Genomic DNA, 57,447 nt, shown 5'->3' on the forward strand with positions numbered 1-57,447 from the left:
GCCAAAGCGGGCAGGGCGGAGGGCCTTCCTTCCTGCTCTGTGCCCACAGTCACTACTTGGCATTCTTTCCTTTAACTCCCGTTCTCCCAGGAGACAGGCTGCCAATGTCCCGCAGTTTCCTGCAGTAACCCTCTGAGCAGCATTAGGGTGGGGAGTCACCTCCACCAGGGACGTGCTGCCTGTCCTGTTCGACGCTGTGTATTAGGGACCTTTCCTCTATTACATTAAAAACATTTTTTTTTCTGTGTGCATTGCTGTTTTGCCTGCATGCACGCTGGTGTGAGGGTGTCGGAACTGTAGCTACAGACAGGTGTGAGCTGCCACGTGTGTGCTGGGAGTTGGACCTGGGTCTTCTGGAAGAGCAGGCAGTGCTTGCAACTGCTGAGCCATCTCTCCAGCCCCTACAATTACGTTTTTTTTTTTTTTACTCTGTGCATAGTACATACTTGGTGGCCAGAAGAACAATGTGTAGAGTCTCTCCTGGACCGTGTGGAGGATGGGATCGAACTCAGGTATTCAAGTTTGGCCGCAAGCACCTTTACCTGCTCAGTCACCCTCCCTGCTTTCTCCACTTTAGACACTCCTTGTAACTTTTCCTTCAAGGACTCCCCCCCAGAAAAGGGTTTCACTGACCAAATACACTACTACTTAATCAAATTTAGCATATTTCCTGTCCCCTTGCCACATCTACCTCCTTTTTTTCTTTTTTAAGATAAGGTCTTACTATCTAAGGCTCGGGCTGACTTCAAATTTGCCATGTGTATGAACCAGGCTTCAAACCTGTTGTCAGCTGCCAGGGTGTGTGACTTCAGACCTGGCTTTTGCCATATCTTTTGGATTATGAAATTTGTCCATCACAGTGAGTATGTAATGCACAGGTGTAAGAAAATCTCCAATCTGAATAAGCTTCTGGTGATGAGAGAGGAAACTCCCAGACCTCATACCTATGTGTGTGAACCTTAGCCATCATTACTAGTGTTGAGACCAAGCAAGGATACAGGGTTCTCTGTGGAAAGTACTGGAACAGAGGGCAGAAACTTTCCCAGCCTGTGATGACCGTTTCTGATGTTCATCTTTGAAACTACAGATCCCGAAAGGCAGAGCTGGGGGCAGGGCTAGTCCCCTGCTCTACAGGAGAGTCAAGGAAACAGGCTAGCCAGGCCCACTGGAGTGGGCATCTTGCCTACCACACCTACTCTAGCAAGTGTTCCTTTGACACAGGGACAAGGCAGCCTGGGGCGGGGGCGGGGAACATTCCCTGCTGTTTGGCCTAGGAGTAAGACAACTAAGAACTTCTCCTATCGCTCCAGGCTGTTTCCCAACCTGGCAGCTTCCTCCAGCCATCCAGAGCTCTGAAACCCACAGCTCTATAAAGGGCCTCTGCCCTTGGGCCATAGTGCAAGGAAGGAGATGCCTCAGGCAGTTGCATGAACTGAAAGACAGGTCGGTCAGGAAACCACTGCCCAGCCGATCAGGAGTGAGTCTACCTAGCCACAGAGAAGCCGATGTGTATCTAGTTTCTAAGAACACAAGGCCTCGGGGTTGCGGATGGACAGAGCCAAGTGGATATGAAGGCCACCCCGGAAGAGAACAGCAAGAACTGTGTCCCCACTCCCATGCCCTTTCTATAGGCTGTGTCCTGACCAATAACCTGGGGGTTTAGGTCGGTGGTAGAGTGCCTAGCTTGAATGCATAAGGCCCTGGTACGATAACTAAAGATAAAGCAGGATGGTATTCACCAACCTATCTGCCCATTATCGCCTTACACACGCCTTTATGGCTTATGCGCTAGGCTTTGTTCTGAGCACTTCACACTCATTTTATCTCCGCAACGCCTTTTCTCAGACTAGAACACTGATGAGAGGCTAAGTCATTCGCCCAAGATCACACAGCTGCAGCTCCCGAAAGCAGATCATGTCCATCCTATAGACAGGTCACTGGTTCCCTCACGAGGGTTGCGTGGAAACGAGATCAAACCACAGAGCAAAGGCATGGGACGGAGAGGAAGCTATGCGTGAGCCTCGGATTCCAGCCTTCGTGCTCTTCAGGGAAGAAATGGCCGAAGAGGTTGAGGGTCCTGCCTAAGCCGAGAGGTGTGACTAGTAGGCAAAAAGACCAATGGCAACGTAGGGGGCAGGGTCTACGGGAGAAATGCCAATAGCAGTCGGGAGGCAGAGACGGCCCTGGTATGGGCGGGGTCTTCGGGGTGCCGGCCAATAGCAGTGCGGGGGCGGAGCCTAAGTGCTGGGAGGACGGCTGGGGTGGGGCCTGAGGGCGGTGGGCCTATGGCGGTGTGGGGGTGGGGCCTGAAGGCGAGCGGGCGGGTGCGCGGAGGGGGCGGCGGCAGCGGCGGTGAACAAAGAGGCGGCGGGCGCAGGCGGCCGAGCGGAGCCGAGCAGAGCCGAGCCGGGCCGAGCCGGGCCGAGCCGGGCCGGGCCGGGGCCCCTAGTAGCAGGCACTATGAGGGCAGCTGAGCAGGGGTCGACGGGTCCCTGAGCCTAGTGCATCCGGCAGCGAGGGAAGCCCGGCGCAGCGGCCGCCCGCCCGCCATGGCCGGGGTCAGCTACGCGGCGCCCTGGTGGGTGAGCCTCCTGCACCGGCTGCCGCACTTCGACCTGCGGTGGGAGGCCACTAGCAGCCAATTCCGGCCCGAGGACGCCGACTACCAGCAGGTGACGCGCGCCCCCGGGTGCGGGGTCAGGGGCCCCGGGTCATGGCCCCTCCCAAGGAGCAGGCGCTTCCCCATCCCCTTTCATTTTAGGGGTCGCCTCCTGTTCACTGATAACCTTTCCAGGGATTAACGTCGAACGCCCCCTTGAAGGTGTTCAGCCCCTCCGTGTCTTTAGGGCCTTTTATCTGGATTGACAGAGCTGCCTCCCTCTCCTGATAGACCCCCTCTGATCCGATGGGTTCCTGGCAGGCCCATCTTCATCCTTTGGGCAGTCAGCTGCTCCCCAGCAGAGCCCCCGCTAGCTGAGGCTGGAACCCTGGGTTCTGGCAGAAGGGTATTCCTCGTCTTCTCCCCTCAGCTAGGGAATCCCGGTGCCAGACTGTTGGTGGGTGAGGAGCCTGGGCCATGGCCAGCCTTCTGTGGCTGCTAATGACCCCTTGCTTCACGGTCAGGCTGTGGGATGTACACAGCGTGTCGCGTGGTTGTGGGAAACCAGGGTGCCAGCAGTCTCTCAACCCAGGGTGGAAAATAAGGCCTGGCTGAAGTGGGGCGAGTGGGCCTCCATCTGGGCTGGGGGCCATGGGGCACTTGGCAGCCTTCTCCCCGCGGAGCCCTTGAGTCTGGCGTCCTGCCAAGTCCCAGCACCACCCCCACCCCTACTACTGAACCACTGTCATTTGAGTGCGGAGCAGGGGGACTGGGGCTGTGGGCTTTTCCTTCCTGCTCCAGATTCCAGAAAGAAAAAAAAAAAAAAAAAAAAAAGAGAGAATGATCAACCCACTTGGTCACCCACCGAGCACTTCAGAGTTTCTGTCCAGGGACTCCTGGGACAGTAGCCCTGGGAATGAAGTCCTCCCAGGGCTGTGCCAAATATCTCTGTCGCCATCCTCATCTTACTGAAGTTGAGGGCGAGAGAGCACAGGGTGGTCCCTGCTCCCACTGTCTGCCTACCTGACCCCAGCCAGCGCCAGCCACTGATGGCGTTCCTGAGGAGATTGGGACATGTGTGAGGGCAAAGCCTGAGCCCTGAGAGACAGCAAGGAGATGCAAGACCCGGACTTCACCTGGGGATTTTGGGGGGGAAGACCAGTCCTGGTGGGGTTGGAGGGACACATGTAGTTTTTTTTTTTTACTGTGCAATGGTATTGTTGTGTTCTTTCCTGGAAAAACTGTATGAGCTATTATTCTTGGAAAGTTGCCTCCTTAGGGTTGGCCTGATGGTCCGTTTTGATGGTCCGCTGGCGCATGGCGCCGCCAGGTAGCATTTCCTGAGGTCGGTGGGCTGCCACCTGCTCCTGCTGCAGGTAGAACTTGCTGTCACTTTTCTGCCACAGTTTCAACAGGGAGAGAGAGGGTGAGGGTTCAGTCCCTGCAGCTCTTGGGACTGCTGCAGGTAATCTGAAGGTAGTGAGTGGTTCAGGCCCAGCTTTGTAAGGTCTTTGGGCCCGCAGCTCTGTGGCCCCAGTTGAGCCTGGTCCTGCCCGCTTTGGCTGCTCCGCTGTGGGAGGCCTCTGACTCACTCTCCCTCCTGCCTCCTCTCCCAGGAGCAGAATTAGCCACTGAATAATTCACGGTGTGGAACCCAGCCTGGCTCCAGCCCCCGCCGCCTCCGCTCCCTCCTGAAGCCAAGGCTGTGGATGTGTGTGGTGCCCCTGCCCTTGCTGAGCTGAGGCTTTAGGTCTCTCTGAGCCTCGTCACTTTGTCTTGGAATTGGGACTGATGGTTTTGCAGGATCACCTGTAGGGAGAAAGGCAGGAGCTCCCTTTCTGGGCTGGTGGGTAATGGCTTCTCATGGGCTCCATCCCGGCTTCCCTGGTGAGGTATGCTAACTGTGTGTGTGTGTGTGTGTGTGTGTGTGTGCTTGCATACACATGCATGTTGGGGTGGCTGTCCTGTCCTGGGGGTACCCTCTCAGCAATCTGCCCTGCCCTTACCTGAACTGTGTCCCTCTAGGGAAGAAAGCCACCGCTGCTCCCAGCACGGAGATACCAGGCTGGCCTTCTGCTTTCTCTGACACTCATGGCCCGCTGACTGGAGCCTGATGGAACCCACAATTAGACCCCTAGTCAAGCCCTGTGTGGAGCTGCCTGTTCTTGCCTCCTTTCACACAGGGCCGTGCAGCTGTCTGTATTGTACACACTAATGCTTAGCCTCAGTCAGGGAGCCTATACCCATACCTCCTGAGGTCCACAGCAGGAATGGACTGGCTGTTGCAAGGGTATCTCAGACCCTGCTGCTGCCTGGACTGGTGAGAAACCAGAACAGAGCCAATGTATATATATAAAACCAGCATAGGGTATCACCATGCCATGTAGCTGTTACCCAGGAGATGGTGGGAGGTTGCACATTGTAGTGTTAAAACTGAAGGTCTCTGAGCATGATTGGTCCCCTCCTAGACGCCTGGAACTGTGCTGAGTAGAAGGACCACCCGGAGTCAAGTCACTTGGTGGAAGTTCATTTTATCTTCATGACTGTAGGGCCTCTACCAGTCTGGTCTGCTTCTGTACTGGTTTCTTACCCCAGGAGCTGTTGGTTAGTTTCCTTCGGTGTTGGGTCCTCCCCAGCACTCCTTAGCCCTCACACACACACACACACACACACACACACACACACACACACACACTTACTTCTCTGGGGTACCTGGATTTTAGAAGCATCTGTGTGGATAGGTGTATTCACCTCACGAGGAAGAACAGAAGTCCTAGCAGTAGACAGAGCAGGACCCAGAGGCTCTGGGGCCTGACATGGCCGGTGGCCAGCTTGTCCTGACTGAAGTCTTAATCGTCATTTGGTCCTGTCCTGGCTGCCTGAAGTCCCTAGACTTGAGCGTCCGACTCCTCTGAGAGTAAAGTATTGACACCTTCTGATCTCATTCTGGTGTGGGGTAAATACCTGCTTTCTTACCCTCTCTCAGCCCTCATGACACTCCTTCTGTTCAGTTCACCCTCTGTCTCCGATCTCTGTATGTCTGGTTCACTGTCTGCTAGTTCAAGGCAGGCCCGGAGCTGTTTGCAGATGGAGAGCTGTTCTTGTTAATGATGGGGTCCAGAGCAGGGTTTGTGGGCCTTGGTAGTCTGAGAGGGCTTCCTGGAGGAGGTATTGCCTAGCCTGCCATGGAGACTACTAGCTGAGGCTTGGGTCTCGCTAACTTTCTCTCTGACTCACTGTGCAACCAGCCCAGTCACACAGAAGGCCAGTGGCACGCTAGCCATCCAGATAGCTGGTAGCATTCGCCTGCTATTTAGCCAGCCTGTGGGACCATTTCCCATCAGTCCCGAGGCTCAGATGCCTGATAAGACTTATGGCCAGCCAGGCATGGCTGTGCAAACCTGTCATCCGAGCTACTCAGGAGGCAAGTTCAAAACCACCCAGGCCTGAGGAATGGGTTCAAAACCAGCATTTAACAGATCCTATTTTTTTTAAATGGGATGAGGGGTGGGGACAGGGAATGCAGCTTATTAGCGCTTGCCTAGCTCTGGGTTTGATCTGCGGTAACATCAATTAAACGGGAGGGCGGAACCTAGGTAGCGTAGTCAGGGCTTGAGAAGGACCCCTAAATAACGGGAACAAAGTAGGGGAAAACATGTGGGGAATCCCAGGTAAGTTGGCTCAGAGCCCCTCTGTCCGCATGGCACAGGGGAACATGCTGTCTAGGAGGCTCTGGGCGCCTGTGTCACAGGCCACTATTTAGGCTCTAGTTGAATAGCCCTTGGGACCAGAGATCTGCTCCCAGAGCTTGCAGCTGGCTCGTGACAGCCGGGCCCCTCAGCGTACAAGGTCGGCGGCATGGCAGGCAGGTTGGCAGCTTGGCTGTGTCCTCTGGGCAGGGCTGGCTTCATTGTCATCCTCCTGACTACTCAGGAAATGAGCTCCGTCTGAAAAAAGCAGCCTTATCGCCTGCTTCCAGCTTACACAGGCAGTGCACATCTATGGGACACTGGGAGCGGGGGGTGGGGGGGTGGGGGGGACCATGCGGAGATAAAGGAGCCACCCAGCTGGAGTTCATCCACACATTTGCATTTTTGGGATGATGCCACTTGAAACCAGAGTTGTATTGCATACCGCCATGTTTCTTTCCATCTTTTCCTTCCTCCTTCACCCCTACCCCCACCCCAGTGCTGGAGATCAGACCCAGAGCCTGGCTGGCGCTAGGCACGCTGTCTGCCACTAAGGCACACACCGAGCTCTGTCTCGTTTTTAAAAATTGTTCGTTTTTTGAAGTGTGTGTGTGTGTGTGTGTGTGTGTGTGTGTGTGTGTGTGAGTGATGTATGTGGGCATGTTCAGCACATGTGTACATGAGCCCTGTTTGAAGTAGGAGTCTCTTGTCATCTGCCCATGCCTGTGCCAGGCTAGCTGGCTGGCAAACTTCTGGGCATTCTCCTGTCTCTGCCTCCCATCTCACTATCCACAGGAGTGCTGGGATTTCAGATGGGCACTACCGAATTCAACTTTATCTCCGTTCTGGAGATCTGAACTCAAGTTGTTACTCAGAAGGGTTTAGTACCCACCGAGCCATCTCATGCAAGGGCCTAAGGGCCGTCCTTGAACCCAGGATGTTAAGGATGAGCTGGTCTCTACCGCATCAGTACCCTGCCTGGAGCTAACTGGAGTCTTCTACAGCACCCTCTGGGTGGAGCTGACGGCACAGGAGCCCTGTAGATGGAACCCAGAGCTTCATGCATTCTAGGCAGGTGTTCTACCAACGGAGCTCCAGCTCTCGCCTTGTTTTGACTCTCAGTGCTTCTGAGTGATTCCCAGCGTGTCATCGTGCTGACCAGAGCTCTGAAGTTGCAAATGAGAAAAGGCCCCATTCAGACCCCTTCTACACCGCCACTCTGCTCTCCCCAAGACTAGGGCTAGGTAGAACCTTCTGGAGCAACCCCTGGGTGGGAGATGATGGTATAAGGAACAGGGCCCCTGTAGTAAGGGAAGCAGGCAAGTCCCTACCAGACAGGCTCACTCGGCAGTGTGTGCTTGTGCATTGTGGCTAATTACTGAATCCCAGGGGAGTATCATGGACCAAGTCTGAACCAGTAGTTACGTGTGGCCAGGGATGGCGAGACTGTGACCCTGAACCGTAGCATCCTCTCTATTCAGGGTGGGTGGCCGGGGCCACACTGCCTAGATCTGGAAAATGCTATGCCCTTTGGTCAGGTCCTGTGTTCAGCTGTGCTGCCTCTGTAGGAGCCTCGGACAGTACCACGATCAGCTCTGCCGCCATCTCTGGCCATGCAGTCTTGGGCCCTCCAGAAGTCCCAAGAAGAAGAAGCTTTAAGAAAGCTTCTAGTTAGGCAGTGGTGGCCTTTAATCCCAGATGCAGACAGATCTCTGAGTTCAAAGTCAGCCTCGTGGAGTTTGGGACAGCCAGGGCCACACAGAGAAATCCTGTCTTGGAAGACAAAAATGAAGAAGGCTTCTGCTAGGGAGGTGCAGTGGTGTATGCCTATGGTCCTAGCACTTGGTTGGCTGAGGCAGAAATACCATGAGTTTGAGGCCAGCATGGCTGCATATCCTGTCTCAAAAGCAAGCGAATGGACCATTGAGATGGCTCTGTGGGTGAAGCACTTGGTGCACAGGCCTGAAGACCTGAATTTGGACCCTCGATCTCACGTAAAGGGGAAGTAAAAGCCTACCTCACAAGGTTGCTCTCTGATTTCCAGTGTATAGTGGCATACATGGCTCCAGACATACATAACGAATTTAAATATAACGATAACATTAAAACAACAAAATGTGTTTTGTAGCTTGCTCACATGGTCGTGTGTTTGCTTAGCCTCGTTCAGACCCGCAGAAACCAGAGTAGTGGTGCACACCTGTAATCCCGGCGCTTGGAGGTGGAGGCAGCGGATCAGGAAGTCAAGGCTACCCACCCCTACATAGGGAGTTTGAGGCCAACCTGGGCTGTGTGTGACCCTGTCTCCTGACAAACACAAAAATCAAATCCAAAGGTTCCTGGGTCGAGGTTGGGGTCAGACTTCCCCAAGGCTGTTCTGAGCTGTCTCCAGGGATGTGCTACTCCCTCCGGCTTCCTGCTAGGCTCAACTGGCTGTGAGACCCTCTGCCGATCCCTTTCCCTTCTGCCTCACCCGGTGTGGCACCCTGCTGCCCGGGGCCCATGCTAGGTCACTCGGCCATTACCTGGGGCTCTTGGTCATCCTCTGGGGGAGCTGTGTGCTCTGTTTCCCTGACCCCTAGGCACCAACTCAAGGGACTTATGTTGTTCATTTCTAAACTCTTTTCTAGGGAAGTCCTTTCCTCGAGTAGTATTGGAGTTGGGCATTTTTGTCCTCCCGAGAGGACATGGACTGGGGCTCCTGGCCTCGAGCTGCTGTGGGTTCCCTTGCTACATCCACCCTTCACCCAAGGCAGTTCTGAGTAGGCCTAAAAGAGGAACCTTGCAATGGAGCCAGGGCCTTGGGGTCAGGGAGATGGGAAATACTTCACATGGTCAAAACCAGATCATACTGGACTTGAAGCCCCTTGCATAGCTCTGTCAAACTGGGGTGCACATATCTATCTATTAGTGGTTTCTGGTGTCCTTGATCCAGGGTGGTTGACTGCTGTAGTCCAGAACAGAGAAGCTCTGATGGACACCCTGGGAACTGTGTCAGAGGGCTGGAGCCACTTGCCTTGCTGGAGATGGAGACACAGGGACACTTTCCCGAGGGTTCCCTGAGCTGAGGCTCAAGGAGGGACTTGCCAGCGTATCTGACAGTGGATGCTTCTAGAATGAAGCCGGAGGGACACTAGGGTATGACTCCATAGCCCTGGGTACCTCGACTAAAAATCTCAGGGTAGGAGAACAGCCGTAGTAAGTTGGTCCCCCTTCCCCCCTCACCCCCTCCCCGTTTCCCCCTTACCCCAACTCTGCACAGCAGCCATCAACTGAGTTCGCTCTCTCTCGGCCCTGCCACGAACTCACTGTCATGGAATTTGTGAAACCCAAGCCTGGCCCGCTGGAAAATCTGTTTTTAATTTCTGGCCGGCATCACCGGTTGCTCAGCCCAGTGTGTTGGGGGTGGGGGCCCCCGTGGTCATGTAGCCAGCTCAGCACCCTGGCAGCCCATCGGGATAGCGGGTGGAGAACCCGGGATCCCCGCCGTGGGGCCGAGAGTGGGCTTCCTGGCTAGCACTGGATGTCTGAAGACGCAGATGGGCTGGCTCCAGTTAGTGGTCTGGGGACCCCCAAGCCTCAGCCTCAGGGACTCTGGTCTGTGGCTCATACGTGCTGAGCCAGCTGTATGCATACTCAGTTACTTATGTATCCCGCGTGATCCCCGGGCATGGGCCCAGCCTGGTGGGTCCTCCCCTTCCCTCACTCTGGCCCACGACTGTGGAACCTTAGCCTCAGCCAGCTTTTGGGATAATAGCACCCTCCCCACACACCACCTCATATTTTATCTCTTTCCACTGGCAGATATAGGGTTACCAGTGGAAGCTCTGTGCACAAGGAAGAGGGTACCATTCCCCTGCCTTCTCTCATTCTTGCACCCTGGATCCTTTCCTCTCCCTGACCCCTTCCTGGGCTCTGTAGCCCAGGCCGCCACAGGGCTACAGGGCCGTCTTTGAGCCCTGACTCTCCTCGGGTGCTCAGCCAGGCAGGAGCCCATGACCCCACAGTGGTAGTGTATGTGACCCACTTCTACTTCCTGTTTCCCATGGCCACTGAGCTGTGCTGTTGGGGTCTTTAGAGCCCTCTGGTGGCCCAGGAGCAATGGACTCTGGGCCTACATCCTTAGTCCACTCTGGTGATTTATCCCTACTCCGGGCAGACAGACGGGACTCTGGTGGCTCATCTCTGTCTAGGAAGGTTATGGCTTTATGCTCCCTCTAGATGACTGTCCAGACGCTTCCACAGTGCTGTGCTGGCTAGTCTCATGTCATCTTGCCTCACAAACTAAAGGTATCTGAAAGGAGGGGACCTAAGTTAAGGAAATCCCTCCTAAGCTCTGGCGGTAAGGTGCTTTCTTAATTAGTTATTGATAGGGGAGGACCTAGCCTATTGTTGGTGGTACCATCCCTGGGCTGGTGGTCCTGGGTTCTCTAGGAAAACAGGCTGAGCAAGCCAGGGGAAGCAAGCCAGTCAGCAGCTCCCTCCATGGCCTCTGCATCAGCTCCTGCCTCCAGGTTCCAGCCCTGCTTGAGTTCCTGTCCTGACTTCCTCCAGAGAAGGACTACGATCTGGAAATATACGCAGAATATACCTTTCCTCCCCAGCTTGCTTTTTAGTCATGGGTATTTTGCCACAGCAATAAAAGCCCTAACTTAAGACAGATTCCACCTGGAGGTTTTGCTCCTGGCTTTTACATGTATGCATATGTCATGTGACTCATGGGTATTGCATCTGGGGGTGCTGAGGAGTCACAATAGGGGACGACTGGGAGCTGGGGACAACGCTGCCTCCTGCCCACCTTTGCTGGGAGCCTGGTTCCTGTAGCCCACACTGTGGCCAGTAGCCCAGGACAGGACTGAGTGCCTGCCCCACCCGACTGAGCCTCTAGATCACTTTTACCACAGACGGAAAATTCCATGTGGTCAGAGCCTAGCTGCTGAGCGGCATTTCCTATTATCATCCTCAATGGCCTGTGGGCAGTGGTGGCTGCTCTGTCATTGAGTACATTGGCCTAGTGCCCCCGTGGAAGCATGTCCTCTGGGATCTGGCCTCAGGGACCTGGGAGGAAAGTCACACTGTCTCAGTCAGCTGTCCCACAGGGCCTCCCAAGTGTCTGTGCTGATGTGCTTTCCCTAAGTGTAAAGTGGCAGTGTGTGTGTGTGTGTGTGTGTATGTGTGTGTGCCATCCCTTCCATTCCTGGGGCTCAGTTTCAACTGGCTGCCTCTGGCCTCGGGGACCAACCGTGAGCTTTCATTACAGCTGGCCCCATCTGGAAGGAATAGGTTGTACTAGAAAGTTCCCCCCAGCTTCTTGTGATTTGGGGGAGGAGGTTCTCAATTTGTTCCTGCTGTGGTTGAACCCAGTCTCTGGGCACAGGTCCTGGGCAGATTGGAGGATAGTCTCTCCAGAGCGTGCAGTACAGATGTTAGCAGCTTCCCATTCCCTGCACGAGCCTGGCATCACGTTCGAGCACCCTATTGGTGGTATGCAAGCTGACCCCGAGACACGGCTAGAAATGTGGTCAAAAAGAGCTTCCTAGAACAGGCCAGATCAGGATGGGGCAGGGGAGCAGGTGTGGCACTTGGCTGCCCTGAGCATAAGGAGTGGAGAATGTCAGGCACCTGGCATGACTGTCGCTACCTATAGGTCTTGACTAACTTTGAGATTTTTGGGTGACACCCTTTCTTTGAGCCCCAAGGTACCAGTTTTTTTTGGGGGGGTGGCCATAGGATTTCTTTCTTTCTCTTTGGTTCTTCAGACAGGTTTTCTTTGTATGATAGTCCTGAATGCCCTGGGAATCCTCTGTAGAGGCTGCAACTCACAGAAATCCACCTGCCTCTGCCTCCCAAGTGCTTGGATTAAAGGAGTGTGCCACCCACCACTGCCCGCTACCATGGAGTTTCTTAAGGCTAGCTATCTCTCTCTTAACTTTTTCCTTAGACAGGATCTCACTGTGTAGACCAGGCCGGCCTCAAACTCAACAGCGATTTGGCCACCTCTGCCTCCCCAGTGCTGGGGTTAAAGATGTGTACCACCATTCCATAAGAGTATAGGCGCCCTGGGACTCACAAGGCCACCCCATTGATACTAGTATGTGTAGGTACAACTTTGAACAGATGTGTGAGCATAGACTTGAGTGTTTGAATGAAGGCAAGGGTGTGTGCTTTCCCTGGCTATAAACCCCAGTTTATCCAGCTTCCCCACATCCCTCTGAAGACTCGGAGCTTTTTCTAGGGCTCCCTGCAAAGGTAGACTTCAGAGCCTGCATTCCCATCAGCCCGTGTCTTGTCCCAGGGCCCCTCCCCCAGTGATGCTAACTCCGGTTCAGACACTGACCTTATCTGCTCTTTGCCTGCAGACTGGCTAACAGCCCTGCCCATCTTTTCTGTTTGCGTGTGTACATGTGTGTATGTGTGCACCCACGTACATGCCATAGCATGCATGTGGAGGTCAGAGATCAACGTGTAGGAGTTGGGTCTCTCCTTCTGCCATGTGGGTCCTGAAGATTGAACTCGGGTCTTCAGGCTTGACAGCGAGCCTGTACCTGCTGAGCCAGCTCACAGACCAGTGTGGTCACCTCCCCAGGGTCCCTCTCATCCTCTTCTGTGAACTCAGTACCAATAGCACCTCCCTGTGCAAAGGCTGGCACCTGCTGGGTCCCTGTAAGTCCCTGTTGTCTTGTGGCATGTCGTAAGCCTCCCTCTGCAACACAGTAGTGCCATTTGTAAACAGGATTCTCCCCCCTACCCCAGATCCTATCGTGGGACATACCTTACAAAACATGTTTTCTCTTCTAGCAAATGGGAGGATGTGGTCCAACCAAGGAACCACTGGGTGTACAGGCCTGCCCTGGCCGCAGAACCAAAGCCTGGCGCCTACCATGTTTCTGGGATTCATCCCCAGCTCCCTTCCACCAGTGAGGAGGTGTACATTCTAGACATAGGGGCCAAGATGGGGCTGGTTGACATGGGGAGTCCTAGGGTGGCCCTTTGGTACCCAGGGAGAGTGTGGTCAGTTGCTCTCACAGGCCTATACCGTCCTTTGCCTCTATTGGGTGAGGAGGAGACCTACAGAGGATTGGGACCTTTTGTCCATGTCTAGGTGTGAGCAGGTTGATGACAGATGCAGAGGGACTCTAAGGAACACTGTAGTTCAGGCAGGCTGGTGTTAACTCATGGCCGCTGTGCAGGGCCTTGTCTATGTGAGGTCCTTACGACTGGCCTCTGGGCTACAGGCAGGTCCTGGATTCTGTCTCCATTGCCTGCTTCAAGCTGGCCTGCTCCTGTCCCCACCTGTCTGGGTACTCCTGGGTCAGCTCTCCTGGGCTTTGGAGGACTTTCTGATGTAAGCACTTAGGCTCACAGGATGGCTCTGGCACACCCGCACTGTACCAGTTCCCCCCTGTGCCAGGATGGTGGACCTTTATAATATACACAGCAAACATAGCAAGACGCCTCCATGCAGGGCCTTGCAGCACCCAGACGGCCGCAGCTGCAGGTCCAGTGTAGAGAGGCAAGGGGAAGCTGGTGGGGGACAGGATGTGGTGCCCTGGTGGAGCTCTGGCCTTTGCCTGAGGGTTTTTCTGCACTGTGCCACAGAAGCCCAGGCTCCCATGGTCCCTTAGCCTTCTGGGCAGCATCGTGCCTTTAGATCACATAACCCTGGTTCTGGGCCCATGTTATCTGGACAGCACCTTCCTTTCCAGATGGAAAGTGCAGAGGCCTGCCTCGAGGTGTGGGAGCCAGCTGGCTTCTGGGAGAGAAGGGAACGCCATCCTTTTGCTGCCTGGCAACTGTCTCCTGAGAAATGGCCCACTGGGTTGCCAGGACTGTTGACGGAACAGCCTGCGGTCCCCAGGGAGCTGGGCAGAGTTGTTCAGCCTCCATAGCTCCTCTGACTGGCCCCAAGGAGGACACACTTGTCCAAGGGCCGTCAGCCATTCCTCTCTGATGAGGAGAGGTCAGATGGGTCCAGGAGAGGCTCAGAGTCATGGAACCTGGGGACAGTCTGGGTAGGGTCAGAAAAAGTAGCTATCTAGCATCTCCCAGCTGCCTCGGTTGTCCTGTTGATGTTCACCACCACTCTGCTTCTGAAACCCGCACAGGAAGTGAGCTGAGAGCACGCTTCCGCTACTAAGAGAGCTTGTTTACTGGCTTGTCCTTCCTGTCTACTTCTCTAATGTGTGTGCATGGGGGGTGGGGGGAGGAGGTGGGAAGACACATTGCATGGTACACATGTGGAGGTCAGAGTACTTCCGGAGTCGGGGTCCTTTCCCCCTCTACCATGTGGATCCTGAGATTGAACTCAGGGTGTCATGGTACCAGCACCTTTCACAGACCCAGATTTGTTTTTGTTTTTAATGTAAGATTTATTTTTATTTTATATGCATGGGTGTTTGTATGCATGTTGTCTGTGTACCACATGCATGCTTCATACCTCCAGAGGCCAGTAGAGGGCGTGAGATCCCTTCTGATTGTTGTCTCAGACAGTTAGCTGCATGTTGAATTCTTGTCCCTTGGAAGAGCATCTAGTGTTCTTAACCATTGAGCCATCTCTGTAGTCCTAGCTTTTTTTGTTTGTTTGTTTTTGTTTTTTAAAATAGAGTTCTGCTCCATATTCCATAGCTTTGAACTTACTATGTAGCTCAGACTGGACAGCAACTCACAGGAACTCTCTACTTCAGCCCTGGGCTCTGGGATTACAGCCGCGTGCCACCTGACACATGGTTTCTGAAGTTTCTTTACTGGGGAAAGCGCGTGATCAAGCAGACACTTTTCAAGATAGGGTTTCTTTGTATAGTCCTGGCTGTCCTGGAACTCACTCTGTAGACCAGGCTGGCCTCGAACTCAGAAATCCGCCTGCCTCTGCCTCCCAAGTGCTGGGATTAAAGGCGCGAGCCACCACCACCCAGCAGATCAGGCGAACTTAAAAATGCAGACCTGTGCCCCAGGCCCTTATCCCCCAGCGAGCTTATCCTCTCTACCGTCCGCCCGCTCTCAGGCCTTGCTGCTGCTGGGAGCCGCTGCCCTGGCCTGCCTGGCCCTAGACCTCCTCTTCCTGCTCTTCTATTCCTTCTGGCTGTGCTGCCGGCGGAGGAAGACAGATGAGCACCTTGACGCAGACTGTTGCTGCACCGCCTGGTGCGTCATCATCGCCACGCTGGTCTGCAGGTGAGCTGGAGAGGGCTGGACCAGGCCTGAGACTTGTTCCGGAGGGAGGAGCTGGAGCCCTCTACGTGGAGGTGGGGTGGGGTGGGGGCGTGGTTAGAAAGTCGAGAGGATTGGGCGGGGTGTAGGCAGGGCCAGAAGACAGGTGGGACCCAGGGCTTGGAGGACGGGAAGTTTCCTCTAGCTCTGCATCCAATGAGTGTGCCTCCCCTAGCGCTGGCATCGCAGTGGGATTCTACGGCAACGGGGAGACCAGCGATGGCGTTCATAGGGCTACCTACTCACTCCGCCATGCCAACCGCACAGTCGCAGGGGTCCAGGACCGCGTGAGTAGCTGGCTGGGGAGCGGAGCGTCCTGTGTATTCTAGAACCTTCTGTGTGCGTCTGTCTGGTAGTGCAGGTGACAGCTCTGCACCTGGCTCCAGCTTAGATTGCTCCTCTCGAAGGTGTGGGACACGGCTGCAGCCCTGAACCGCACAGCGGAGCCCAACCTGCAGAGCCTGGAGAGGCAGCTGGCCGGGCGGCAGGAGCCGCTGAGGGCTGTGCAGCGGCTGCAGACCCTCCTGGGGACACTGCTGGGCTACACCGCTGCCATCCCCTTTTGGAGGAACCCCGGAGTATCGCTGGAGGTGCTAGCTGAACAGGTGGACCTCTATGACTGGTACAGGTACGCCACGTTTATTTCCCAACCTCCTTCTAGGGTCCACCCCACCTGGGTAGAGCATCATCCTCCTGGAACTACTTTCTACCTGGTCCCTGAGGCCTTTTAGGTTGCCAGTCATAGCGAGAATCCCCGTGGGAGGAGGCACTGTCTTCTTCAAGAAGTGACATCAAGTCAGGCTTGGTGGCATACACCTGTAATTCAAACACTGGGATGGCCGAGGCAAAGGGGCAGGGAGCACCAGACCAGCCTGGGCTAAATAGCCAGACCCTGCCAAAAAAGACACAAGTCCCAGGCTGTTTACCCATATCCATGCCTGGCTAATGCCTGTGTGTGTCCACAGGTGGCTGGGGTACCTGGGCCTGCTACTGCTCGATGTTATCATCTGTCTTCTGGTGCTGGTGGGCCTCATCCGAAGCTCCAAGGGTATCTTGGTTGGGTGAGTCAGAGGGGAAGGTGGGCTCCTGTGGGTCCAGGGATAGAGGGCTGGGCTGCTGGGATGAGGTAACAGCTGTGTCTCCTCCCCGACAGTGAGACTCATGGGGCTCTGGTCACAGGCGTCTCCCCAAGAGCAGCCTTCCCCTCCCTGCAATGCTATACTGCTGTGACCAGTGTCACGAACCACTTTCCTATGGTCATTAGATGTGCACTTCCCTAGGAGAGTCTACACAGGGGGTACTTACTTAAAAGCCACCTGGCCAGATCTCAGAGTGGTGGCGGGGACACCAGGCATCCTGGCTGGGGGCCAGATCTCAGAGTGGTGGCGGGGACACCAGGCATCCTGGCTGGGTTCCAGCCCGGCTCTGCCATTTACCATGTCAGCCACCTTGAGCAAGCGACCCACCGGTGCCAAACCCATCTTCCCTGAAAGAAGGATGACAGCTTACCAATGGAAGGCTGCAGGGTGACGTCACTGTTCCACCTGAACAGTCACCTCTCGGTCACTATATGAGCCCCGTGGGCCCTCCAGCCCCTGCCAGTGGCACCTCCATGCCTCACGACAATAGCTGTGCTGATGCTGGGAGTCAGGGTGATAATGCATAGGCGGAAAGCAGACTCAGAGACAAGGCATTCAGTCTTCAATGCGCGATGCGCCCACCAAGCTCCAAGAGAAGGGAAAGAGAACCACACAAGTAAAGGATGCTTCGACACTAGGGAAGGACGTGCGTGCTAGCATGCAGACCTGCAGTTGGCTGACGTGTAGAAGAGGAGAGAGGCCCGTGTGGCTGGAGCAGGCCTGAGGGACGGAGGGAGGAGCCAGCCATACCAAGGGACGGGTGCAGTTGGCGTAGTTGTAGGGCTTGGTGTGATGAGGGTTTCTTATAAATAGGATGAACCTAGGGTGTCCCTAGTCTTCTAGCCAAGCCCAGGCTGCCCACTTGTCCCCAGGGATGGGTTGTGACCCATCTTAGCCAGGAGTAGCTCCGAGACCAGGCCACAGGAGCACTTACTGTCCTGTGTGTATCAGAGCCCTCAGGCCGGGGCTCTGGGGGCCTGGTACTCTGTACTGCAGCGTGTGGGTGGCATGTCCCCTATTCCCAGCCTGACAGGCCCTCTTTGCCCCAAGGGTCTGCTTGCTGGGTGTCTTGGCCCTGGTCATCAGCTGGGGTGCGCTGGGCTTGGAGGTGGCCGTGTCTGTGGTGAGTGGCAGGGGCCCAGGAATTGTCATTTGATGGGCTTTAGTGGGGAGGGGGAAGCCATACTCCTATAAGCTCTCATCCTGCCCTGGGTCACACAAAGCCATCTTTCTGATATGTCCCCTGAACAGAGGTGGTGCCTTGGGGAGCAGGATTTCCCCGAGAACCCTGGGTGGGCCTGGCTTCCCTCTGTTCACCAACCCTCTCTTGTCTTACCCACCTCAGGGTTCCAGTGACTTCTGCGTAGACCCTGACACCTTTGTAACCAAGATGGTGGAGGAGCACTCGGTACTGAGTGGGGGTGAGTCTGTGGCTACACGTGGGACTGACTGGCATGACCTAGGACAGACAGCAAGGGGGAAAAAGCTGAGGAACTCTTGCCCTCACAGGCCTTTGACCTCAGGGAGGCCTGGCGCAAGCCAGGAAGCCAGCACCCCCAGCTGCTTCTCAACAGGCAGCCAGGGGAGGCACGCTTGCTATACAGGAGGCTGCATCTCTGCTGGATCTCTGAGGCAGAAGCCCCAACTCTGTTTGTGAAGCACCTAGTTGGGAACAGAGAGGGTGGGAAGGCAGAAGGCTGAGCTGTAGTTGGGAGTGTGAGCTTTCTTGTAGTGGGGAAGAAAGGGCTAGGCCTAAGACATGATGCAGTGTCCTTGTAAAAGCATCCTGAGGTGGGCACAGCACACACCGGAATCCCAGCATTCAGGAGGCGATAGCAGTAGGAGCTTGAGTTCTGCACTCAACCTCGGTGAGACTGTCTCAAAAACCACAAAAGTGGGAAATAAACAAAAACTTCCCATGGCCGCCAGCTGACACGAAGGAAGCAAGAAGCTGTTGAAGAACCACAGGCCCCAGACAGTGGAGGTTTGAGCAGGCGGAAGTGGGTAGGGAGGGTCCCTCGGTGGGACCAACAGGACTTCTGGCACCCTGACTGTAGGGAGAAAGTGAGGCGCCATGGCCCTGGTCCTGAAGCCCCCTGCATCCCTCGAAACCCACTGGGATGCAGAACCTAAGGCTGAGTGTGGGTACTGGGGCCTCACTCCACCCAGTGCTTCAGAGCAGAGAGACCCACCTCCCAGTGCCCTCAACACTTCAGGGGCCCCATTCTGAGGACAGGGTCTTGGCTCAGCCTCACGCACATGCAGACACACATGCCTGTGTGTGTGTGTGAATGCATGTGCATACGAGTACATGGGAGCACACGCATGCAGACATGCACCACTTGCAAGCATCGGCACGTGTAGACACCCCAGACACAAACAGGCATGCTTGAGGACAACGGGAATGCACGTAGTTGCATGCAGACCCAGACAGGACCTGCGCTCAGCCCCCTCCCTCTCTTCACAGACATTTTGCAGTACTACTTGGCTTGCTCGCCCCGGGCCACCAACCCCTTCCAACAGGTGAGAGGCAGGCTGGTGAGAGGCAGGCTGGTCCTGTGGGCAGAGGCTGGAAGAGCCTCCAAGCCCAAATGCCGGAAGCCACTAGCCCCGTAGGCTCCGTGCAAACCCAGCTTGGGGATCCAAGCGTAGTCCTGTTGCCTTATCCTTGGGATGGCCTATGTGATGGGGGATCCTTGGGGTGCCTTTCATTCTTTGGGGGTTCCCTCAGCAGCCCTGCAGGACAGAGGCTAGCCGACTGGGGTATGTAAGCAGGTGTGGGGAAGTCCTGGGGGACACTTGTAGAATACCACCTGTTCAGGGGTCCTGGTGGCCGCATTTGAAGGGTTTGGCAGTCCCAGCTAGCCATATCCTGTACCTGTACCCAGTTACGCTAGTGGGGTGAGGGTACCCCTGCATTCTGAAGCCACATTCCCATTGAGAATGCTTTGGTTTGCTCTCTGAAGCGAGTGCAGACTTTTGTTACCACCTGAGGGGTGTGTATTTTGTCCCCTGTGTGGGTACCTTCAGGGGAGGGGTACCCTGTAGCCTGCAGGGTGGGCTCAGGCATAACCGGCCCACCTGGGGCCTTGAGGGATGCCCGTGTTGGGAGGGCTGGGGTAGGAGGAGCGGCTGACAGCCGCTGGATTCCACACTTCTCTGTGGAGCAGAAGCTGTCGGGCAGCCACAAGGCTCTGGTGGAGATGCAAGATGTCGTCGCTGAGCTGCTGCGGAGTGTCCCCCGGGAGCACCCAGCCACTAAGGTGAGGGGGCTGTGGGCAGGGTGGCACTGACCGCTGGGGACCCAAGGGTCTCGCTTGCTCCCCTTCTTTTCATCTTCCCTCCTTTTCCCGGGACATTTTCCACAGAGTTAGAAAATATTTGAGAGGCTGACAAGGTGGCTCAGAGTGGGAAGGGTCTCTGCCACCAAGCCTGACAACCTGAGTTCAGTCCCGCAGACCTACATGGTGGTCAGAAAGAAGTGATTCTGCGTGTTGTCCTCTGACCTTCGTGTGCTTACTGCGGCATGCCTATACACGTCACACACACACACACACACACACACACACCACATAAAATGCGATTAAATGTTTTTGTTCCTCACATCAAAAAGTAATACAAGTTTGGCATAGTGACATGGCTATAATCATAGGACTCTGGAGGCTGAGGCAAGATCTTGAATTCTAGGCTAACCTGGGCTACGTGGCCAAACCCCCATCTCAAAAAAAAACAAGGCCTGGCTGGATATTGTGGGACACACCTGACTCTGTGAACACTAGGGAAGGATCTGGCCTTCTAGGTCAGTCTGAGCTGCATAGTCTAGCCTCGGCTCCAGTGAGACCCTACGTCTCACTACCGTGGTGGTAAAGTGCTTGTCAGACCCCGGATTCCATCCCAGCCCTGCACAAAGAAAAGGTTTCCCTCTGAACTGTGACTGTGGAAGGTTCTGGTTTGTGGACACAACTCAGTCCATCACACCAGGGCCTTTCTGTCTTCCTAGCACGAACTCCCTGATCATAGGTGACCCTTTTATAATATTCTGCATCCAGGTGAGGTGGCACATTCCTTTAGTGCCAGCACTCAAAAGGCAGGATCCGGCAGATCTTTGTGAGTTCGGAGATAAGCAGGGCTACATAGTGAGACCCTATCTTTAAACAAAACAAAACGGCAACAACAAAAACAGAAAACATTTGCTACGCAGTAATCCTCCTGCCTGTGCTGCTAGAGTGCTGGAGTTGCAGGCTTGTCTACTACAACCAACCTAAAATAAAGCTATTATAAAATTTATTTTTAATTTTATTTTATGTGCATGGGTGTTTTTCCTGCGTGTGTGTACGTGCACGCGTGCGTGTATGTGTGTGTGTGTGTGTGTGTGTGTGTGTGTCTGTACACCATGGGTTTATTCAGTTCCTGTATGGGCCAGAGGACATCAGATTCCCTGGAACTAGAATCATAGACAGTTTTGAGGCACCATGTAGGTGCTGGGAATCCAACCTGAGTCCTCTAGGAGGGCAGCCAATTTTCTTAACCTGTTGAGCCATTTCTTCTGCCTCCAAAATAAGATTTTTAAGAGTAGAATGGCCCATAGTGAGTTTCTCCACTATCTGTGAGGAAAATCTAGCCAGGTATGATAATATGCACCTCTAATCCCAGCACTGAAGAGGCTGAGGCAGGAGGATTATGAGTTTGAAACTACTTATAGTATAGCAAGACTCCTGATACAATTAATTAAATCTGTCTTCTTAGCAGTGACCACATTAGACAGGTATCTATAGGTATCCTGATTCCTCTGTTCCCAAGGCACAGAACCCAAACTCACCATTTCTGAAAACCCTAGTGGGGTTCAGGGATGGGTTCAGGAGGCGGGTTTCTTAGTTGTGAGATGGAAGGAAGGGGCGGGGGCTCCTTGGGGTGTTCTCAGTCATTATGCTGACACCAAATGATGTGTGAACTCTCCGCCCCAGGATCCCTTGCTCCGAGTCCAGGAGGTGCTAAATGGCACGGAAGTGAATCTCCAGCATCTCACCGCCCTGGTCGACTGCCGCAGCTTGCACCTGGTAAGGCTACTGGGCAGCTGGGGCGGGGAGGTGGGGAGCCACCAGAAAGAAGTGGGTGGTCCTTGGGGTGCTGGTGGGTCTTCTACCCCACCTCATGGAAGGGACATCCAGTGTGGCCTAGCAAGTAGATCTCACCGCCTGTCCTCAATTCTCTCCCTGTCCCTGTTTTGTGTCCCGTTCTTCCTGCTCAGGACTACGTGCAGGCACTGACGGGCTTCTGCTATGACGGGGTGGAGGGCCTCATCTACCTGGCCCTCTTTTCCTTTGTCACGGCCCTTATGTTCAGCTCCATCGTCTGCAGCATCCCACACACCTGGCAACAGAAGAGGTAAGGTTTTCACTGGGCCTGGAGCTTGGGCGGAGGTGAGAGGTGTGCGCATCCTCACCCCGGAATACTTTCCCGGCTTCTGAACCGCACTGGCAGCTGCCGGCTGTCAGGTGAGCCTGTGGTGATGAGAGCTATGATGGAGACAGATGTCCATCCCCGTTCAGGCAAGGGTAGAGCCAGCCTCTCCTGCCCCCTTGTGTTAGCTTAATGCTCTACACCCTGACGACTGCAGCAGAGCGTGTCTCAGGGACAGATGTGCACAGCTGTGCGTGGCAAGGGCTTGGCTTCAGCAGTAGGAAGTTCTGGTGACCATATCCTGCTTGGGGCCCAGATGGCGCCCCTGTGTCTTTATCTTTGAAGTCTGGAGTCCTCATGGCCCCCTCCTCCTTTTCCTCAGTGTAGGACTAGGCTGAGGAGACATGGAGAGTCAGGTTTCCTTCCTTGATGCATCTCCCCTCCCTCCCTCCACTGGGGCCATGGTACTGTGTGTGACCCAGCTCAGATGACAGGTCTAACAAGTCAGGCTTGTCCCCTGTGCCTGTGTTGTTCTTCTGTTTCTTTCCCTTTGATGGTGATAGAATTAGTGATGGTGAGGTGGGTTGTGATGGCCAGAAGTGGTGACACAACTTTAATCCCAGCACTTGGGAGGCAGAGGCAGGTGGCTGTCTGTCAGTTCAAGGCCAGCCTGAACTGCACAGAGAGTTAGTTCTAGGACAACCAGGACTATAAAGAGAGAATTTACCTCAAAACAAACAAACAAACAGAAAAACAGCTGGGTGGTGGTGGCACACACCTTTGTGCAGAGGCAGGTAGATCTCTGACTTCAAGGCCACCTTGGTCTGCAGAGTGAGTTCCAGGATAGCCAGGGCTACATAGAGAAACCCTGTCTATAAATCCCAACCAACCAACCAAACAAACAAACAAACAAAACCCAAACAGAAAGACAAAAACAGAGGGTGGTAATGGTGATGGGGAGGGGAATGGACCGTCTGTGGGGGTGATTATGAGGATGATGTTTGAGGTGGGGCTAGGGATGAATGCAGAAGTCGTGATGACGGCGCCACTGCTGCTCATGAAATGAGGGTGGTTATCAGGGCAGTAATGGCAGTAATGACTCCGATGCAGGCAGTGGGTGTGTGCTGATATTTGTGGTATGGCCATGGTAGCAGTGTTGGTACAGCCTAATGACGGGGGTGATGATGAAGGTGGTGGTCATAGCAACAGCAGGGATGGTAAGAGATGATTCTGGTGGCGGTAATGGTTACACTTGTGACTCTGGCTACGATGGAGATGCTGGGGGCTACGGCAGACATCACGGTGGTAGTGAAGGCCATGATGATTCTGGGGACAATGGAGGTGATGGTGGTGGTGATGGTACAAGTCACAGTGCTGCCGATGGTGATGATGCCAGGGATGGTGGGGATTGGTGATTCTAGCAGTCATGATGGTGGCCATTGTGTGACAGTGGTAGGTGGCAGTGATGACGATGATGGCAATCAATGGTGACATTCATGGAGCCTGTAGGTGGCAGAGATGAACCCAGTCAAAAGCCATGGAGTGGCGGAGAGCCTCAGAACTCCATGTTTGTGTTTAGGTCCCAACTCTACCCTTGCTCACTATGTGGCTGAACAGGTTGTGGCGTTGCTCTTGTAAAAGCAACCTATGAGAGGACGTGTGGAGCCGGAGCGATGGCTCGGGGTGAAGAGTGCACACTGACTCTTGCAGAGGACCCATGTTCGGTTCCAAGCACCCATGCTGGCCAGCTAACGATTGCTTGAACTCTGGCTCCAGGGGAGCCAGCACCCTCTACTGGTCACCATGAGCACCTGCACTCAGGTGCCCAGACGCCTTCCCCACACAAGTGCACAGAATTAAAAGTAAAAAGTTACTCTCCTTTTAAAGGGCAATACATTGCGGGCCAGGTGAGAGCTGTGAGGGTCCTGCCTGGGCTCAGTTGTGATCACGCCAGCAGCTCCACTCTCCCAGCTCTGAGTGCTCCCCACCCAGTGGCCCAGCCTCGCACGCCGTGTGGGACAGTAGAGCACAGGGGCGCTCCAGAACCACCTAAGTCTGGCCCACAGCCACAAACAGGGAGTAGAGGGTGGGAAGCCAGAGGGGAGCAGAGCAGGTCGCCTCAGGCCACCCAAGGTTGAGGACAGGCCTTGCAAAACCAAAAGAGACCATCTTAGCTCAAGCGAAGGTGCAGTGCTGGATGACATCTCAGAGGACCATGATGACCGAGCCCATAGCCCTGCCACGCGTCAGTGCTCCAGGCTAAGGACACTGAGCCGCTGCCACTGTCGCTGTCCCTCCCTACAGAGGCTCAGATGAGGATGGGGAAGAAGAGACGGCAGCAGGGCCACGGCAGGCGCACGACAGCCTTTACCGAGTGCACATGCCCAGTTTGTACAGCTGCGGGAGCAGCTACGGCAGCGAGGCCAGCATCCCAGCCGCCGCCCACACCGTCAGCAATGCCCCGGTCACAGAGTACATGTGAGTTGTGGAGGTCAGGAACAGGCCACGCACAGAGGCTGTTGGGGAGCCGGTGCCTGCATGGCTGCATGGGGGTGTTGGGGGGGGCTCTCATTAAGGCTGGGCAGCCAGGACTTCAGGTAGAATGGCCTGGCACTAACCTGTGACCAGATGAACACAGTCAAAAGCCATGGGGTGCGGGGGGCACATGGCCAGGTCGAGGGTGTGTCGTGTACCTTTGTGGTGGCTGGTAATAGGCTCTGACTGTGCCAGGGAGGCCGGCACATATTGAGGACTGTTCTGAGCTTGATACTGTAGTTAGCACTGGCAGAGCTGGCCCAGCATGGGACCTATCTGGCTCCACGGTATGCACCACTATGATCCCAGCACTCAGTAGGTAGAGGCAGGAGGATTGGGAGGTTAAGGTCATCCTTGGCAACATAGCAAGTTCAGGGCCAGCCTGGGCTACATGAGACCCTATCTAAACCAATAACAAATACCACCAAAACACCACCAGAGAGACGGGCCCTTCCCCCAGAGTAGGGACCGTGCGGCCCTGACTGTTCACTGCTTCTCTCCCCTTCCACTCAGGAGCCAGAATGCCAATTTCCAGAATCCCCGCTGTGAGAACACCCCCCTCATTGGGCGCGAGTCCCCACCGCCCTCAGTAAGTCTCAGGGCAGGAGGGTGGATGGGGAGACTCTTGGGCTTGAGGGCTCTGCCTGTCTGCCGCCACAGTTCCCTGGCATGCTCTCACGGGCTGCCTGGACTCTTGAGAAAGCTTGAGCCTGCACCACCAGGGCCTGACTAGATGGGACCGGGAGGGTCTCGCCATCTTTGCCAGCCTTGGGGAGCCTGGGGGTCACTGTGGACAGCGTCTGGGTGCCGCTGCGCAGCAGGACAGCCCTCAGGTCTGCTGCGACATGAGCAGCCAGCCAGCGGGGCCCCAGTGCTCGCCCACCTCCCCTGGGCTTCGCAGTGCCTCGGCCTGGCAGCCTCGCCATTAAAGCCAGCCTTGCCTCTTTCCTTCTTCCCCTTTCTCCGTCCCTCTTCCTCCTCTCACCCTCCTCGTCCCTTCTCCTCTTCCCTCCTCCTTATAATCCTCCCTCCTCCTCTTCTCTCCCTCCTCTTCCTCCCTCTTCCTTACACCCTCCTCCTCTTACACTCCTCCTCTCCCTCCTCCCTCCTCTTCTTCCCTCCTCTCACCCCTTCCCTTCTTCTCTCACCCTCCTCCTCCCTCCTCATACTCCTCCCTCCTCTTCTTACCCTCCTTCTCCCTCCTCTTATACTCCTCCTCCTTCCTCCTCTTCCCTCCTCCCTCACCCTCCTCCTCCCTCCTCTCACCCTCCTCTGCCTCCTTTCTTCTCCTTCTCCCTCTCCCTCCTCTCCCTCTCCTCCTCCCTCCTCCTCCCCCTCCTCCGCCTCCCTTTTCTCCCTCCCCCTCCTCCACTCACCCTTCCTCCTGTCTCTTCTCCCTTTTCCCTTCCTTCCATTTTTCTCCTCCCTCCTGCATTTCCTCCTCCCCTCCCTCCTTCCTTCCTTCTTCCCTCTTTCTCTGCCTTTCTTCCTTTCTGTCCCTAAACCTCCAGCCATGTCTCCGCCCCAGGCTGTTGTAGCCCAGACCTGATGTCCTGTCCCAGCCCCCGGAGTGAGATGTAGGCAGAAGGATCAGGGTTGATTTGGTGCCGGAGAGAAGGTGCTGTCGGAAAGGCGGGGCCCTGGGCTTCCCTGAGGGCCGGGCTATGAGGACAGGACCTGAGAGGCTAAAGGCCGCCTTGCTTTAGAAACACCCACTATGTGTCAGTCACATTGCCCAGTGTCCCCTAGCACAGGGCGGGGCTGGGATACCCAGGACCTGGACCAGGGACTGTCAGGCCTCTGTGTCACATTCGACTGCCCTCACCCTTGGCCCTCTGGTCTCATGGTCCACTTGGGGCCGGCCACGCCTGGCGTTGAGGACACCCCTCTCTCTCTCTCTCTCCTGCATCCCTCCCACCCTGGGCCCTCCTAGCGCTACCTGGCTGCCCTGGACTCTGGCAGCCATGCGGGCTGGCAATTTAAACCCATGGACAGCGCCCGAACACTGTGGTAGCTGTACCGTCAGAGTGACAGGTACTGACCGCCCAGCCCCCCGTCCCGCACGGCCGTCCGCCTGTACCTCCATGCTTGTACCCTCTGCTCGCCACTGTCCTCCACCCTGTTCGGGGCTCTGGAGGCCTCTGAAGTGGTCCCGAGCCCACTGATGTCACAGGGTACCCTGGTTCCAGGCTTGACTCTGCCATCAGCTGTAGGTGGCCCAGCCCATCTTGTCACTTCCATCCAGGCCCCTGTGGGCATCTGACCTGGGTCCCTGGGTATGCGGTCCTGCGTGTTGACCTATGCACAGGGTCCACACAGGCGTGTTCATATGGGCGTGACCGTCTGCCCCCTGTCCCCGCGCTTGCTTGGACTCCTCCAGGCCTCTCTGGGCTCCCACCTCCTGTCCCATCCCACCAGTTGTCCCATTCCAGCCCCTATTCCTTGTCACCTCTGCATGTCCACGGAATGACATGGCTCTGGGCCCGGCTCCTCCCACCCCCGCGCCATGGCCGCCTCACAGGCTGCTTGCAACCTTAACCTAGAATGTCTCAGGAAAGCACTCAGGACCCCGGGAGCATTGTCTCTCTCATCTGGGAACTGTGGAGCCAGCCTGTGCTCCCTGGGGTGGGGTGGGTGGGGTGGGTGGGGGTGGGTGGGGGTGGGTGGGTCAACCTGCCTGGTCTTCTGAGTGCTGGCGACCTTTGTCCCTGCCTCAGGCATGCAAACTCACACTGCCTGGCCTTGGCACATGCTTGGAGGCGTGTTCCTCTGCAGACAGACACAGACAGACAGACAGACACACACGCACACACGAACACACTACCCAACCTTCACACCTGTGGTATTGTTAAGGTGGCCAAGATGTATAGGCCATCTGCAGAACCAGGCAGTCACCTCTGTCCCGAGTCACACATCTGTTAGTTAGTTTTCCCATCCATGGGGTGGGGCCAGGTCACTCCAGCCTGAAGGGTCCCCATTTCCTGGGGGCGATGGAATTGAATGGCTGGGGAGGGGGGCTGAAGCCTCCTAACTCTGGTGGGCTGGGCAGCTGCGGTCTGCGGCCTAGCTTCCTGTGGGCCTGCCCTGGGGAGCCCTGAGCCAGGGCAGGGCTCTGAGGTGGAGGTACAGAGGCGGGGTCCGTGTGGCCCTCCTGTCCTCAGCGTGTGTGACACATTCAGAGCCTTTGAACTGACTTACTGGAGGCGGCCAAGATCTGACTGGAACTCTGAAAGTGACTTAGTGACAGAAAGGGGACTGGATGTGCTTCACTGGGAAGGGAGCTTGCCTCTATGGTCCAGCCTTGGCTACAGAGACTGACTTTGTACTCTAGGTATCATCACTTCCCTTATCTGTACTCGGTCCCTGGTCCAGCCCTGGGCCAGTGGTCTCTTACCTTAGGATGCTGCCAACCATGCTTCCCACTGCTCTATTCTGCCCCCAAGGGTCAGCTGTGGCTCGCCCTACCCAGGACCACATCAAAGAGGCTGCTGGCTGCTCAGCCCCGCCCAGGACCCCACCTGACCCTGGTCCCTCCTTCCCTCTCTCCTCCAGTACACCTCCAGCATGAGAGCCAAATACCTCGCCACGAGCCAGCCTCGCCCCGACTCCAGCGGCAGCGGGCACTAGACCGCGCACCGGCCAGCCATCTGCCCCCACGTGCCAATGCCCCACCCTTCCTATGCCAGCACTGCTGCTTCCGCCCTGCCGGACCCTCCGCAAGCCACACCGGGCACACATGAAGGCCCCCGCTCTACCCACCCTGCAGGAGGCATGGAGGTGCCCAGCATGAGCTCCGGGCCAGCCTGAGTATTGAGGCTTCTGGGGCACCCACCTGGACAGATGCTGCCACCAGCAACCTGACCCTGCCTGCCTCCATCTCCCCTGTCTTCCTGTCCTCTTGGGCTCTCTGAGCCCTGCTCTGTGCCAGGTGCTTCCACCCCATGTTCCTCCTACAGGTGACCCTTCGTGCTGTCCCTTGCACTCCAGGAGCTCCCCTCCCCGCAGCTGCATCAAGCCTTTCCTGGTACGGCCTTTCCTAGCCGCTGGCACGTCTGAGGAGCACTTCTCTGTCCGTTCACAGGCGGTGGACCCCGTGCCTGGTGCCCGCCTGCTCACCACTGAACGGCCCCTCCACACACACTCGTCTTTGCACCGTCCAGCGCCTGCCTTCCCTTACCCACCCGGCTTGCTGGGCTCCTCACGTCGGTTCTGAGCTGCCTCTTGGGTGGGGCCATTCCTACACCTCTTGCCCACGTGACTCTCCCTCAGCACCCAGCCAGCCCTCCCCAGACAGCAGGTGCCATGCCGAGCCTAGGTCCATTCCTGACCTCTCAGCGCTGGCCACCGTCTTGGTGCCAAACCCTCCTTCCCTCTCATTCCTGAAGAGTGGCCGCTTCCTCATCCCCTTTGGTTTTGCACTGACCACACTTGTCATCTCCAGGGCGGTCTGGGACACAGGCGACGCAGGACACTGCCCACTTTCCTCTCGGTCTCATTCCCACCCAGGACAAGTGGCAGTGCCCTCTGGAGCCCAACCTTGGGGGCTGGACCTGTGATGGCTGTGAATGTGCCCCCAGCCTCAGAAGGCCCCCGCTGGGACTAACCACTAACCTCACTCTCGGCTGCCATGGGCACTCCCGGCGGACCCTGAGCCAGTAAGCGTGACCCAAAGTCTAGCCTGGAGCCAGGGCTAGAGCGGTCATTTCTTTGTGGGGTGCTGCCAGGGAGGGGCCAGACCCACAGGCTACTCAAAGGGCCTAGAGATCCCTCCCCAGGCAGGTGCTGCCCCAGGAGGAGCATGTCCTGGGGACCGGGGACCGAAGTCTGCGTGGCCTCGGTTCCCCTTACCCAGAACACCACTTGCCTAAGGTGCTTTTGGCTTTAGTGTGTGATGTTTGCCGTGCTTCCGGCTGCGAGGGGCTGAATTAGCTTCCAAATCAGGACCTAGAGCCTCTATCCTGGACCAGCCAGCCAGTGTGAGCTCTGGTCTGTGGGACAGCCGGCTATAGGTCAGTGGGACAGCATGTGGCAGGAGGGGCAAGGCTGGGACCCTGTGGTAGTTGGTTTACAGACCTGTGGCCCTCCTAAAGCAACCTGGCAGCTACAGATCCCAGAATCCCCCGGGGCTTCAGCTCCCCCAGAGGGGAGAGGCTCCACATGGCTTTTCTTCCCAAATAACCCCTTTCTTTGTGCTGGTGTCTGGGACCAAAAGGAGTGGGCAGAGGACTCAGAGGGCCTAGGGGTCCCAGTCTGGGCACCTATAGCTCCTGAGCATGACAGAACCTCAGTGCAGGGGACCCTGCCCTTGGCTCCAACTGGCCTGGTGCCAGGGACCTCCAGGGCCACAGAGGCCCAGCTGCACCCAGCCTGCCCACTGTGGGTGTGTCCCTGGCCTAGGGTCCAGAGGGAGCTCTGGGAAACCCCTGCCTGGGTGCCTGGGTGTGTGCCCTAGGGCCTCTCAGAAGCACAAATGCTGTCCCCCTGGCCGTGAGCTGGCCACAAGGTGAATGTATATAGCATGAGAGGCTGTGATCCTGTGCTGTCGTGGGAGTCCTGACCGTCGTGTGCGTGCGTGCCCCCATCTGTGACGTTTCACTCACCGAGGCTGAAGAAAGGAAGCAAAGGGAGATGAAAAAGGGGGTTCTCGCCCCGACCTCTGCGGGGGAGACGGCTCTGACCACTGTGCTCTGCTTCGCTCTGTTTCCTGATTTCTGGGGTGTCGCTTACCTACTCAGTCCCAGTGGTCCCCAGTCCCTCTTACCCCAGGGGACCCTACAGCTCTGGTGGGTAACAAGGAGGGCTGAGCCACCAAACCAGAGGCAGGAGGAAGGATCTGGCTGGGAAAACTGATAGGACTGGAGGCCCCGCCCCCAACAAACAAGCTCTAGTTCATGTGCGTAGCAGAAGATCCTGGCCCCGAGCATCCTCCAGGCCCTTCTCCCTGGGCCGCTCTCCCACCCTCTATCACTATGCAATTCCTGACCCCAGCTCCAATGCCTGCCCTGACAGGTCCCAGCTCTGCCCAGCCCAGAAGGAGGTTAGCTCCTGGGCCACAGGTGACCAGGGTCCCTTTCTTTGTTTTTAATCACAACGGTGGTGTGCCGCGCCCTTCCTCCTGTATATGATTTTGTGAGATTTGCCTCCTGGTTACTGTCCCTCTGCCTGCATCTGCCCCCAGTGGACAATGTCATCTGAATCGAGCCAGCCCCAAGTTCCCCTCCAGCCTCCGTAGGGCCATGGCTGTGTGTTACTGTTGCTGTGCTTTCAGTTTTTAAACTGGGTTTGGGGTTTGATTTTTATTCCTTTGGGGAACTTTATTTTTCTTGACAAATAACTAAAGTTCTTGTCCATGTAATTTCTGTGGTCTCTATTCAGCTTGGGTTTCATGTTTTAAAATAAACAATTTTCAAAAACAGCGCTCTCTCTCTTTCATCCTGAACACTGTACACAGGGTAGTTACTCGTAGCTCAGGCTAGGGACACAGGGACAGTGAATGAGGTCTATGGGAACAATTCACTGGAAAGGAGCCAAGAGTGATTACTATCTACTATTCATTTCAACGGGATTGCTCTAACTGCTGAGTCAGGAAGAGATGGAGGAGGTAGAGAAGTTGGGGACCAATCAGAAAGCTCTATACTAGAGCATGGCTCCAAGGAGGGGCTGGGGCTCAATGGTAGAGTCCCTGCCTAGAATCCCCCAGGAAGGGGCTGGGGGTGTGGCTCAATGGTAGAGCCCCTGCCTAGAATCCCCCAGTGAGGGGCTGGGGTGTGGCTCAATGGTAGAGCCCCTGCCTAGAATCCCCCAATGAGGGGCTGGGGGCGTGGCTCAGTGGTAGAGCCCCTGCCTAGAATCCCCCAGTGAGGGCCTGGGTGTGGCTCAATGGTAGAGGCCCTGCCTAGAATCCCCCAGTGAGGGGCTGGGTGTGGCTCAATGGTAGAGGCCCGGAGTAAGGGAATTGTATGTGAAAGCTGGACCAAGGTTTGTGGGAAGCAAGGGCCCAGCAGGATGCACTGGTTCCCTCCCCGCCCCACCCAGGGGAGTACTTGCTGGTCTGTATCCACAATGCCCAGAGGCTCCAGTGGGACATTTATGCTGAGGGGAGCGGACAGCGGTTCTGCTGAGAATGCTTGTGCTGGCACCTGCTGCTTGGGCCACACTGATAGCCCGCCCGAGGCAGCACATGAACCTCTACTTGACTCCCATACTGCCTAAGTCAGACATTAGAAGGCCAGGGATGTGTTCAGGACTTTGAGCATTCACCTAACCCATGGTTCTCCTGTCAGCACTACCAAGGGGGAAAACCGAATAAATCAGAGGGGAATATATTTAGTATTACATGGAACTTAGGCAAGCAAAAGCCTGCAGTTCTTCCTTCCTGGTTGTATCCCTTGATCTGGGGGAGTCCCAGTGTGGGATGTCATTAATTGTGGCCACCAGGTGGCACCCAAGGACCATGGTGGGTTGTGGTGAGGGTGGATGCCTGGACAGGACCTTGAAAACACTAAGCAAACTTCAGGGTCCAATACGGGGTGCCTCTTGGTCCTGGGGTCCCGAGTTACCAAGTGTCTTTACATATGTAGTTGGACAGGAAGCAGGGATGGTCAGTTTTTATGTATTTCCCCCTTCTCTTATTTTACTTATTTTAATATTTTATGTGTATGAGTGTTTTGCCTGCATGTATGTCTTTGCATCACATGCATGAAATACCGGCAGAGGCCAGAAGAGGGCATCAGGCCAGGTCTAAGCCACCATATGGATGCTGGGATTCGAACCCCAGATCCTCAGGAAGCACAGCCAGTGCACTTAGCAACTGAAGGTCTCTCTCCAGTCTTACTTTTCAAGACGAAGTCCAGGCTGGCCTTGAATTCTATGAATCCAAGGATGTTCGTGTGATGCTTGTTTGAACCCAGGACTTGGTTCATGCTTGATAAGCTCTATCGACTGAGCCTTGTTTTCCATTATCATAGATGCGTGTGTGTGTGTGTGTGTGTGTGTGTGTGTGTGTGCGCACTAGAGGGGACAGAAGGTAGAGGGGATGAACAGGTCAGAGCACGTGATGAGTGGAGCTATCTTAATAAAACTAATTACTGTATACAATGGAAATACACCAATAAAAAAATTATTGCCCAGAGACCAGTGAGATGATACAACTGGTTAAGGTACTTATGGTTAAGCCTAATGACCTAACTTGCACATGTGTACCTGACACACGAAAACCACTCCCCAGGGCTGGAGAGACGGCTCAGTGGTTAAGAGCACTGGTTGTTCTTCCAGAGGTCCTGAGTTCAAATCCCAGCAACCACATGGTGGCTCACAACCATCCGTAATGGGATCAGATGTCCTCTTCTAGAGTCTCTGAAGACAGCTACAGTGTATTTATATATAAGTTAATCTTTTTAAAAAATGTTTTTAAAAACTCCCCAGAGCCGGGCGGTGGTGGCGCACGCCTGTAATCCCAGCACTTTGGGAGGCAGAGACAGGCGGATTTCTGAGTTCGAGGCCAGCCTGGTCTACAGAGTGAATTCCAGGACAGCCAGGGCTACACAGAGAAACCCTGTCTCGGGGGGGGGGGGGGGAACCCACAAAAAGAAAAAACACTCCCCAATATTTTTAACCTTTTTAAGAAAAAGTATGTGTATAGGCGTCTGCCTGAATGTGCACTACTCATGCCGGGTGTCTGCAAAGGTCAGAAGACGGTGTTACATCCCCTAGGATTGGGGACAGTTGTGGACAGCTGTGTGAGTGTTGGGAATCAAAGCTGGGTACTTCCTCAGCAGGAGCAGCAAGTACTCTTAACCACAGAATCATCTCTCCAGCCTCAGCTTAAAAAAATTAGCCAGGCGGTGGTGGCGCACGCCTGTAATCCCAGCACTCTGGGAGGCAGAAGCAGGCGGATTTCTGAGTTTAAAGCCAGCCTGGTCTACAGTGAGTTCCAGGACAGCCAGAGCTACACAGAGAAACCCTGTCTCGAACAAAAACAAAAACAAAACAAAACAAAATTTAAAAAATTTAATGCCAAGCAGCACAAGGTGGGCCTTGGAGAATGTGTCACAGGCTAGGCCAATGTGTCTGATAAACTGCTGTGTCTGCCCCAGGGCCTTCTGCTTCCTCCTGAGACCTCAGCCCAGAATACAGAGAGCAGGATGAAGCGACCCAGAGGAGTCCGACTTCTGCCATGGGAGGTCCAGCCGCAGGGAGAGAGATGGCTCAGTGACTTTGCTCGTTGCTTTTCCCAGCCTTCTACCCAGGTCCCTCCAAACCCCACCCTGGGGTGCCTTTGTCTGGGCTGTGCCAAGCTGGAGCACCCACAAACACATGCTGACTTTTGCTCATACATTGTGGTTTTGGCCTTCCGGCTCAGGCAGTGAGGAACCTCTTCCAGGAAGTCAGCCCTGCTGACCCCAGAGGGGAGGGAAGTTGAGGGAGGGAAGTTGAAAGTCAGCCCTACCCTGCCACCCTCCCCCAGACCCAGCTCAGCTAGTCCTGACCAGGCAACCTGCCACTCAGCAGGAGAGGAAGCTGAGGACCTTCCTGCTTCTGCACCCTCCAGACTCTCTGTAGCTTGCATTTGCAGTTTTACTTTTATTGGGGGTGGGGGAGGGGAGGAGCATCATTCAGTAGGTAGCCTAGGCTGGCCTTGAACTCTTGGCTATTCTGCCTCTGCTTCCCAGTCGCTGAGATTCACAAGTATGAGATGTCAGGGTACCTGGCATTTTATAAACTTTTGAAAGCCCCACAGTGATGGGTGGTTTGGGACAGGACAACCCGACAGTAATCGACCAGAGAGGGCTCCTTCCTTGCTCAGACCCTTATCGAAGCGGGTGGGCAGCCAGGCAGTGGTGGCGCAGGCCTTTAATCCCAGCACTTGGGAGACAGAAGCAGGAGGGGCACCCAGTGGATTTCTGAGTTCGAGGCCAGCCTGGTCTACAGAGTGAGTTCCAGGACAGCCAGGGCTACACAGAGAAACCCTGTCTTGAAAACACAAATCAATCAGTCAGTCAGTCCGCTTGCATCCCTTCTCAGGAGAAACTCTCCTGGCCCCGGCCCGCTCTGCCTGGAGTAGTTGAAGCTGGCTATACCGTTCCCGGGCCCTTCCTCCACTTGGCTTGTTTCTCAGATGATTTTTTTGACCTCACTTGGGAACCCATGCTGGCCCCGATCTCAAGATCCTCACAATCCTGCCTCAGCAGCCTTGCGGATACTAAGTAAGAGACCTATGCCACCTCACTGGGTGCCCCTCCTGCTGTGTCGAGGGTATGTTCCTCCAGGCTCAGGGCCATTTGGACCACTGTGAGTCCCTTTGGCTCCAATCCCAATGGGAACCCCTCCCTGGCTGACCCCCCCCCCCGACTCCATGCCCATGAGGTCGGTGCCTCTGTACCTCACCTCTGTGGGGAAGCTGATGCCAGCTGCAAGGGGCTTTGGAGGAGCAGAGCAGAGGGCAGCAGGCCTCTGACTCATCCTGGCAGGAAGGAGGCCCATGGCCTGTGTGCAGATGGTTCCATCGTGACCTTTACACTCACACACACACACACACACACACAGACACACACACACCGCAAATGTCAGCTTCCTTATCCAGAAGTGGGGCCCTGAGCCACCGCCACCAGCCTCTGTATGAGGAGGACAATAGCCACCACTGAGGATCCCCTACTCTGAAAATCCCACACAGCTGCCCCAGGCCTTAAAAAGCCAAACTGCAAAGTGCAGTCAGGCCCTGGGCAGTCACCGCACAAGACAAGAGCAGTTACCAGCAAGGGCCAAACACAGTCCACTTGGGGGTGCTGAACCCACGATTGTGAGAGTGCAGAGGGGCAGATCTCTAATCAAATGGTGTGGGGAAGGACACAAAGGACATGGGGTGGCAAGTGCCAGCCGTCTACAGAGGGGGGTGGCAGGGGGCACTGCTAGCCCACGGCTCTCAGAGGCTTCGCTGCAAAGCAGAAGAGACAAGAGACCACAGGAAGGGGGTGTGCTGGGGACGCTCCCCTCCCCCACCAGCCACCCTCCGTGGCTGGATTTGAGGAAGGTCCCTGAATTGCCTCAGAAAGATCTGAGTCCTCGCCGGTTCCACCCACAAGTGAGCAGCCTGGGGGTACTGCCCATCCTCAGAGGATCCCTCTAAGCTTCTCATGACAGATGAGAGGCCAGACAGTGTCAGCAGAGTTGATAGGGAACCAAGATCTAGAGGGGGTCATTCGTCTCAGCAGCCTGGCTGCCTGACTTAAGGTCATCCTGATTTAGCCTGCTTTGAGCCTCAGTTTTCCTGTCTGTAAAACGGGTCTCTGGCCAGCTCCCAGTAGCCACTGGTTTCTCCTCCAGGAAGGTCTGGGCTCCTATCTATCACGAGCGATATTGACACAGGGCATGACCTGATCAAGCAGTTACCTCCATCAGCGCTGCCCAACCCCCACCTCCCAACATGGTACCAACCCATCAGAGACAGCTGGCCACACTTCCTCTACTTTAACACTAAGTTTCCCTCCAAGTAGTTAAGCTTGTTGGATTCCTACCAATTACCTTCTTCTCCATGTCACAACCCAGTCTCCCCTGTCTCATCTGAAAGTCCCCTGGAATCACCTTGATGGACAGGTGGCGTAGCCCCAACTCCCAAGCAAGACGAGGGCCCCTTGGGTTGCTGCAAAGAGCACCTTTATTCAGAGGAAGGACGTCACCATGGCAACAACACATCAATTCCCTGAGAGCTTTTCCCTTATCATCGTTAGCTTGCCTAGCTAAGGTCTTTGCAAAAAAGAACACAGAATACAGCCCATGGGGTAGGGGAGTGAAGAGGTGGGGACAGGGGTGGGGTGGTGAGCCTTGGGACGCTGGGGAGGATGGGGGAGGGGAACAGGATTCCAGATACTGGAAGGCATAAATACAGTACTAAGGCACTCGCTGTTCAGCTTCCCAAAGACCAAGCCTGTCTGGCCTCCACTTTTTTTTTTTCTGATCCACAGAAAAGATAAAATAAGACCCTCTCCAGCCCACCCCAGAGAACAACCGCCCCTCCCTTTCACACCCACCCCTCCCCTTTCAAGAAACAGCACAGTAAAAAAAATACTGTCACAATATGTACAGGCACACCCACTATGGGCGACTTTCTCTCTACTTTGGAGAGGAGATAAAATTCATAGCTCTGAACCCCACTGGTGTGGGAGACAAAGATAGGACATCGGAGGGCGAGGCCGAGGACTTCACCTCCACCCTGGAAGGCAGGGAGGGGAGCACTGGTCATCAGAATGGCCACAGGCAGCGCCCGGGCCAGAGCTCGTGAGGGGTCCAGGTCTTTACTACCCAAACCAGCTTCCCTAGGACCGGGCACAGCTCAGCTGACCCGGAAGGTTCCTGGTAGGTGCTAGCACCCCAACATAAGAGACTGTCTTGGTACAGGTCAGCACCCATGGACCCCGGGGGGGGGCGGAGTCCTCAGCCACCCCCACTGCAGAGATCCAAACACAGACCCCCCACAGACCTGCCCTTGGAGTGGCTCTCAGAGTGTAGAGAGCTTAGGGACACGCCTGCCACTCCCTGAAGAACACGACTGCCCAGCAGTCTGCAACAAGGTGGGCACGCCACACAAACACACAAATATAGACATACACACACATACACATAGCCCTGAAGAGCCTCGGACACCAAGGCCAGGACATACAACAGGGGTCCCTGGGCCCTTTGGATACCAGGGGTGCCCAGGGACAGGGTCTCAACCACGACTGCTAGAAGATGGCTGTGCGGGGACACCAGGGTGTGTCCGGATACAGGTGGCAGTGGATAGAGCGGAACCTGCGGGGACAGAATAAGGACTGGTCCACATGGGGTGGGGCTGCCATGCACCCTCTGGTAGCCCCAACCATGTGTTCCTGGGGTTCCCCCACACACGGGGGTATTTGGTGACCCCCCTCTGCACGGTCTTACCTGGATGGGTCAGCTTCCACTGAGAACGGTCCCTTGAGGTGCACGGCGTTCCGCTTGTTCTCAAACATGCCGTAGCTCAGGGTGACCTGCGTTGGGAGCAACGGAATGAGGCTGGGGAGGTGGCAGTCCTGCCTGGCTATTCCTACTGCCGTCCCTTGGACGGAGGACACCAGCTCAGCCCACCTGGGGATGAAGCCCATGGTGGGGCCTACGACCATGAGCAAGACAGAGCAGGAGTGTCCCCTCAAAGGGCAGGTTTAGCAATTTAGAAGAATATTTTATTTTCTTTTTCTGAGGAGCTGGACAGTGAAACTGGGGTACCTCATGTGGACCAGCAGCTCGGTATAGACTGAGACATCTGAGAATGGGGTGTCTCTGATATCCCTACTTAAAACAGTAACCCAGCCGGGTGGTGGTGGCGCACGCCTGTAATCCCAGCGCTCTGGGAGGCAGAGGCAGGAGGATTTCTGAGTTTGAAGCCAGCCTGGTCTACAGAGTAAGTTCCAGGACCGCCAGGGCTACACAGAGAAACCCTGTCTCAAAAAAAAACAAATCCAAAAAACAAACAACAAAACAGTAACCCTGGGCTAGCTCAGCTGACAAGAGTGCTTGTCTAACATGCAGTGCATGAACTGGGTGGTGGTGAACTCCTGCAATCCTAGCCCAGGAAGGTGGAGTCAGGAGAATCAGAATTCAAGGTCATTCTCAACTACATTTTCAGTAGCACACAACTGATCCCCAGCCTATGGGAGGCTATAGCAAGAGGATCAAGGCTAGCCTAGGCTACACAGTAAAGCTGTTTCTTCTCTCTCTCTCTCTCTCTCTCTCTCTCTCTCTCTCTCTCTCTCTCTCTCGTTTTTCGAGACAGGTTTTCTCTGTGTAGCTCTGGCTGTCCTGAAACTCTGTAGACCAGGCTGGCCTCGAACTCAGAAATCCACCTGCCCCTGCCTCCCAAGTGCTGGGATTAAAGGCATGCGCCACCACCACCCCGGGCAAAGCTCTGTTTCAATAAGCAAAAAATAAATAAGACTGGTGGTGGTGGTGCACGCCTTTAATTCAGCTCTGGGAAGCAGAGGCAGGTGGATCTTTGAGTTCAAGGCCAGCCTGGTCTACAGAGGTAGTTCTGGACAGCCAGAACTACACAGAGAAACCCTGTCTCAGAAAATCAAAATCAATCAATCAATCAATCAATCAATACATAAATCAATGAGTAGATAAGGACTGTCCCTTCCTGGTAGGCACCCTCTCCCTTCTGTCCCTCAGCTGTTGAGTCCCCTGCTTGACCACCCAGGCCCTGGGGACGCATGCGCACCTGCTCATGGAGCTGGGTGGTGGGCACCTGCTGCAGGTTCTCCAGGTGGGAGTGGAAGAGGCCGCTCTGGATAAGGGGCACCCCCAGCAGAGCCTCTACAATGTAGCCAATGGTGCAGTCATCGGGGAGCCGGATGCGCTCTGCTGTGCTCATGAAGTGTCCCCCACTGCAAGGGGAGGACCCGGGGAAAGGTAAGCAGAGGCTGTAGCCAGCAGCTAGACAGTGAGAGGACGAGGCCTTGCCAATTGGCCTCAAAAGGAGGGACTCCACTATCTCCCCCACCCCCCATGAACCCAGTCCTTCCATGCCAAAGCCCAGACCCTGACAGGGCACCCAGGACCACGAGACACCAGGACCACTCTGCTGTTGTGGGTAGTGGCAGATACACAGGGGACACTCACCTGGCCCATGGGCCCATCTTTAGGGCCAGCGCTCGGCTGATGCAGAAGCCAGCTCCTCCGGTGGCAAACCAAAAGTGGACAGGTCTCTGGGTGAAGTGAAATGGCTGTCAGGAGACTCCCGGTTGTAAAGGTGGTTCGGCCCCCTCTCCCTCACTCCTCAGGGTGTGTGCAGGCCCGGGAGACAGCGCCAGGGGGGACACTCACCACTTTGTGCTCGCTGATCCGTTCCGTGGCCTGGATGGGCCTGTCCAGGCTGGGCTTGCCGATGTACACGTCTTGGGTGTGGGGATAGCTGGCCAGCAGCCGCGACAGCGCTCGGAGGTTGACGTAGTTGTCGTCATCCACATGGCAGAACCACCTGAACACAAGGCGGGATGCTGTCAGGGACTGCAGACGGGGCGGGGCAGGGGTGGGATGGGGCGGGGGGGGGGGGGGGCTGAGGACTGCGAGGGAAGAGGCCCGGATGAGGCCCAGTGGGAAAGGTAGAAACTCACTTCTTCCCCGACTCAATGAAACGGTCGTACTCCACAGCCATCTTGCAGGACAGAGCCTGGCGGCTGTGGGCCGCAGAGCAGTTGGTGAGCACCACATTGCCTGTGGACAAGGGGAGGGCTGTGAGCAGGCCTGGTCTGCAGGAATGGTAGGCTTTTCCCAAGGCCTGAGACCTTACCCCCAGCCCAGCCCAGCCCAGCCCCGCTGCCCCATTCATTCCACCAGCTTTTCCCCAGTCCGCAGGCCACCTGTTGCTGCAAAGCAAGACTCAAAGGGTCCCCCAGAGGACTGAAAGGGTCTCCTCTGCATAAGAATCAGGGGCCCCGGGAGTGAAGGGGCGGGGCGTGAAGCGAACGCGCCGAGGGAACTGGCCTCTTAGCCCCAGCCACGCCGGCAGCCGGTGACCTCACAGCCTCAAGGGGAAGAAGTTGCTTGGGACCAGCTCCCGCCCCTCCCCCCAATCCCCACCCCCAAGTCTGGGACCAACCTGTGAGCTTGGTCAGAGCTTCATCCTCCCCGTCTGTGAAGATGAACGTCTGAAAGAAGAGACAGGATGTTGAGCCTTCAGCCCCAAGTCCCCTACCAGGGCTTGGCACCGCCAAGGCACCCTCAGAGTGCCCTCAGCTGTAGGTCTAGACTCCTCCCCGACCCTGCACTCAACTGCCTGAATTCTCCACTGCACATAGAATGTGTGCTCAAGTGTGTGTGTGTGGGGGGGGGGGACTCGGGGGAGTGTCAGCTGGGCTGGTGGGCTCTCTCTTTTAACTTCAGACAGGTGAGCCCAAGGTCACCATAGGCAGCTGGAAGGCACGAGCCAGGTGGGATGCCCCACCCACCAGCCAGGTAAACGGGCTTCAACTAACCCTCCCGCCAACCTGTGCACCTGGCGGGGCACACACCCTTATTGACACAGCCTGCCAGCCCGCCCAGCCTGCAGGCTTTCCAAGCGGTGGGAGAGGGGGGGGAGGACAGGAGGGAGGAGGAGGAGGAGGAGGAGGAGGAGGTCGGCTTTGGGAAGCTGAGCCTCACTCACTCGGGCAGGGGACAAAGGCCTCTGCTGGGCTGCTGCCAAGCCCTGGCAGACAAAGAGCCCCGGAGGGAGGATGAATCACCAGCTATTGTCCGCCAGCTTTGTCCAGGGCTGGGCCAGCCTTAACTCTGCCGAGTTAAGCAGGAGTGGCCGGGCTGTCATTTCCATACAGCTGGCCTGGTTAACTGGGCCGGCTGGGCGAGAGGTCCTGGGCAAGAGGTCCTGTCCACTGGAGTGTGGGTAAAGCCATTGGCCATGCATGACTCTGCCTGGACTTCCTCCTGTGCCCAATAGAGAAGGTCCCCCCGCCCACGCCTACGCCCCCCCCCCACCCCCGCCATAGCAGTCAGCCAGGTTCTGGGAGGTCACGGTGGTCAACACGATAGTAGCAGAGAGAGATTCATGTCCCCAAGCCCACAGCAGGGCCTCTGAGCAGCCGGTGCAGCTTTGAAGAGGAAAACTGTTCCCCGCTTACAGGCCTTGCCCAGGGCCGTGGCCAAGACTCCACCTGGCCCGGAGCTGGGCCACCCCCTGCCAGGATTGCACTGCGGAAGAGGTGGGGGGGCGCCAGGGCGGGGCCAGGAGCTGCCGGCGCCCGCCTGGGCCCGTCGGCACACGGGAAGGAATGTTCCTTCCTCCGCCGGCCCGCCCAGCGCGTGCCGCCTGCCGCACCCTGGCATTGCAGAGTGCAACCTTAGGGCGGGTGGGGGCTGTTCACAGCAGAGGCAGCAGGCTCCCCTACAACCACCAGCCTTCACCTTGCTTTTGGGCATAAAAGGCTTCCAAGGAAACCTGGGTGTCAGCATGTACCCCAGACACCCCAGGAACTAACTAAGGACACCTCAAGCCTGCAGGGGTAGCACCCCATGCCTTGAGCAGGGTGGCACCCCATGCCATGAGCAACCCTATTCCTCTACCCAGGCTGACCCCATACCCAGAGGCTCACTCCAGTGAGGCCCAGGTTAAGAGAGCAAAAAGTGGGATCTCTATCATCTGCAGGTATGCACCCCTCCTTCCAGGTCTCTGCAGACACCCCGGGCAGCCCACACGCACAGACTCGCATCCTGCGCCCCCCCCCCCCCCGCACCCCAGCATCTCAGCCCAGGAATGCCGTGGGAGGTACAGCGGGCCGGCCTGTGCAGACGCTGCTGCTGGATTAAAAGGAAAATGCTTTCTTAATGAGATCAAGAGAGAGGCCTGTTCTCCCGCGCGTCGATGGTGTCCTAAAAACCCAGCCCAAGGCTACAGAGATTAAAGTCACCTTTGTTCGGTTGTGGGGGGTGGGGGGTGCAAGGAGGCCCACAGAACAGCCTTTGAGAGGCAGAGTGTGGGGTGTGCGGGTGTTCTGCCTGCAGACTCTCCAGTACAAGGCAATCAGGAGAGGAGGGGGCCAGGGGTACCTGTGGGCATCACTGAGTCCCCCAGAAACTCTGTAAAATGGGCACAACACAACTCGCCTGCGCAGAGCCAAGTGCTACGGATGGCCTTTCCTCTCCCAAGTGTCCTTGGGAGGTGAGAACCATCTTCTTCTCTCCTTGGCATATAGTAAAGAGACCAGACAGGACACTAGCCTATGGCCACACTCAGGAAGAAGTAATGGAAGACCCAGATCTCTGAGGATCTCCCCGTCCCACCAACATCCCCTAAGGAGGACCGACAGGGCAGAGGGGGGCGGCAGGGCTGGTGAGGGCAAGCGAGCGGGTGGGGGAGAGACACACAGGAAGCAGCATTGTTCCTGGAACTGAGATTCAAAGAAACACAGGATGCCAAGTTCTGCCCCAGCCATTGTGGCTGTGGCGGTGGCAGCCTGCAGCCTGGCGCGCTCCTCAGTGGTGGGGGAGGAGCAAGCGGGCCAGAGGCCAGGCGCTCGGCCTGCCCATCACTGACCAGCCTCTTCACCTCTCCGAGCCTGCCTGATTTTTTTTTTCTGGAGCCTCCTCCTCCAGGAAGCCTTCCTTCCATTCATACCCAACCCAGGCTAACACAGCCTCTCTCTCACTTTCCATAGGACTGCAGCTGCCCTGCACAGACCCTTTGCTACAGGTTCCAAGGGCCCTTGCTCATAGCACACAAGGGGGGGCTTCGCTTGTCATGTGCACAGGAGGTGAGCATGGGGCGCAGGCAGCGGTAAATGCAGCCCATTCTGGGTAGGAGGACCTCTTACTTGGACTGACTGCTGGAATCACCAAGAGCCTCCGAAGTCTTTACGATCCCTCATTAGAAAGACCGTTTTCTAAGAGCTCAGAGAGACCCTAGGCTTCTCACCAGAGCACACAGTCCAACTGAGACTTGTTTTCCAGTCCTCTGTGCCGGACAAAGGTCCCAAATCTCCAAATGAGAGTTTCTCAGAACTGATGGTGGCCCAGAGGGGGACAGATGCTATCCAATATCACACAGCGGGAAGGCTGAATGAAGGATGGGGGGGGAGTGCCCTGGCTCAGAGATCGTGCCCCACGAGGGCTGTCGTTCAGGATTGGGGGGGGGGACGCAGAGGCCCCCTCATCACCAGGCAACCTGAGTGGCCAGCACGCCAGCCAACGGTTCCCATGGAGCGCAGAGCTGTACACAAGAGGCCGACGCCTTTCTCGGCTGGAGAAAAGGGCTTTGTTGCCTTGCCCAAGGGGCCGGCGTGAGAGCGCCTAGCGCTGGGAATCCTAACGGCACCACAGCCAAACAAAACCCATGGCCCCCCGCTGCCCCCTCCCGAAGGCCTGCTGAGCCCCTGGGAAAGGAACGCGTCATTCTCAGGAGGCTACCACGGGGTTCTCAGGGCCCTCTCTAACCAAGACTAGATAGGAACGTGTCCTCTTAAGCTCCACTCTGTCCTAAAACAAGAGTTGCTTGATGGCCCCGGCTCACTGGGGCAGGAGCAGGAAGGAAAGTGAACCTTCATCTTCACACCAAATACACTCCACACACACACACACACACACACACACACACACACACACACACACACACACACAGGCAGTACACTCTGCTCTCCCGCGCCCCAACGGTCCTGTTGTAGCCTCCAGGGAGATTTTCAAAGCGGGGCGTGTCTTTATTATGCGTATGAAGTTGGTCTAACTGGGGGTGGGGGGAGCTAAGCTACTGAAGACAGGGTTCTGTGCAAGCCTGAAGAACCAGCACCCATTTCTCTCCCTGTGCCTGGTCCTGGGGTGTTAATGCCTTTTCTCCCCCACTTTCAAGGGAAGTACCTTCCCACCCAGGAAGACGGGGTCCCTTCAGAGTGCAGGGGACCCGGGATGGAGCTGAGCCAATTCGCTTGGAAAAGTTTAGGAACAAATATGGCCATTTACTTGAGCGTTTAGGAAAAGGGTAACAGGGCCAGCCCTACGGTGGACATAGAGCATGTGGCTGGGGTGACCCTGAGCAACACGGAAGGAAACTTCTAGGGTTGTAAGGCAAAGCGAGCCCCAGGAGCCACACGGGGCTGTAATGGGACTTATCAGTGTCATCTTTTCCCAGATAGACCCAAAGCTATTAATGCACTGCGAGCCGTTATCCTCAGTCACCAGTTGGACCAGAGGGTGATTCCTACTTCACCCTCCTGGCCAGGCCGCGCGGGTTCTCACCATCTCCTTGTGGCGCGAGATCCAGGTCTCAAACAGCAGGTCGAGCCGCGCGCGGTGAAACTTTCTGGTGGTCTTGACGGCGATGAAGACGTCGCGAGGGGACAGAACCTCGGCGGGAGGACGCGGAGAGCGGTCGCCCTGGCGAGAAGCGACCCCGGGCGGTGGATCGGCGTCTCTGCGCGCGCGGGTGAGTAGACTAAAGTACTCGGAGAGGCTATGAACCTCGCGGGCGAGGACTCCGGGATCCACGGCCGCCCTGGACCCTGGACCCGGAGCCGCCGCAGAGGAGCCCGCCAGGCTACGCAGCGCGCGCCGTCCGCGCTCAGCGGGCACCGGAGTCGGTGGCGGGTCGGCCGTGAGCACCAGGAGACAAGCCAGCAGCGCGCCCACCAGCGCCAGCAGCAGGCGCCGGCCGCACCGCTGGAGCATGGTGGCCGGTGGCCGCACGTAATATCGTCCCAGGGCCAACTGGTCCGGCTGCCCGAGGCTCCCGGTCCAGCTGCGCGCCTCTCGCTTCAGGAGCTCTTAAAGCTCCCCTGCCCGCCACGCCCCCACGCGCTTATTGGCTGCTAGCCTTGGGGCGTCACCTCTAAGGCGATCTCTCCTTCCCACGTGGGAGACCGACGAGGGGTGGCTGGGAACCACCCAGCTGGGGCACCCACCGCCCCCGCCCCCTTTGTGCACGAGCCTGTCCCGCCTGCGCCGAGTCACCCTCCGGAGCCGCTCCGCGCGACACCCAAGCTGACCAACGCCCGCCACCGCTGCACGTGGAGCGACGCGCCCCCCGTGCCCCCCTCCCCCGGGGCTGGGACCTGGGTGATAGGGACAGTGCTCCTCCGCGGGCGACATCCTTGGCTTCTCGCTGTGCATTTCCTGTCCCCGAGCGGGCTTCCTTCCCTGGGGACCGTGCTGACTGAGTCAAAGTGGTAGTCAGCAGTGTGTCCTGAGCGATTAATTTTGGGCCGCCCATACTGATACTTATGTCTTAGGTGTGGACCTGAGGTTCAGGCAAGAAGGTATCAATGACCAAATTATATGTCCTTCCGTCGGCCCATCCTTACCCCCTCTCCCAGGCAGGCCTGTCTTGGCATCATGTTCCTAAATGGGGAGGGTTGGTCCCCGAAAACCTCAGGCGCCCCGTAGCGAGGAGACACTCGAGCAGGCTCTTCCCTCAAGGGATGAAAGGCTACCTTCTGTTCCATTTGGTTCCTCCGCACTCCGACCAGATGTGACCCAGCTGTGCGCCCTCCCAGCCCCGCCCCCCCGGCACACGGCCCCCTTCCCACGGGCGGGGGCCTTGCCTGCGCCTAGCACGAGCGGGGGCGGCAGGAATGCGCGCCTGATGGTAGGGTGAGAGGCTGCGGGTCCGGAAATGGCCGAGGGTCCCCGGAGTGGGAGCAGGGTCCGAGCCTGAGTCTGAGCCTGCCGCTTCTTCCGGGAGCGCAGCTGGGGGCGGCTCTCCGCCTGGCTGCCCCTGGGTCTGGTTGGCTTCAGTTTCCGCGTCCCCCTTCAAAGGAAGTCTGAGCCCACCCTGCCACCACGGATAAACTTCTGATTCCTTCTGTCGCTGATTCCCTAGCGTTTATAATTTAGACCAGAGTACCATTTCTAGTTATTTCTCTACTACAGTTTCTTAGTGTCCACCTCTCTCTTAGAATGTTAAAAGAAGTCATTAGGCTGAATCAAGTCAAGACTTACTGTAGGGACTGACCAGATGGTTCAGTGGGCAAAGGCATGACACCTAGGCTCTGGATTTGAGTTTAGTTCCCAGGACCTACATGGTCAGAAAGAATAAACAGTGTGTGGTCCTCTGACCTCCACACGTGCAACTTGGCCTGAGCAACACACACACACACACACACACTCATACACATACTCACTCCTGCCTTCAACAAAAATCTTTTTAAAAAGCAGACAGACATGATAACTCATGTAACAGGCTGGAAGTTGGCTGAGCATTTAAAGGCAGCCTGAGCTACAGAGTGAATATCGGGTCAGCCTCTGCTTCCGCGTGAAAAAGCGCCTGAAATGTAGTTCATCTGGCTGGGAGAGTTGGTGCCGTGGTTGCCGCTTGCCCAGCGCGTAGGACGCCTCAGTTCCATCCCAGCACCAGATAAAAGTTGGTATGGTGGCTCGTGCCAGTAAGACCCCCCACTTGGTAGAGTCGGCGATTGAGATCTTCCTTGGCAAATGGTGAGTTTCAGTCCAGCCTGAGCTATCACAAACATAAAATGAGACCCTATCACAAATATAAACCAAAATGACATTGAATTGATGTGTAACCGGGCTCCCTCCACCACCCTCTCACCCCACCCCAGGAGTGGATCTGTGGTCCATTTGCTCTGAGGACCCTGTGGGACAACACAACCCCTCTGTGATGGGAGGGCGTGGGATATGGAGGTTCCCAGGCTTCTTCCTGACCCCTCCCCCCAGGTAATTAGGAGGCACCACCTCTGGTAGGCAGATGCCTAAGCAGATGGTGCTGGCTGTGCCCAAATGACAAGTCTCCCATGGCGTCACCTCCTGCTATAAACCCCTCCCCCTCCTGCCAGAGCCCAGTCCCTCAAGGACAAGGAAAAAGTCCTACCTGCTATCTGCTGGACTGCTTTCCAAACATAAACTCACCCAAGTTCCAGCCTCAGCCTCAGGGGCTGATCTGTTCCCGCCACCAACTATCTATGTGTCCTCCAAGTATTTTTAGGTCAGGGGCTCCTCCTGGACCGCTTGGCAACCTCCATTCTATTCATTCATTCTCTCTCTCTCTCTCTCTCTCTCTCTCTCTCTCTCTCTCTCAGAATAGACTATAGCACGGCTCCCTGCTGTCACCTATGTGAATTCAAGACACTCCTGGTACCCACATAACTTGTGATGACTTGTGGCAGTCCTACCAGCCCCTGCCCACAATGTCGTAACTTCCCAACTGCTTAGCCCCTCTAATACCCCCAACTTTCTGCATGGCTTCAATTTAAATCAAAGGGAAGATGCCGTCGTGGGCCCTTATCAAGTCTGTGAGGGCAGGAGAAGAAACAGGGAATACCTATGTCTTCCTTCCATACACACCTGACCGAGCCCTAGCTAGATGTCAGTCTCAGTGGGTTTCCGTCAAAAGCCTGGGACTCCCTCAAGCCCCTCAAGTCCTCGTGTTCCCCATTGTAAAGAAAGCAGCCTGATACCTGGAGAGCGGCTGGTGCAGTGTGTGTGTGTGTGTGTGTGTGTGTGTGTGTGTGTGTGTGTGTACGCGCTCGATAGAGCAGCTATGCAGGGGAGGCCCAGTCACCGTGTACAGGCAGCTAGGCTGAAGGGGAGTGAGGAACCTAGCTCTCTGGCTGTGGTGGCTGGTCTGAGAATGGCAGGTCAGAGCCTTAGAGCATTCTTGTGGGGGCTGCCGGCTCTGGCAAGACTGATTCAGTTTCTTTGCTGTCAGGAGATTGGAATTTCGTGGTTACTCCTTGAGGTCTGAAAACCAGAGGGAGACAGACATGACCAGCTAGCCTCCCTACCGCTTCTTGCACTGAGCGAGCTCTAGCCTGGGGTACTTACACTCTTCCCCTAGACCCTAAGACTCCCTGCAGGGATCCACCGGGTGGGAGGGTAGGGCACTCATCCCAGGTCAGAAAATTAGGGGCTGGAGAGGGAAGCCTCTGGGGTCTTCAGAAAAAGTTCTGGGAGGGGAAATCCAGGGTCCCAGGTCCAGTCAGGAACATAGTGAACTGTGTCCCCAGCCCCTCCCTGGGGGATTCTAGGCAGGGGCTCTACCACTGAGCCACACCCAAGCCCCTCCCTGGGGAATTCTAGGCAGGGGCTCTACCACTGACCCACACCCCCAGCCCCTCACTGGGGGATTCTGGGCAGGGGCTCTACCATTGAGCCACACCCCAGCCCCTCCCTGGGGGATTCTAGGCAGGGGCTCTACCACTGAGCCACGCCCCAGCCCCTCACTGGGGGATTCTAGGCAGGGGCTCTACTGCTAAAGCAAACCCCTAGTGTCCGGGTCTCAGCAGCTCCAACTTTTGGGCTGGGGCTGGAGAAACAGCTCAGTGGTTAAGAGCACTGACTGCTCTTCCTGAGGTCCTGAGTTCAATTCCCAGCAATCACATGGTGGCTCACAACCATCTGTAATGGAATCTGGTGTGTCTAAACCTAATAGTGTACTCATATACATAAAATAAAATAAAATAAAAAAAACCCAAAGAAGTAGAGGGAGAGAAAGAGAAGGAGACCCAGGATCTGACCACCATATTACCATCTGCATTCCAGAGAAATTCTTTATTTATCTGTCATGCCAGGTGGCATATTGAGGCATTCACAGTTTCCTTCTGACTCTACTGGTTACCCTTTATTTTCGATGTCAAGTTCCCCCCTCTGTAATCTAAACCCATATTCGATCATTTCCCCCCACACACATTGAGCAGGTTTTGAATCCTACATGTTTGATGTCCCCTCATGAGATACCCGAGTCACAGCTTTCATTTCAAGTGGCCAAAATGAACTTTTCCTTATTTACTGACAACAGAGATATAGTTCAGTGCCCTGGCATTTTGTGGCAGAGCAGGTAAGAGTGCCAGCCTGGCCCTCAGACTCAAGGTGTAGCTTTCACATCCCGAATCGTTCTGCCAGTCCCTGGTTGGGAGAGCCCCAAGTGGCTGTTAGAACCGGTGGTGTGAGGAGTTGAGCTGTGCCCAGTGAGTACAGTACCCCTGTAGAATGAGCCAGGGCTCCCCAGTTGAAGTCAAACTCACAAAGTCCTGAGGACACGGGGTCTTCCCTTGCCCCTCCAGTCTCCTGGAAATGGTTGGACCCAGCATCCTTCTACCACCCTCCTCCTGGTTTCTTGAGTAGCCTGCCCTCCCATGCGGGGTCCTGGGAAGATCTATGGAGACCAAATAAGTGAACCATTAACTCAGCAGGAAGCCATCCAGAGCAGGCCACACCCACCACTGCTCGGAGTTGGCAGTCTGGGAGCCAGCCTCCCTGAACAGGGCAGCGAGGGCCAGGGAGGCTGGGCACGGTGGTACGCACCTGCAATCCCAGCCCTTAAAAGGCAGAGGCCAAAGACTCAGGAGTACAAGGCCAGCCTCAGCTACAATGAAATCCTGTTTCAAAAACACCAAGAGGAGGAGGCAGAGGACAGAGCTCAGTTGGGAAAGTGTTCACTGTGCCAGCACAAGGACCTGAATTCAATCTCTAGCCACCGCATAGAAAGCCAGGCATGATGGTGTGCATGCGTGTGCTTGTCATCCTAGCACTGGGGAGCCAGAGACAAGCAGCTTCCTGGGACTCACTGGCAGACACCCTCGCTTACCTGTTGAATCACCAGGCCAGTGAGAGACCCTTTCTCCAAACAAAACAAAAGCAAAGTCTGAGGTTGAGACCTCCAGCCTCTACTGGTAAACATGGGTTGCCTGTGTGCCATATATATATACATAAACACATGCTTAAGGTAAGAGGCATACACATACACATACACACACATACACACATGCGCAAGGATAGACTGTGTCCCTGAGGCCACAGCAAGACAATACAATGAGGTAGAGCTGGGACTTTTTTTTTTTTAATAATCTGGTAAACATACAGCAGAGATGGGGCTCTATCCAAACAGCTGGGTGAGGTACAATGCAGAAGGTTCTGTCACTCCTGGCAGAAGGGGGAAGGGATGGGGTTGGGTATGTAGGAACTCAGCACAGCCAGCTCCAGGGGGGAGAGAGGGAGGGCAGGGGCATAGGCATGGAGGGATACAAAGGTAGAATTAACACAGCAGCTGATTCCCATCCACTGGGGTGGGCACTAGCCAAGATTACACAGACTCCAGCGGCAAGAGGCAGCCGCCCCATCCAGCTCCTCCCATCTGCCCGCTCTGCCCAGCACCCCTCACCACTGCCCACATTCTGTGTGGTCCTGGGCCAGTTCCTGGCTCCCTGTAGGCTAAGGGCTTTATTCTACTCTGTAACAGGGATGTGGTCGGCGCCTTCCGCCTTGGTGCTTTGCAGACAAAGTTCAATGGACCCAGTTGCTTGACTGATCCTGGATCCCAGTGTGAGTTAAGAGTCTGGTTCCTTTGACACTAGGAAGGATGTATGGATATCTGTGAAGGCGCCACATGTCAGTACTTTGAGAGCAGTAACCATCAAGGTCTGGTCCATGCCTAAAGCAGAGCCTGGCATCTATAGCCTGGTATAGGAGTAATGGACAGGTGTCAGGGGTCAGGTGTCAGGTGGTGTCAGGTGTCAGGTGGTGTCAGGTGTCAGGTGGTGTTAGGTGTCATGTGAGAAAGCACACATGGACACTGCAGAGGGCTGAGGAGAGTCATTATACTGTCCATTCCTCCAAACCATGTGTCTTGGGAATGAGAAGGCATGTCAGGGCCACCTACTGACCTCTGAGCTGGCCCGGGACACAGATCTCAAGGAGGTAGTTGGGACCAATACGTGAGAGTAGGTTTCAGGTACTCTATGCAGGGAGCAGTACCACAGCTATCACACAGGCTTTCAAGGGTCTCCACCGCAGGGGGAGAACTCATCTGGGAGCTAAAGGATCCTTGCCTAAGCTGATGACTGAGCTTCCTGTGACACAGGAGGGCAGCTGGGCTGGGAGGAGGGGTGCAGGCTGGCTTAATGGGATTCGCCATACCCGGTGACAGAGTTCGACCACCACCCAGATCCACTTCCTGAAGTCCTGCAGAGGCCAGACACCCTCCAGGGAGACGCCAGAGCCACTGCAAGCCAGCCAGCCTTTGTTTCTTCAAGAATGGCCAGCTTGTGCAGCTGCCACAGGCAGGCAGGGGTGGGCCCGGTGGTTCTGGAGCCTCCTGGTCGTGACCCCATGCCAAGGCAGTGGGATGGGATCCCAGAGAGAGTGGGAGGAGGCTCTGGCCTGTGTAGTCAGAGTCTCAAATGGAACGACACTGCTTACTGAGTGATGAAGTCTCTTCCCGACTGCCAGCTCTTCCTCGGGAAGTGATCTGATGCTTCTCCTCCTTTATTTTATTTGTATATTATTTAGTAGTGCTAAATAATAGGAGTTGAATTTAAGCTCTCAAAATGCTAAGTAGATACTCTACCACTGAGCCCCTCACTGGTGGATTCTAAGCGCAGGGGGGTGGGGGGGCATGGGGGACTCTACCACTGAGCCACACCCCAGTTCCTCCCTGGGGGATTCTAGACAGGGGCTCTACCACTGAGCCATGCCCCAGCCCCTCACTGTGGGATTCTAGGCAGGGGCTCTACCACTGAGTCACACCTCTGCTCTCTTATCAACTCTTCTATTTCAAAACAGAATCTCACTGTTTCCCAAACTGGCAATCCTCCTGTCTCCATCTCTCGAGTAACTGGAATGTCAACTTTTCACCACTAGGCCCAACTTTCTTCATCTTCCTAAGGATGAGATAAAAGTGTCATCTGAGATTACTTAGGCTGGTGTGCAAAGGACTGGAGGCTCCGTCACAGAATGACGACCACACCTCCAAAGAGGCAAGCTACCACCACAGCGTCAGAGAGTCAACGACCGGCTCTGCTCACTTCTCATTTTCCGGTCTGCCTGACTGTCTACCCATGCTCTCTCCTGCTTCACCCATTCATCCATCACAGTCCCTAAATTTTCTCTCTCCCTGCTTAGCATGGGTGAATTTCTTTAGCTTCTTTTATTTATGTGCATGTGTGTGTTCATCTGTGAGTTCATGTGTGGAGGACAGCCATCTATATCGGGGAGCTTTCTCTATCCCTCAGCCTCTTACTTTCTGAGGCAGGGTCTCTCACTAAACCTAGAGCTTACCAGTTGGACTGGAGTAGCTGATCAGGGAGCTCCCAGGGACCCACCCATACTCTGTCCCCAGCCTCGGGGTTACAGGTGAGTCACATGCCACCATCCGTGGCTAGGGATCTGGATTAAAGCTCTTTAATGTTTTCACAGCAGGCACTTTATCCATGCCAACTCCTTAGCTCCCATTAACTCAAATATCGGGTCTCCAGATGTACCCCAGGCTAGCCTAAAATTTGAGGCAATCCTTTTGCCTCAGATTTCCTGCGTGATGGGTTAGCCTCATCACGGGTATGAACCACTCACTGTTCTTGGCTTAGAAGAAATTGTTAGCCGGGCGATGGTGGCGCACGCCTGTAATCCCAGCACTCTGGGAGGCAGAGGCAAGCGGATTTCTGAGTTCGAGGCCAGCCTGGTCTCCAGAGTGAGTTCCAGGACAGCCAGGGCTACACAGAGAAACTCTGTCTCGAAAAATACCAAAAAACCACACACACACACACACACACATACACACAAAGAAATTGTTGCTTTTTCAGATCTCTTTACTTGTGTACATGTGTGTGCACGGCCATGTGTTTAGTATGTATGTGGAGATCAGGGGACAACTTGCAGGAGTCAGTTTTCTCCTCCCATCATGGTGGTTCCAGAGATCAAACTCAGGTCTTCAAGCTGGCAGCAAGCGCTTTAACCCGCTGAGTCGTTTTGCTGACCCAGCACGGGGACCAGACACTCTGGGCAGACGGAGGGATCCTGTCGTGTCTGGAAGGGTTGTAAGCTTAGGCATGGGTGGCACCCAATGGGAGAGAAAACTAGGATGGAGCCTAAAGTTCAGGCTTGTGATGCTACCTGAGAGAGCAGAGGGAGTCACGGCAGGCTTGCGAGCCCAAGGCAGATGCAGCCAATGAGGTAAATATAGAACACTGGGCGTCCATGTTAGTCAGCAGCGGGTTCACCCTGAGCCTCTAGGTCTGTGTGTCCTTCCAGTCTTAAGCCAGGGGGGAAGCTGGAGGCCGAGCAAGTTCTGGGCCTGTGTTTGTTTTCCTTCCTTGCTTCCTTAGAAGGCCTTAGTCAAAGGTGGCGTTTAGTCTTGCGGGGAGTGTGGGTACTGTCAGAGTAGGCACAGTCAGGTGGCTCAGGGGTTCACCACCGGAGGGCACAGGAGGCTCCAGGGTGGCAGTGACCCCCTGAGGCTAACATGGAAAGGAAGTGATCTTCTGAAGCTCTTCCCTCTCTGTAGCCAGGGCCACTTTGTTCCTGCTGTCCGCAGGGCCCGGCCTACGACCCAGTAGGTTTCATTCAAGGTGATTTGGGTCTTGGACCAAAAAAAAAAAAAAAAAAAAAAAAAAGACATCTGACAATGAATGTCAGGACACAGTTTTGGTTACTACAATTGAGCAGAAATGTGTTAGGGCTGTAGCACTGTGATAAAGCCCCTGCCTAGAGTCCCCCAGGGAGGGGATGGGGGACTTGGCTCAGTGGTAGAGCACCTGCCTAGAATCCCCCAGTGAGGGGCTGGGGCGTGGCTCAGTGGTAGAGCACCTGCCTAGAATCCCCCAGTGAGGGGCTGGGGGCGTGGCTCAGTGGGTAGAGCCCCTGCCTAGACTCCCCCAGCTCCTGGCCCCCTCCTCACAGACCCTCCCTAGTATGGCAATATTTAGCACGCACAGCTCGGTAGAAATAGGCATATACTGAACATTGAGAAGAAACCAAGGTGCTGATAAACCACCCAGGTCACACAGGACGTGGGATCCCACAAAGGTCATACAGGACGTCTCACCCACAATGCAGCTGCCGAGAAGCAGTGGGCCGCCCCCCAGGGGCTCTCCAGGGTGGCTTTCCTGCCGTGCCTGGTTCCTCGTGAGCTGGGCATGTGCCCAGCAACAGTGTAGCCCCAGGAGTTGCTTTCTCCTCATTCCTCGCGGGAGGGGAGGTCATTGGAGGGCAGAGGATGTAGCTGCCGTCAGGACATGTGGCCGCCAAGAGCGGAAGGATCGCACTGGGGGCTTCCGCAGGTAGTGGCCTTGATGGATTAGGGACGCTGGGACAGGAGCCAGGCAGCTTGAGGGTCTAAACAAGGGCTTGAAGAGGACAGAAGTGTCAGAGCCATCCCCCACCTATCCCTGGCACCCCCGGGGCTTCCAAGTGGAGCAAGCTGAGGACCCAGGGGTGGGAGGGGCCTGGTGCAGCTGTTGGCTCAGCTAAAGGTTTAATCTCCAAAACAGGAAGGCGTGTATTGACACAAGCCACAGCCACAGACGGAACTGGGCCTCAGGCTTGCCAGGTTCAGCTCCCGGCCCCCCTCTGCCTCGTGCAAGGAGCTCCTCAGGGCCTCTGCCTCCTAAAGCTGGTGTGCCCAGCTTCCGGGAGCACCCACCCATATCACACCTCAGGATTAAGTACCTCTCAGACTTCGTGGGCTCCAGGATGGGGGTGGGAGGTGGGATCTCGAGGCGTGAGGTGCAGGAAGGTAGAGGCCCTCCCTCCCCCAGCCTCATTTTATAAATAAGGAAACCACAGAGGGCTTGGAGAAGGAAGTGGGCCAACCTGGGTCATAACTGGATGAGTGGGGTGGGGGCGTCTCAACCTTACCTGGGTGTGGCTCTGTGTAAACACACACACACAGAGACACACACACACACACACTATCTGCCCAGCAGAGGGTTGGATCCCAGAGAGTCCCCCTGTCTTCTGTCTGGTACACTTGGAGGGAAGTTGGACCCGAGTTGCTATGTTGACAGTGGCAGGTGACAATACACGTACTCAGCAGAGGAAGCAGGCGACGAGGCAAGACCGTGTTTTCAGGTGCTGGTGGGGGACGGGGAGGCCACCTCAGGAGTCATTCTCGACAGTTACTTCATGTGGCAGAGAGGTCTGGCTCCGTAGTCCGATGTCCCCTCACCTGCCAGGGGCAGATGTCTCTCATTGGAGGGGAGGCTACCCCGCTGTGCTCCCACGCGGCTCTCTAGATCAGACTTAGGTGTCAGACCCATGGCCAGTGTCTCTCATTTCTTCTTCTGAGCTGGAGGGCAGTGGGCTTTGGTAACCCAGGAAGGGTGACTTCACGATCCTAGAGATGGGCTCTGATCTGTCGCCCCCTCTTTGGGAAACCATTGTGACCTCCCAATTACAGTTTGCTGCCTAAAAAATCCCCAGACTTGGCCACCCTACGTGTCTTCTGGAATCTTTCTATTCCATACTTCACCTCTACCAGGAAGGCTTCCTGCTCAGTTTCTGTCCCTTCAGGAATTCTGGGTTTGTCTTATTCCTCTGTCCACCCACCTCTACCCCTGTCTGCTCTCCAGTCCTGCACACAGTCTTGCACCTGATACTGGCAGCTACCCAAACACAGAGGAGGATTTCCTGGATAGGATCCTTCCCTGCTGATGATGCACAAGGTGCCCAAAAAGACCCATTTCACAGATGGGAAGAGTGAGGCTAGAAAGGAAGGACCTGTCCAAGGATATACACAGGAATTGCTGTACATCTTGGGACCATGTTTGAAAGCAGCTGTGCATAGGTCTGACTCCCTAGTCCACTCTACAGCATGATCTGTGGTGTGAGTCTCCTCTGTCTCGGGGCTCACATTAGTCATCTTTTGTCACCCCCACGTCCCGAAGGTCTTCTTCCAGACTGCCCCAGCCTCGGCGCTTTGTCCTGCACTGGGTCACCCCTCCCTCCTGTCTCATCCAATACAGCTATTGCTGTTACTCTATCCCCACGACCCAGTTTCCCTCCTTGTCTGTGCCTGGGGGCAGGAGACCCTGGGGGGACAGTGCCCTTCTTTGAGGCAGGTCCAATGGAGGATCAGGTGTCCCAGGTGGGGCAGGCAGGCGCGTCTGCCTGCTGGGGCAGGGACCATGGCTTTCAGGCCTTCAATAGCCCAAGATTAGGTTCCCTCCCTAGGGACCCCTGTTGTGTGGCCATTGTGATGGCCTGGGAACCAAGGCCTCCCGGCTAGACAGAGCCTGGCCTGACTGCCCCTGGGTCCCAGCATCCTCTGGGCTGTTCCGACAGCTAAGGATGGGAGCAACACCCAGAATCAGAGTGAGCACAGAGGCAGCCGTGGACCCCAGGTCGGTCACAGACTTTGCTTAGTGTCCAGGGCCACTGCTTTTCGGGGAAGGAGTGGCCCTCTTTGTGGTTCTACACGGTGTGGCTGGACATCCAGTGTGTGACCTTGGCCAGTGTGCAACCAACAGAGGGGTGGGAAGAAGCCTGGAGCTCTACCTCTGAGCCACACCCCAGCCCATCACTGGGAGATTCTAGGCAGGGGCTCTACCACTGAGCCACACCCCAGCCCCTCACTGGGGGATTCTAGGCAGGGCCTCTACCACTGAGCCACACCCCAGCCCCTCACTGGGGGATTCTAGGCAGATGCTTTACCACTGAGCCCCACCCCAGCCCCTCCTTGGGGGATTGATTCTAGGCAGGGGCTCTACCACTGAGTCACGCCCCCAGCCCCTCACTGGGGGATTCTAGGCAGGGGCTCTACCACTGAGCCAAGCCCCCCATCCCCTCCCTGGGAGATTCTAGGCAGGGGCTCTGCCACTGAACCACGCCCCAGCCCCTCCCTGGGGGATTCTAGGCAGGGGCTCTACCACTGAGTCACGTCCCTAGGCCCTTACTAGGGGATTCTAGGCAGGTCCTCCAGTGCTGAGCTACATTGTCTAAGCTCTAAATTGGGATAGTTATGGGAGCAGAAGGGAGTACTGATGTCAGCCACTCGTAAGACACACTGGGATAGTTTTCGGAACCTGGGAGTCTAGTGGAGATGCGCTGCTATTGGTTAGCACACCTTTATTGCGGAAAGCTGAGCGGGTGTCCATAGACTAGTGCTTCTTCCCCTGTGTTCATGTATATGTATGTGAGCCTGTTGGATATGTTGAGCTGCAAGGCTGCACATGTGATTTGGCTGTGTTCAGGAGTGTACCTGTCCCCTGTATGCGCACGTCTCCAAGCTGTCCCGGCAGCATGAAGACAGATCCTTTCCCCGGGCCAATAATGAGCTAACCTGAACTTCAGCTTCTGTCCGCCGGGTGGCCCATCTCATCTGTGGAAGGTTGCGGTTTGCCCGTGTGATACCTGGGGGGCCCCCCAGTTCATACCCGTCCTCAGCACTGGAAGATAAGCTGGGAGCGGCTGTAAAAGGTGTGATCCAGCTGGGTGACTTCACCAAGAACTGATTGATTCCCTCCCAGTTCCCAAGGTCAAGGTGACAGCTCCCTCCGGTTTTCTGAGGGGGTCACCATCTGTCCTGAGGCAAGCTGACACTCCGAGTGTGGCCTGAGGGCCGTGGGAACATCATTCTGGATAGGACCTCTCAAGTGTGAAAGACCCTGAAGTTGACCAAGAGCAGCAGTGGTTCTCAACCCGTGGGTCGCGACCCCTGGGAAGG

General features: G+C 55.9%; 2 protein-coding genes and 1 long non-coding RNA gene across 4 annotated transcripts in view; 2 read left to right on the forward strand and 1 right to left on the reverse strand.

Annotated features, from left to right (window-relative positions):
* The first annotated feature begins 2,325 nt into the window (after positions 1 to 2,325).
* Positions 2,326 to 30,981, forward strand: Ttyh3 (tweety family member 3). 2 transcript variants are annotated; one of them, XM_052168375.1, is made up of 15 exons: positions 2,326 to 2,672; positions 15,287 to 15,456; positions 15,668 to 15,779; positions 15,900 to 16,120; positions 16,458 to 16,553; positions 17,682 to 17,754; positions 17,977 to 18,052; positions 19,099 to 19,154; positions 19,802 to 19,894; positions 21,596 to 21,688; positions 21,880 to 22,016; positions 24,336 to 24,509; positions 25,080 to 25,155; positions 26,500 to 26,600; positions 28,119 to 30,981. In XM_052168375.1, exons 1-14 carry the CDS (start codon positions 2,550 to 2,552, stop codon positions 26,578 to 26,580), a joined length of 1,581 nt encoding a protein of 526 aa, XP_052024335.1. In that variant the 5' UTR covers positions 2,326 to 2,549; the 3' UTR covers positions 26,581 to 26,600; positions 28,119 to 30,981. The 2 variants fall into 2 exon arrangements, with proteins under 2 accessions (XP_052024335.1, XP_052024336.1); XM_052168376.1 differs by lacking the exon at positions 26,500 to 26,600.
* A 5,220-nt stretch (positions 30,982 to 36,201) lies between these two features.
* Lfng (LFNG O-fucosylpeptide 3-beta-N-acetylglucosaminyltransferase) lies at positions 36,202 to 44,948 on the reverse strand. The gene is made up of 8 exons (XM_052168377.1): positions 44,298 to 44,948; positions 40,177 to 40,225; positions 39,692 to 39,791; positions 39,402 to 39,555; positions 39,198 to 39,283; positions 38,797 to 38,962; positions 37,485 to 37,570; positions 36,202 to 37,352 (listed from the first exon to the last, which is right to left on the reverse strand). The coding sequence occupies exons 1-8, from the start codon at positions 44,724 to 44,726 to the stop codon at positions 37,286 to 37,288; spliced, it is 1,137 nt and encodes a 378-aa protein (XP_052024337.1). The 5' UTR covers positions 44,727 to 44,948; the 3' UTR covers positions 36,202 to 37,285.
* Positions 44,949 to 53,973: 9,025 nt separating this feature from the next.
* The window catches only part of LOC127673150 (uncharacterized), an 8,222-nt gene continuing 4,748 nt past the window's right edge, over positions 53,974 to 57,447 (forward strand). Inside the window, exon 1 of the long non-coding RNA XR_007975121.1 lies at positions 53,974 to 54,854. This is a non-coding gene — a long non-coding RNA (uncharacterized LOC127673150). The remainder of the gene's footprint in view (positions 54,855 to 57,447) is intronic.

This window comes from Apodemus sylvaticus, chromosome 22 (assembly GCF_947179515.1).
Source record: "Apodemus sylvaticus chromosome 22, mApoSyl1.1, whole genome shotgun sequence".
In the NCBI taxonomy this organism is placed as follows: domain Eukaryota; kingdom Metazoa; phylum Chordata; class Mammalia; order Rodentia; family Muridae; genus Apodemus; species Apodemus sylvaticus.

Excerpts from the sequence above, each read along its gene's own strand:
- Ttyh3 (XM_052168375.1), top strand. The coding sequence starts at position 2,550 with ATGGCCGGGGTCAGCTACGCGGCGCCCTGGTGGGTGAGCCTCCTGCAC. Across the intron at positions 16,121-16,457 it reads GACCTCTATGACTGGTACAG|GTGGCTGGGGTACCTGGGCC; the intron begins GTACGCCACGTT and ends GTGTGTCCACAG. Across the intron at positions 24,510-25,079 it reads GCCCCGGTCACAGAGTACAT|GAGCCAGAATGCCAATTTCC; the intron begins GTGAGTTGTGGA and ends CCTTCCACTCAG.
- Lfng (XM_052168377.1), bottom strand. The coding sequence starts at position 44,726 with ATGCTCCAGCGGTGCGGCCGGCGCCTGCTGCTGGCGCTGGTGGGCGCG. Across the intron at positions 39,556-39,691 it reads TTCATTGAGTCGGGGAAGAA|GTGGTTCTGCCATGTGGATG; the intron begins GTGAGTTTCTAC and ends CCTTGTGTTCAG. Across the intron at positions 37,353-37,484 it reads GTGGAAGCTGACCCATCCAG|GTTCCGCTCTATCCACTGCC; the intron begins GTAAGACCGTGC and ends CTGTCCCCGCAG.